This window comes from Nestor notabilis, unplaced genomic scaffold (assembly GCF_000696875.1).
Source record: "Nestor notabilis isolate BGI_N333 unplaced genomic scaffold, ASM69687v1 scaffold10409, whole genome shotgun sequence".
Taxonomy (NCBI): Eukaryota; Metazoa; Chordata; class Aves; order Psittaciformes; family Psittacidae; genus Nestor; species Nestor notabilis.
In genome coordinates, this window is record NW_009944106.1 from 1 (window position 1) to 67871 (window position 67871).

The window sequence follows — 67871 nt, forward strand, 5'->3', positions numbered from 1 at the left end:
CATGGAATCAACGAGGTTGGAAAAGACCTTTAAGTTGATCATCAAGTCCAACCTTCACCGCAGGACTGCCAAGTCCATCACTAAACCATGTCGCTGACGGCCTCATCTACACGGTTTTTGAACATATTTATGGTTTATTTTCAGTCTAGTGCTCTCTTCCTATTTTAAAGTGTAATTATGAGCCTCTGTTGAAAAAAACTAGAAAATACCCTCATGATAATGTGTTTTTTCTTAGGGTATTTTTTTTAACTTTTAAAAGGCTTTTCTCCATTCAAAATCTGAAACAAAATGGTACTAGAGAGCATACAAACTTTTTAAGTCAGCCTGACAGTGTTTATTAATGTATATCTTGTGATCCCATGCAGGTGCTTAGAAAAAGCCTTCAGAGGGGGGTTGTGCTTTCAACAGGGGCCTTTCTGATTTATGAAGCGCACAAGCTGATTTCTGGCTTTGCTGAGGTTCATGCAAGCTTCAAAGGTAATATTTTTAAATTTTAAGTACGTAGGTTATTCTAATGCAAACTTTTGGGGTTTTTTTTAGTGCTGGAATTATATAGGAAGAGGGTGAAATGCTTTTGATTTTCTCCATTAGGACTGCATGCAGTGTATTTCCGTCATAGGATACTTCTGAATTGGTTCAGGGTAGCCTTGTAGCAGTTTAACATGCCATTCTTTCACGTGTCACTGAAAGCAGATCTAGTAGCTAATCCTGTCTAGCATATAACACATGCACAAGGTGTATATACCTGACTGGTAGCCCAAGCTTTAAATAACATTGGGTAAGATGTCACTCAGGACTGCAAACCTTAATTTCTGGAAGTCCTAGTTAGTTCAGATTCTCAATATGAGCACAGTGCAATTCTCATTTAACCTAGTCAAGCCACATTTCAGACAAAATTGAGAAACATCTTATAGTTTTGTTACACTGAAAAAGGGGAAGAAAAGCCTTTCTTTAACTACCACAAAAGAATAGAACAAGTGATAAAATGTCCTTTTCAAGATCTGAATAAAGACAGTCTCACTATTGAAAGAAAAATAACATCTTAAAAGGGAATATTGTTTCAGACTTAGGTGTTTACCACATGGTAAATTAAGAGGGTTTGAGAGTAAGCCTAATTGAATGGGGAATGAGCCTGTTTAATGTGTAGGTCAGAAAGTAGTCACTTTGGCTAACCTGTTTCTTTTTCTTTCTGTGTCTTAAATAGAGGAACGTCTTAGATGTTTATACTTACACAAAAGTTCAGACATTTGACTTTCGAATGGATAAGGAACTGTTTCATTTGCTGTAATAGGTGGAGGTTCAGTGAATAGATTTGAGATAGCTGCTTGGTACACAAATAAGAAAATTTCCCATGAGGAACATAAAGAACGCTACTTAGCTGCCTCTGGTCTTCCTAGTGCTCTTACTTGAATCAGCAACATTGCAAAAAAAATAATCAGTGTTACTGAGCTTTATATGGAAGACAACTAGTAGATATTGTGAAAATAAGAGTGAAAAAAGAAATACCTGAAAAACATTCTTAAAGAAATAGAAGTCTAATAATGTACATAGAACCTTTGGTGGGAAAGGTGTCAGAAGTTTGAGTTCTGAGCATTTAGTCATTAGGTGAGTAGGTGATATTCAGGGAGACTCAGCTAGCAAACATAACAGTTTGCTGAATGTAATACTGAAGGTGTACTATGAAGCTCATTTTGGACACTAAAATCCAAAGTCCATGCAGACTGTTACCTTATCTTATCTTTGAAATTGTTGATGGAAAGCATTTAGGGGTGGCAGAGTTAAAAATTATCCAGAACGCTCTCCTGATCATCAGTGATTTATGTTCTAGGATATGTTTAAGCTGAAGAGAAGGCATTTATGTTTAGTAGCCTCCAGTGTTTGTTTCTTTTTCCTTCTGTAAGTAAAACTGCTGCTGTGAAATATGACTACCATATTCAGTAGATAACTTGATGAAAGAAAGCTTATAAACACATTTTTGGGGCGGGGAAGAGCAGAAAGAGCTTATGTTTTGACGCAGAAGTTTGATCACAGACCCAAGAGTAATGCCAAAGAGATGATAAGCATAGCTGAAAGTTCTGTAACAAATTAGATAAGGCTTTTGACTTCAAAGGTAGTTTTTTCATGTTTTAATGTTGGTGGCAAAAGAGTAAACTCAGTGTTTGATCATCTCCTGTACAGTTAAATACTTCAATAGAATTATCTACCTGCTTCCCTTTTGGGTATTTTTCCTTCTAATTCCATCTCTTCTCATTGTAGAATCTTATATTGTGACGTGTTTGATATTTCCATTTCTGGAATGCTGTTTTATATACTATGTAAAAAAACCCTGTATTATATACTATATGATATTTATTTATATATTACTATCTTCAGGCAGTTGTGGAAATTGTACTCCCCCATCTCTGTTGTTTTGAAGTATTTTCTAGAAGGAGATTTAAAGTATCCTAAGAACAATGGGTATTTGGTTCATAAATTGACACTCTAGAAAGCCGATTCTGATTTTCAGAATTAAATTTTGCTTTTAGTTTGTTGAACACGTAGAGGTTTCAGTAGATGAACTGTATTTTTTTGAGTTGTGTTTGTGAAAATCTTGAGGACTTGGGTCAGAAAACCTTTGAGCGATGTTTCAGTTTGGCTCATTGAGCAAGATAATGGGACCCACTCAAGCTGCAGTCATATGCTAGCAAAACCGTGGAACGATATTGAGAATGAAAAAAACAATCCAAAGTTCTGTTGCTGAAAGCTGTTTTGTAGTTTCACGAGAGAGGCAGGTGTTCACTGCTTCTCTTCCTAGTTGCTCACTGAAAATGTAGTTTATTCAATCCTCTTGTGCATATAAGCTGTTTGGAATGATGGCCTGGAAAGGAACTATGTCCTTTTGTTTGTTCCTTATGTTTTAGCTAGGTTGTCTTGCTCTAAAATGTTTTGTTTATGCTATAATGTCCTAATTACATGTAATTTGTTCTTCTGTTTCCACAATTTTAATTCCTTTTTAAGTGGAAGAAGTTATAGAGCAAGCAGACTACCTGTATGGGAGCGGAGAAACCGAAAAGCTGTACCGGTTGCTGGTTCAGCATAAAAATAGGTACTTGATTGCACTGGGACATTTGACTTCTTTTCTGTGCTCTTCTGTATCAATTTTTTCAGCTTATATTCTCTTTGTGGTATGCTGGAGAACCTTGGTTTCACCCTTATGTAAGTAGGAGAAAAGGACTCTTGATCTTTTCCCTCCTAGTGGAAATATGAGTGAAGAGGGACTGGTAGCTGTAGAAGGTGAGAGTCAACACTCAAGTTTTCAGTCCTGTGTAGGAGGGTTTCTTGCTTGTTTGATTTGTTACTCTAAGAATCCTTTCTAGTGGGGAAAAAAACCTCACAATGTATCTACACATTAGTAAACGATCAAAGTACCTAGAATTCACTACTGAAAATTTTGAGTCACTGTTTCCTTTTTCATTGTTGCCCAGCTGTTCCTTCTGTTTTTATTTGTCTCATGTCAGGATTTGAGTCTTCACAAAAAAAAGCTCCTTCCTCATGTAGTTACATCTTAGCTGCACAAAACATTATTGATAAGTGAACTGGGACAAGCTGCTTAAGGAGAAGGCAGAAAATGCAAAGTCCATTCCTTTGGAGGACACAAGGCATCTCTAGAACATTTCTAGAGGAAATCAACTGTTCAGTTTTCAGTTCTTTCCCACCACCCCTTCTTGCCAAGGGTGCAAGTAGAAAGCCTGCGAAGTTAAATGAAGGTCCTAGCCTCTAAGGGTCACTAAGGCGTAAGCTTGCTGCTAGGTCTATAACAATACTGATTATACTCTGAGGAGTAATGATTCCATTAGCAGTACTTAGCATTTTTGTGACTTGGGTGAAACATGTATCAGCTGCTGTGTTACTGTGTTGTTAAATAGTCCAGGCAGGACTGCTGCACTCTGAGCAGTGACCCAGTCTTACTCCATAGAAGAAAACTGGCTTTTACTGATGCTCTGAGATTAACAATAACTCATGTATGCTTTTCAATATTTTTGGTTTGAGTTTTATCACCAGATAAGAAGCTTTGAAAGTGCAATCAGTGTTTCAAAGCAGTATGTTAAAAAGATAATAAAACTTAAAATCCCTTTTCTTTGACTATAACATACCATACACCATTGTATATAGTTATATAAACATATATAAATGTACAGCTTTATGTGGTAGTGGCATGGTTAATTATGTTTTTTAACTGTTCTAGGAAAAATTTGATTATTTAGGTACAATTATAGAGGAAAAGATTCATAATGTTTTTAACATTCCTAGTAAACATTAATATCAGATCAGTGGGATGCTGGAAAAAACACTGTCTAGCTAAGAACCAGGTAGTCCTTGTTTTCCTTCTGGTGTTTTCAGTGGTACTGTTGGGTTTTTTTTAACTTTGCATCTTTTTTGAGAAAACAAAGCCCTTTCCTACAGAGATGTTCGCTTCACAGACCAGAACGGTAGAATAAAGGTATCATCAGAGAGTCTGTAATGGAGGGCTTCCATTGTTGTTTGTTACCTTGGAGTTGTAGATAGCATATAATGACAGATAATACACTGTGTCTTAATCACCCACTTAAGAGTACATATTGAAAGGCTGGTTTAAGATGTTTGCTTGCTTAGTTTCCATGATTGCTATAATACATTAGTGTTTCTGTTCATAACTAGTGATGATGCAGAGTTGTTATGGCGGCTGGCGCGGGCATCACGAGACCTAGCTCAGCTTAGCAGTACTTCTGCAGAGGAGAAAAAACAACTGGCATATGGAGCCCTTGAGTATGCAAAAAAAGCACTTGAAAAAAATGAATCAAATTCTGCAGCGCACAAGGTAAGCTAAGCAAAATAAGTCAAGTCTTGTTCTTTGATTTCTGCCAGTGGATGCTGGAACAGATGTGCTGTTACAGTAAACTTCAGCATAATATAACTTCTCAGTTGAGAATGAATGAGTGAGACTTCTAATTCTGCCTAACTGTTTTGGAAGATCAGAGTTCAGACTTTTGCAGCTAAATGGCCTCTGTACAGGAAACAGGAACTGGTTAAATATGTGAAATATGTGCAGGACCATGAAAGAGGTGACTGATGAGGTTGATTACAGCTGATGTAATTAGCTCATCCTTCTCTTACATAGCCTCAATAAAGTTGCACATGCCTCACGTTTCACATGCTGTTTCTGAGCACAACAGTAGCTCGACGGAGTTTCACTGGAAATCGCTTGTTGTTGTCTGTGGTGGTGGCAGCTGTTCCATTTTGTTGTCGTTTTTTAATTTACTATTAATAGCTATAGTGCTGTATTAAAGGTTTTATTTTTGTTCTTTGAATTACAGTGGTATGGAATCTGCCTCAGTGATGTTGGAGATTTTGAAGGAATTAAGACTAAAATTGGAAATGCCTTTGTTATCAAAGAGCACTTCCAGGTAACGTAAACAGTGTTCTGCACACAACAGCATTCACGTGTCCAGTATGTAGACTGCATGACAGCTGTGAACTATTTTTTGGCAAAAATTTGGAATTGTACTGTTCAAATCTCCTGGTGACACTTTGGTTTTGTAACAGTCCTGAATGCTCCACCAACCTCCAAGGAGGACAAATTATCTCCTGCAGTATACTAAGCCCATAGAGAAGGGAGTCTTAAAATAGCTGATGTGCTTTTAGCACTTCATAGGACTAGATAAAACGTAACTGTGCTATTGAGAAATGGATGTGTGGCTGTCTTTTTAACTGTGGATTGCATAGCAGTAAAGGACAAGTCCTGGAGAAGATAAATGACTACAGATATCACCAGAAGTAATATCAAAATCTGAACATGCCAAGTTTCATGTGAAGTGAGACTCTTAATGACCTACTACTACTAAACAGAAGTGCTTAGAAATCTGTCAGTGTCTTCAGTTTCTTCGAGATGAGCCCATTTAGTTGCGCACTGAATAAATACCGTATCACATTGAAATTCTACACACTGTTAATCTGGTTTAATTAACAGCCTACTTTTTAAATGTATTTTAATCCAAGTGTGGCAAAACAACTTTTTACATCTTGTGTATTTTTCCCCCTCACTAGAAAGCCATCGAACTGAATCCAAAAGATGCTACAACAATTCATCTTATAGGCATTTGGTAAGGCATATTTTCAAACAACAGTTAGCATGTGGCAAAGCAAAATGACACAATATAAAATGTCTTACATGAATTGCAGAAATGGTTGGAATAATTCAGTGGCTTGTAATTAGTTGATGCACCCATGAAAACCTATTGAATGGGTATAGGACATGATGCCTTGAAAAGGTCTGGCTGTTAATGCATGTGCTGTTGAAAAAGATGAAAAATAATTGCTCATTCCATTTATTTGTTTTCCCGTATGGAACTATTAAAAACACATTTTGCAGATGTAAGTATGTTTCCACAGCAGACATCAGAGACTGTGAGTACTACTCAATGTGTTCAACTCAACACTGAATTTACGTTGAATTTCGGAGCTGGCTGCAGGTTAATAGTCTGTGTATAGTGAAAAGCTAAAAGAAGCAAGATGTGTTCCTAAAAGACTTCTGTTATTTTTTTTTGTCATGCTGTATTTGATACTGTATTTTTAAAGTTATCTTTATGTAAAGGCAGCTTATAAATGTATATACATTAACAAAAATCTCTGAAATTGAATTTACTGCTCAGTGAAATTGTTACCAAGAATTACTGCTACATAGCAGGTGAGGAGACTGGAAATACAACTTTCCGTACAAACCAGGGCATTCTGTGGAAGCTGTGTGGTTGAAAGCCGTACCTTTGTGTGTTAGTGAGAGACTCCAGGCAGCATTTCTGGTTATTTTTGTGAAAGGCACCAAAGCTGCTAAATTATTTTACAGGAAATCTTTACTGTAAGATTGAGAGATTGAAAATAAATAAAGCCAATGTATTTGTACCTTAAAAATACACTAAAACCCAGTATTTTTGAATATCAGAGTGAACTACAGTTTACTACTCCAGTGGTTTTTGTTAGTTTGCAAACATACTTCATTTTTGCAGCATCCACCACTCATTCCCACAAGACTTAACGATTGCAGTAATCCAAATTTCTGAACAGATTAGAAAAGATGATGAGAAATCATTTAAGTGATAACTTTGTCACTAAAATATGCCCGTATTTTGTATACTCATGGAATCCCAGAGCATCTTCATTTGAAACTGGGATTTGGTACCAGCCAGTTCTTGAGTATTTTTTGCCTTCTCTGTGTAATCTATCCTGCATTGAACCTTTTTTATTGGCATTTCTGATAAGGCACATCCGATGGCAGAATTTGAACTCCAAATGTGTATTTATTCCATGCCTTGCCCCCTTCTCCTCCAGACACTTCCATAATTGCATTTATTGATTTTTCACCTCCTCTAGAGCACTCTATTTTACACAGTGAATAATATTTTTATACTCAGTGTGGGAGGGTAATAAAGTGAATAGCATTGTCTAACGTTTACACTTGGAATGTTCTATGTATTTGAAGTACTTCACAAATGTTTAATCCTTTCAGCACCTCTGAGGTAGGCGACTGATTACCTTTGTTATTCAGTAAATAGTACAACAGCATAGAATGGCCCAGCCTAGAACACAGTAGTTTGATTCTTGGATTTATTTTCATTCTTGTAGATCAGAATCTTTCAGGGACATACTGCAGATCTGCTTCATATTAATAATTGAGAAAAACAAGGTAGTGTTGAGGTAAGGCAATGGCATTACTCAGTTGCACCCTCTTTTTGGAAGTTTATTAGAATAGTATCAAATACACGTAAATGGTTGAAATCATTCAAGCTCAAAAGCTGTCTCATGGTTAGTAACTGGCCAGTTTTGTCTAATGTAATAGCAGTTCCCAGTAAAAGACACACCACCACTTCTTCAGCAGAGCTACGCAGCACCTTCAAACATCTTGCTGGTTTGTTGTGCAGTTGTAAGAACTTGCTTAGAGCTTGCATTGTGTCTGGAGTTGCTGCGATTCATGGAAACAACAATTATGACATCCAAGATATGAGAATTTTACTCGAAAATGAGAGAAAAAAATCTGAAGGATATATACAAATGTTTCCTTTTGCTCCAGGTGTTACACCTTTGCTGAAATGCCATGGTACCAAAGAAAAATAGCTGCAACACTATTTGCCTCACCACCAACCTCCACATTTCAAGAGGTACAATAAGAAAATGTTTCACATATTCCCCCTTCAAAGCTGCTGATACACTTTTACTAATTTTCCTGACAAAGCTGACCTCTGCTTATGGAGTAAGCATGGACTTGTGATTTTACAGCTGCAATTAATAAAATGGGAATATTACAGGAGAGTGAGGGATATCTAAAAACATAACAATGTAACAGTCCTATTTGTTTTCTTCTTTTTTTTTTTTTTCCAGCTGTAGCACACACAGAATAGTGGAAATTATTTATGCAGTTTGTGCAGCAGAAAATAACAAGCTATGTGTAACTTATTTTGTATTTACTATTGTGATACATTGCAGGTAACTGTCCCTGCTAGTTCCGGTGCTGATGATTTCTTTGGTGGTTATGCCATGTACTTATTTGTTAGGACTATGAGGATTTTTCTCTTTATATGTAAAAAGCAACAGTTTGCTTTGTTACTTACCACAAACAAATTTCTCATCCCCAGACTACACATGGTGAACTGGTATAGGAAAGTTTGCTGCAGCTGTTAGTCTTTATTTAGATCAACCAATAACTGGCCCACTGTATTTTGCTCTTTTAAGATGGGGAGGCAGGAGTCACTAGAAAGTAATTGTGGAAGGTTCTTACTGTTACACAGAAAGCAATTTAAGCTTGGATTGAAAAAGAAATATAACTTTTTAATGGAATGTCAAGCTTGTAAGTTTTGCTGACAGTCACTCTCAGAAGAATACAAACTATCAGCCAGGATTTCCAATAATGCAGAATCATGCCAGTTCCAGCTTCAAGTTCTGTAGTGCTTAAATTGGCTGAAGCAGCAAAGCTGTAGTTGAGAACTGTTGTTGAGCTGTGCTGGTAAGACTTCTGCAGTTTCACTAAAGTCTGTTTTATAGATACATCCACACTTAAGTTGTCTGCCAGTGTTTTCCCTCTGGCTGGTAACATCAGGAAGAGGTAGGAATGGACTGAGATTTCCGATGTGCTGGATGGGAAACTAATAGAAAAATGAGTGTGGATTTAATAAAGATTTATCCTCGTGTAAGACGGTACTAACTGCTGCTCTGCGGGAATCAGTTCTCCCTGAAGTATTTGTCAACATTTATGACCTGACTCATTCATCTGTTAAATTTATACATGAGAACTGGCCAGGGGAAACTGCAGTTATGTTACGTGGTAGAAATAAAATTCAACATTATTTTGGCAAGTTGAAGACTGGAAAAACACAATCCAATTTGCTAGGTACAAATAGAGGTACTGCATTTAGGGTGGAAGTGATGGGAATAGCTGGACAAGTACTAGTTCTGTTGAGAAAATGTTAAATATGACTGTACATTGAATGAGAACCACCAGTAGTTTACTGAATTAATGAAAGTAAGATCATGGACAGGAAGTTCTTCAGCTATGTTCAGCGTGTGTATAAGGCTTTAGTTTGATACCGTGTTCAATTTGTTCTCCATTTTAAAGATGACACCCTATCTTTTTCAGGCTCTTCGTTACTTCCACATGGCAGAGGAAGGTAATACCTCCAGCTTTTCTGGACAGGATAGTATCTTTAATGAATGACTTGCAATAACCCTCTAGCTTTTGGTATTACCTTAATAGAGTGTGATCTGCTGATAAATATACCAGCCTTTGTGCTAGTCAACACACTAGACTGTCATATTGCAATGTTTCATCAGAGATGCTCAAAAGCGTGTTATGTGCTTACTGTTGTCTCTTGGAGTGTAACATGAAAGATTTTTTCAGAATAAGTATTAAAGTGACATTAGTATCTTCATTAGTAAATAAAGTATTCTTCCCCAAGGCATTCAACTAGAATGCACAGGGAAGAAGCAAGGAAAAAGGGAATTTTATGTCACTTTTTCTGAATTTTCTTAAAGTTCAAAAGTCATCTGCATTCCAAGTAGAACAACAGAGAAAGCACACTTCTTATTACTTCACAAGCTATTTGGATCAGACTAAGTGGCGGTAAAACTGTCCACATGTAAAAGAAAATACAGACCTGGTATTTCTCAAAGAGGGAAGGCATAAGCAAAACTGACTAGCTGAAAGGTAAAGGAAGACAAGGGAAGACTGTGTTCTATGAAAGATTTGTATATAGTTAGTGAAGCGAAAAGAAAAAGTTCATTGTGTATCTATCTTCCCTGCGGTATCAACTGATGCAGCTGTGAACTGGAACAGTGGACTTGATCTCAAAATTTGCCTCCGGAACAACTCTGTATGTTTTGAATCCTGACCTCAGATCCAGCAGCAGAGCAGCTCTGTGCTATAATTATGCACAGAAGTCAAGATAGGTCTTTAATAATGATTGATACTCAAACCATACTTTATAAAAGCAACTTCTTAAACTGCTCCTTAAGAGAAAATTAAATGTGGGTACAGTTTTTTTTAAGCTTTCTGTGCAGCAAAAGCCAAGCTAACACTGGTATGTGTATGGTCTGAAGCTGGGAAATGTGCCCTGATTTCCTGGCCTGTACTTGCTAAGCTGGTTGCATTGCCTGCTGCACATAGCAGCCCAGAAAAGCACAGAATCTGCAAAGCAGAGCTGTTACACATTAAGCTCGTTGCTTTGCTCCTTGTTGAGGAGTCTAGTTTCATTTAGCGTATTAACTAACAAGCTGCTAGTTCACGTAACTAACTTGCGTATATGAGATCAAAACCTCGGAAGTAGTTTTACAGTGGCTTCCTTCAGATCCAAAGCCAAAATACTGTTCATCTTTTCCGAAGATTTTGATAGCATCCTGCTCATTCTCATGTAAAGCTTTTCTCTTGTCTCTATGCAGCTGACCCAAATTTCTACAGCAAAAATCTGCTCTTTTTGGGGAAGACATATCTGAAGTTAAACAATAAAAAGATGGCTCTTCTGTGGCTAAGCAAAGCGAAGGAGTATCCTGCACACACAGAAGAGGACAAACAGGTAGGAAGTGAAGAACTGCAGTAGTAGAGTCATATATTGTAACCAGCACGTGTGGCATCATGGCAGTGGAATGGTTTAATAGGTGGCTCAGAGTAAATTGTAGTTTAGCACCTATAATCCAGGATCATATCTAGACACCAAAAAATTCTAGTCTGTTGGTAACAGCCTCTGACCACAATGGTTGGAAATACTCTGTTTATAATAAAGAACAGTTAGTCTTTCTTCTTCATGATGCTTTTGTTAACATTAACCCATCCTTAACTGTGGTGTTGAAGTTAAGGCAGGCACCTGAGCTAACCTATGTCTAGGTGAGCAGATTCACTTTTCGTATGTCTAGAACTGGAAAGGTATAAATCACTGGTTTTGAAGAGCTAAAAACCACATGAACAGAAGGAAGAAAAAAGCATGGATGCACCAAAAACCTGCTATATCCATAAAACTTAACATTGCAGGCCCAAAGGGAGATATTCATTCTCTCTGAATTGAGACAAATGGAAGTATTTTAACTTTGACAGCAAATCTCCATGCTAGGGGACATGAGGCTCAGTTACCCTTGAACCACTCCCGGTTCAGATGAGTAGACATATGCTTCCTAACTGAATACATACAAAGTGCTTCTAGGAGGGATAAACAGTTAGATAGACTTAATACCACATTCAGTATAAACCACAGCAATTGCCATTATCTTTCATAAACAATCCTGTTACCATCAGGACTAACAAAGACTGATTTACAGTTGATTTTTCTTACAGTTGATTGACTTCTAATTTATTTAAGCATTAAGCTGAAGTGTGAGATGTTTTAACTGTTACAGAAAACATCTAAAATGTGTTGTGACATCTGAATGTCCTGACTCTAAGAAATACTTTGGTAGGATTTTGCACTTCAGAAAAAACATGACTGAGGTTTCCCTGTGTAGATTCTCTAGTAGGGCTCAAAGTATTTCTCCCAAAAGCAAGCTCCTTCAAGTAACATCTTTCAGTAGAAATATGAGTAAAGGTTCCAGTCCTCCACTGCTTTGCAAAATGTATAGGAATTTAATAGCCTAAAGAAGTGATGTCTCAGGAATGTATGAAATGGGTCAATTCTACTGCAGGTTAGTAGTAGCTGCAGGCAGATGTGAAACCAGCTGTCACAAAAGCTTGCCTTTAGAAACCATGCAGGAGTAGTCAGTAAGGATTTTTGTGCAGTAGCCAAGTTGTGAAGCTCCTGTTACCTGCTGCAGCTCTGCTTGGCCCTCACTACAGACATCTGCGTCCTTCTCTCCCAAAAGGGTGCAGAGCTGCTGAACTGAGAGAGGTGGTGCAGAATTCACTGGGAACTAGACTTGGTAGTCCAGAAGGAGGAAACTGGCCTGTGCCAAGAAATTGGAATTTCTGTATCTGCATTTGGCAGACATAAGCATAAGTAGGTTACATCTGAGTATCTGCAGTGTCTGGCTTATGCTGTTTGCACTGCTTCAGGACTAAAGTTTGTTGGGATTTTGTTTTGTTTTTAATATAGATGCACATTTTCCCCAGAATCCCTAGGCAAAGGGAGTCTGAGAAACAGTCTTCTCGCATTTCTTCAGCTGGTGTCTGGTTTTTAAAGTGCCAGGTTGGTTGGTTATGGTAGAGTACAGGACAACTTACTACATAATACTGCTGGACAACAGCCAATCAAGAGCTAATCATCTATACTCAACACAAATACACTTACAACATATAGTAAGTGGACACTGAAGGTACTGGCGTAAGTGGGTTTATATTTCATGTTGAGCATCTTGAGCTACAGAAGAAAAACTGCAGGAATGTTGTGGATTTCCAGGGCTGTGGTGAACCATCTAGGTGCTTGCACAGCAAGTTCTGCCAGAAGTCCATAACTATGTGGCACTGGTTCGTTACAAGTATATTTATTTCTTGCAGGTACAGAAAGAAGCTTTGGAGTTGCTTAATTCTATGTAACAAGAAACACGATGGTGGGAATCCAGTGCCTCAGGTTTGAGCAGCATAGGAAAAACACACCAACTACTACTGTGATTTATTGAAGCTGTTAATAAAAGTATAGCCTAAACCTGCTGTCTTCAGCTTGTTTTGGTTAAACTGTCAACTAGATCTGTTTCATGTGATCCTGTCTTGATTTTCATGGGAGTGAAGGGCATCATAGACACATGAGGTGTATATTGGAGAGGAGGGGCTGGGACAGTAGAAGGGAACTACACTTTGGAGGCACACAGATAATGACTTGTAGAGATGAAGTAAAACTTTCTTCTTGTTCTTGCTGCTTTTTAGCAGGAACTTTCACCACAAAAATAAATGAACCTAATTTAGATATACAGCACAGAAAATACTTACAGATTTTCCAAACAATATATTCTCATTATCCAAGAGAAAAAGAGGACCAAGTAATGATAACATGGCAGGCAATCAAATATACATGGTACTGCCAGTAGAAAGTCTAACAATCTAGAACTGACTATAAATACTTAGTGTTTGCTTTAATAGAAAAGGATACTGCAGTCTGTAGGAGGAAGATGAAGGGCAAGCTCATGCCAGGTCAGCAGTGAAAACGCACCTTTTCTGCTGCAGAAAGCAGCATCTGCACGCAGAAGAATGCTAATCCAGTGACTGAGTTAGTTAAGATTGTTGAGAGAAGAGCAGCTGAGTTGCTTGCAGGAAGAAAGGAGCAAGCAGAACCCATGAACTACACAGTAGCTCCTTCAGGTAGTATTACTGCCCCCATTTCCTCATCTGATCCCCAGCCTTTGCTGCCTTTCCTCTCTGCTGTCTTCCTCCCTACCCCTGAGCACAGCAGAATTAAGGGGAATGCAAACAGGGAAAGTTTCAATGCAGTGTTACTGAAATTCCCAGAAAGTCTAAGTTAACTGTACATAGACACACACATGTATATACGTAGCTGTTGGTTTGGTTTTATTTCCTGCAGAGCCATGCTTTCAGTCAGTGCTTTGAAACCAAGTCATAGATCATACTGCCATGTACAGAGGGCCACTGGGTTTGTTTCTCCTTCCTTCCTTTCTAATCCTTATCCACAGAAAAAACTACTGCAGTTATGAGGCAGCTAAAAAACCAAAACAAGAAAGCAACTACATTCTTGTGATGTGCTGTCTTTTTTATTATTTTGCTCACTTACTCACAGATTCACAAAATTCAGCAGTTGGTAGCGGGTCACCAAGTCAGTCATTAGTGCAAACTCATGAAGTTCAGCTCTCTGACATTCACCCCTCTGACATTCACCCCTCTGAATGATCTTTCAAGGGAAGCCACATGCCCTTCTGTTACTCAACCTTTGACGTTTGGTGGTTGGTTTTTCTTTAAAGCTTCCTCCATTCTAACCAGCATAAGCCATAATTTAAATGGATTTGCACTTCAAATTAATTTTATGCTCTATTTATGAAAATGGTTTCGCAGGAGACATTTGGTGTAATATGAAAAACCCTCAAAGTGGTAGAATTTTTTAAACTCTTCCAGAAAGTTCACGTAAGAGAGCAGTCTATTGGGCCCACTGCACAGCTATGTGCAGGCTAACAGCTCCGCAGTGAGCTGGGTGTATCGAATACAAAGCCTCAAGAGAGTCCAATGTGTAGAAAAATAAAGTTTTAGCAGAATTCAGTTGCTGTATTGGAAAGATACATGAGTTTTTCTGCATGTACACTTTTAACAGTGCAATATGATATGTTACAGAAGTGGTTTTAATCATATTTAAAAAATCATTTTCCTGTGTGTACAAAATTCTTTATAAGTTAAATGTAATGGAATTTACAGTTAATATTTAAAGCATAATACAAATGGTAATTTTAAACATGGTTTTACTTTATAATAAGGAAGCACGGTTTGCTAAAAGTAGCATTTAATATCATTCACATGAATAAGGTGTTAAATTCAGGGGGGTTTTAAACACATATTTGCAGTTCAGCAAATGCCCTCAATGCCAATCAACCTAATTTTAAAATGCCTTTATACTACAGTGCACTTAGGACAAACTTGACCTACACAAAAGAATGACAGGGTTTAGACATACTTAATTCAGGTACATCTGAATTTCTGTAAGAACTTAAAAGGAATAAGAGTATTTAATACTTAAGGATATTTTTATCTGTGCAGAGCTTATGTAACTTTCATTTTATTTGAGTTTACTAGATCCAGTAACTGAAACTGAGGATGAACACAGAAAGCAGCAAAGTTCACATTATCTTTCATATACCCTTATAGCTTAGTGTACATTAATATACTCTGTACAGAGTTGTACAAAGGACATCAGGGATTGAAAAGCAAAACAAAAAAAACAAAGAAACCTGTAAGACACCAGACCAAGGAGAGAATGTGTAATATTTTCTCTTTTATTATTAGTTTTTCGTTGAAGATTACCTAACATCCTTGTGGTAATAACCCAAGGTAATATGTAAACAAATTTCAATGCTGCTCAAATGAATTAAAATACTCTGTTCAGCTCCTACAATAAGTCAGAACAGTGGCACCAATTCCTTTCAACATTAAATCACATTCATCTTATTGTACATGACTTTTGTGCAAGTAGTAAAGGCTTTACTCATGACCTTGGCTACATCAGTAGAGAGGGATATATCAGCTATTTACGTATTTAAAAAAATTAAAGTGACAGAACAACATATTCTGTCGTCTCAAATACCAGCAGCATCTTTCTACATATTTAGGATACATTTGGCCTAAGCCTTTAACACCTTCTAGAACAGCCATGCAATAAAACAAACTTGGAGATGTTTCTTAAGAGAGAACACAGAGCAGTTTAAACATTTTTCTGAATAATAAAGCCAAGATAAAGCAAATCCAGGCCCTTTTAAATGGCTGCAACTTTTCATACACTTAAAGCTCTATAAAACTAGAGCCTATTCGTATATATATTTATACTTCTTATATATATTTTAAATAAGTCTCTTGTCTGCTTTCAAAATTTATGAGGGGTTTTTCTGGTCTTTTGGAAGGGCAATAAATAAAAGTAGAAAAGGCTGAACTGTTTTGCATATCTTTGTGGAAGAACAGAGAACAATTATACTTTTAGAGTTCCAGAAAGATCACTGTACAGAACAAAAAGCTTATATACAATTAAGTGTGCAATTTTAGTTGGCTGGGCCTTTTGTTATGTAAGATCTCCTTTTTGACTAGAAGCCACTTCTACTCTTGACCAAATCCCTCTGTTTCTTCAATGGCAAAAAGCAGCTTCTCTTTTAGTTGTTCATAGCTTTTATATGGTGGCAAATCCAAACGATTGAAACTGAGCAGAAAAAAACAAAATGTTAAGTTTAGCTGAATGCCAGCTAGAACACTACAGAGTTTGACTGCTACAGTAGAAGTTAAAAATGTTCTTATCTAACATTACAAGTGAATACCAATCTGCAATCTCACTGCCTTGTCATTTCTATGAGCAATAAAAACTTTAAGAAGTACTTTAAGAAACAAAAAACTCTTATCACATCAGATAAAACCCAGAGCCTTTGAAGATTAAAGACAGCCCAAGATACAGAGAACTATAATACTCACAAAAGGAAATGTTCACCATTCTAGTGTGATCCATCGCCAAATTCCAGCAAGAGCACGAAAAAGCTGAATTCTTCCTGCACATGTCTAGATACAGGGTGGGGTTTTCTTCCCCCTCTAAACTTTGCCCTAAAAAGCTTCTGCCAAATTCTGTTTCATTCTGTGTGTTCCTCAAAATTATGTTAGATGAAGAGAGATGTTTAACTCACAAACATCACTTGAAAACATAGCACTGATGGAGAAAATGGTGAAAATGGAGGATTCCCTGAAGTAGTTTTTTAAACTACTAGGAACTTAGAGAATTCCTAATTTAAAATATTAATTTTATTAATTAATTAATCACCAATGTGATTGATATTAATAATTCTCTTAATTATCATTAGTGTGATTAATATTATTGTCACAATGTTGCCATAGGAAGGTGTGTCCACTTTGCACACAGTATATAGGGGAAACTGATCTTGGTGCCTGTGCACCAGTTTGGCACAGGAATGACAAGCCAGTAATAGCCTGGAGCCTGGCAGGAAAAACCACCTGCTGCCTTGGCTAAGCATCCCTGTTCTGAACGTCTGCTGCCATTTCTTTCATGCTACTTTTTCTCATGACTATACATTTATCTTTTACAATTTTACTGTATAGTAAGTGTATCTAAGACCTGTATATACCTAATACCAACATGACTTTTGCCAGTTATTTAATATTGTCTAAAATAAAGAATTATGGAAATACCTCTCAGTTCTATGCAAGCAGAATGATACCATACTTTTGATAGATCTGTTACTGACAAACTGTGTACAGTGCAGTAGCAAAATTTAAGAATAGGGCAACTAGAAAAGTTCTCAATATTGGAATGTCAGAGCAATCAAAGAAAATAAGCTGAAGATGGAGAAAGAGAACTGATTCAAACAGCATTCATTTGATTTGGCCAATGCAAGACCAGAGGAGAGAAGCACTAAAGGTACAGTTTGTATGTATCAACTCACCAAGTGTGACTCCTTGGTAACCAGGTTTCCTTACCAACTTTTTCAATGCAGAATTTCTGAGGACCATTACTTCCTAGAAAAGAAGGTTTTCAAAACTGTAATCATAGAATGGTTTGGGTTTGAAAGGACCTTAAGATCATCTCGTTCCAACCCCCCGCCATGGCCAGGGATGCCTCACACATCGTACATTTGTGACATAAGACACAACTCAGACACAGCAAAGAGCTCATTATGCGCTACTCTGTGTTACATGACTATGAACATTCTTCTCACAGAAATGATCTAACTTCTTAGTAATTTATAGAAGTATTCATGGGATTTCCAATATAAAAAGCCCTTCTAAATCCAAGCTGATGTACACGAAGTTCCTGCTATCTGCAAACTTGCAGCATGGTCCATGTGCAAATGGAACAGGTACAGTATAAAAGCTGAGGTCACCTTTGACTTACCCATAAGTTCAGCAAATCCACCCAGTGGCAATCGGCAAGTGCCAGTGACAAACTGCAGAAGTCGCATGCGAACCTCGTTGTCTGTTTCTTTTACAAACTAGGTACAGAAATTCAAATTACTTACTAAAAATCTTTAACCTAGCTGGAGAAAAACAAAAACCCTATGAAATTGTTGAAAAAGTCTAATTCCATTTAAAAAGGTACCACCTTGAGAGCAGTTTACCTTTCTTGCTTTCAGCAAAATTGGGTGGAGGGCGAAGATACTGATTTCAGATTATGCAGTCTACTGCTACAGTGTGAATGCTGGGAACACCAAATAAGAATAATCTTTATCTATTTTGTTCCACACTAATATAATACAAGTCATGCCAATGCTTATATAAAGACTACTGCTATTTTGATTAAACACAGCAATACACTAGCCACAGGCTCTGAGTATTCCAAGACTGAAGTAGTCCCTGCATGTGGCAGTCTCAATGAGAGAAAACACCATCCATAACAGCTGCATGACTGTGTAAAGAAATTCATTGGGAAAGTGAAAAGGAAAGAGAGGGGATATGGAGAACATTTCAGTAAGAGAGGGAACATTGACAGATGCAGAATTTTGACTCAGAAAAAAACATATCCAAGTTACTTGAACTTCTGATTAAGATTCTTTCAACACAATGCTTCTTAAAACCAGATCATATGACCAGATCTTATTTTTATTGTCAGAATAATGTAAGATAGAAAATAACTGATTTGCATCATTTTCTCATAGGAACTTTGTCTAAAATGATGATTTGCATCTCTACAATGATGACTTATGGCAAAGACAGGAAGTGCATAGCTATGATTTCTCTTTAGGGAAGTTCATAGAAACTGGGAGCCTGTATAGAATTTTTGGAGTTGTTTTCCTGAAAAGAATTCTTAGCCAACTTCACTGAATTGTGAGTTATAATCAGTCAGTGCTAGACTGGCACAGTTAATACGATAATAATCATAAATAGTATATGGCATTTCAGATGTACAGGTGAACTACACAGAATGTTTAGAAGCTAGATCACTGCTAAGAATACAAAAAAACTTCCATCCTTGTATAATCAATATGAAGGACAAGATTTAGATAAACTATTCAGGACCCAGCCATCCAAATGTAATGCAGGTATCCATCTGCCGTTTCCAACCCTTAAGATCAACATACCTGCCAGAACCATATGATCTGCTTACTATTCCTTGTATAATGACGATAAACAGTGTTCCTCTGCCAGTCTGCTAAATCAACTTCTTGCATACCACAGAGCATAACCTAGAAAAGAGAATGATTACTTGACAATATACATGTCTACACACATTAGTTAATTTTGTATCCTGTATGAGAGACTAACAAAAATGGAAGTACTTGCTCCCAAAAAAAGGGCTGATAATTTTTAATTTTACTTGACAGATTTTCCTTTATCCTAAGTTTACAGAACTTCCCCAAAACTGTTTATGTATTTAAGTGGTCTGAAAGCCTGCATAACAGAAACTTTTTCTGTCTAATAATTCAATAATAAAAAGTAATACCTTTCCCATTAAAATAATTTTATATTAAAGAGGATATTACCTTTTCCATTAAAACATTGCCTCATATTTCAAGCTGATGATTACATTGCTGCTACTGCTATTAGTAGTATACACTGCAAAGTATAAATCTGCAAAATATTCATTATGAGAAGCAATGAAAGCTGAAAGTGCTAAAGGCAAAGCCTCCTAGAAAACTGAACAACAAATAAGATAGATCAATGTCCTTTCTCAGGAAAAACTTCCATTCAACTTAAGAAGCTTTCAGAACACTGCTCATTCCATAGAGGAAACATTGGCAGGTCTCACGGAAGCCCTACAAAGCCTTTTATCCCTGCTACAAATCACAACCCCATCAGTAAACACAGGTCAGGCTGACTGTTAGTAAACACGGTGCATGCAAGCAATTCCTGTTATCAGCCCTTGAGTTACATATCGAGGATCTGCAAAATACATTTTCAAACCTTGTTGGTTCCTCCCACTTTCTGTCCTTAAGTGTAGTAACTCCAGAACATACCCTAGACTATGTATGTGAAACTAGGTGATCACTGTACACCAGAATCAACTTCTGTGACATCTGTTAGAAGAGAATTCTACCCATCTGCCACAGAAGGAGTAGTCTTCTATGACTAACAGATCCACCTGTGACCTCATAGGCTGATCTTTTGACCTTTTTGAGGGGCACTGGAACAGGTTGCCCAGAGAACTGGTAAATGCTCCATCCCTGGCAGTGTTCAAGGCCAGGTTGGACAGAGCCTTGGGTGTCATGGTCTGGTATGCGGCATCCCTGCCCACAGCAGGGGAGGTTGGAACTTGATGATCTTAAGGTCCTTTCCAACTCAAACCATTCTGTGATTGTGATCTTTCCAGAGAACCTTACAAAACACATTTTAATACTGAGAATGGAACCTAAAATTACCAAATGCTGAACATCACAGAACACCAATTAAATTTTCACCATTATTTACCCATACTGCTCCTATTAAATTCTCCATGTTCCAGAAGCTATCAAATGCAGCATGCCACAGATGAGAGATTCAATCTGACCTATCCACTTGAACATTCCATATGCATTACCTTTGCAATAGTTAAAAATGTTGAACAGAAAAACTCACCTCCAGCTCCTTTTCATCAAAATAGTGTAGCCACTGTAGAGGAACAACTTCATTAAAACCATCAAGAAAAGCTTTGGTTTGTTCTCTTACTCCCCGAGAAAATCGCCACTCGGCCATTAGCCTGGGATGGAAAAGAACAAACAGAAATTAAACACCAATTAGCACTCACCATGAAGAAGCTCAAGCATGTACGATTGCATGTGTGTTCCCATAAGGTAAAGCTTCCTCCAATTCTACTTTCTTACACCGTATGATTCTATAGACTGTAAGGCACCTACCATACTAATAGTATCACAAATCTCCAAACTCAGAAAAGAGTAAAAGTAGCAAGACGTACTTAGATTATCATTCCAATTTAAACAAAAAAAAAACCACAACAAAAAAAACCCAAATAAGTACTATTGAACTTCCACTAACAAAAATTCAGCAGCCTTTTCATGAAAATGATGCTTCTTGGGCATTATGGTTTTGTTATGGCAAAATTTGCTTCAGATTAAGAAGTGCATAAACACAGTGTTTCGATGGTAGAAAAGAAACATTTCCACTGAAATGTTCATGAGCAAAAGGCACGATGTAGGCAGAGAATAGTAAGAAATTTTGTTGCTTATAACACCTGTAACTACGGTTGCCCAATACTTCCAGCAATAAAACTATTTCCAGCTTCAACAAAGAGTAGTCATTTTCCGTTCTGAGCTTCTGATTCATGCTAAAATTTGGAGGAAGAGGTAACATTTTCAAAGTTTCAACTAAAATGGTCAAGTCACTTCTGAATAGAAAAAAACTAAATATACATACTAGAGAAACTGTTTCTCTGAGAGACTAAAGATGTTAATTTAAGAGGAAACTGTGCAGCACTGGACATACACTGTATCACAGAAAAGAATCTGTGTACATCTCCTTTTGAGATCACACTGAACAGATGGATCAGAAATACAGGTTCAGAAAAAGAAAGGCAGTGATAAGATTAGGAGAGAGCAGCCTAACAGAACAAAGAGAAGAGTTTAAGTCACACCACTTTGTACACCATTCTGAATTTCACTTTCCACAGTGACAGCAAAGTCCTGAAAAATTTAGAAATCCTCTGTCAAATACATGTCTTCCCTCCACCCGGATTTGTTACCTGAAGTCACTGAAAATAGCTTTGCTCACTTTCAGTTTCACCTGTTCTCTCACTGTACATGTAATAAAAAGACAGGTCATCCTCTCTTTATACGGTCTCCTTTTTTGAGAGGGAGGGGGGAGGATGACAAACGGGGTAGGGGTAGGATAGGACAGTGGGGGAGAGGGAAGAGGGGAATGGGAGAGATTAAAATGTTCCAATAGATCATGTGCACCAAGATACCATTTCAGTAACAGTTCCAAGAATTACACAGTACTAGGAAAAGAAAAAAAAGAATCATATACTGTGTCAAAATAGACTAGAGCAACAGAAGAAATACGGAATACTTTTTTTTTTTAGCATCTACACCTCCCTACCCAATATATTCTTCTTTGTTTTCCTCAGTTACCAAGATATTTGAACCTCCTGATTTCAGCTCATGTGAGGTTACTTTTCCTAAGAGCTCCATATCCACACAAAAGTACATTTCCAAGTTACACTCTTCAATATTGTTATCCCTGAAAGAGAAAAAAAAAAAAAAAAAAAAAGTCACAATGGATTCTATATAAATAAAAAAATCCATAAAACATCACACACAAAAAATAATCTACAAACCTTATCCAAATTAGGGAGTTGTAAAATTCAGTATCAATAGATTCTAGATCCTTAATAGTAAGTTTTTTGCTCAGCATTCTTTTGTAGAAAGGCAGAGAAAAACCAGTGTCAATAAATTTCCCATGAAACAATGCCTGTTGAACAGAAAAAAGTCTGTTTAGCTTTTACTGAGCTGCTGAATTACTGAAGTGTTTTTGGACTTGAATTCTTTTTTTCCTTTCTCCTTCAAATAATAAGAAGCACCAAGTAGCAGTAGCAGCTTGGTATTTAAAAAGAACAAAACATTGCATTAAAAGGGAAGGAAAAAAGAATGATTAATTAACAACATTTATCCAAGCATACGTTATCATTACAATTTAGAAATTATCTGATTAAAAATAAACTTGTCATACAAAAATGAAGTCTATGAAAAGAGGAAATTACCAAATTTCATCTTTAGTATGTGGATAGGTATATATGCCAAGTGTTTGATCATATTTGATTCTACTTGAGTACTACATACGTCCTACAATATCATCCTTTACACAGTGTTACTGCAGCTTGTGTAAGACTTTAAAAATGCACTCACAGACTGCCTCAGAAAGAGCTTTGGGAATCACATTTTCTTTACAGGTAACAGAACTGAAAAACGAGATTCTACCCTCTACTGCAAAAATAAAACTGAAAAAACCCCAACCAAACAACAACAACAAAAAACCACGTGCTCACACTTGTCTCACCACACATGCACAAAAGGTGGAAGCTAATTTCTAGTACTGAAGCACAGCGCGCACACACACACACAGAGTGAACCTCTATCCTGAATCAGTGTGCCTGAGCAGTAACAGAGCATGGCTGTTGAAAATATGAAATATTTTTATGAATACAAAAATATTTCCTCCTTATTCTTATTAAGTACACTTTCTTCATTCAAATACTTCTTTAAAAAGTCACCCTAAACATAGGCCCTGTATGGTATTCATTGCTTGCCTTCCCTTATAGCTGAAATTTTATCAGCAGAAGAGCCAATGTAATGGCCCATTTCCTCTAGCATGCACTGTCTTCTGCTTTAGGAAAGCTTAAACAAGTTCTCTCAAAGGCATTTATTTGTTTGTTTATTTTTAAACTGGTCTATACTTCTCATGGGACAGCAAGCTAGGCAAAATGGAAAAATTAAATGCCAAGTGCAGCATCCACCCATAGGATTTCCTGCTTTTTGCAAACGTCAGCTCTTAAATCATCTCATTTACTCTCTACATCATCTTACAGCAAAATACAGAAGTTGCCTTAGCCAACCTCATTTAACAGCTTTTTGTTAATGTGCATTTTCACATTTAACCCTGTTTTGGCCAAAACCATATGTGGTTATTTCAGTACTTAAAGCCAAAACAAGTCACAACTATTTCAGAACTCAGAGCAACAGACATGACAACTGTACTTAGAAAGCCTATCTGAACTCCTTAAAATGATTCCCACTTACACTATTACCTGAGCTATTTTAAGCCACTAAAGGGTATCCCAGGAAGTACTGCAGGAAATACCATCCATTATAAACCATCAATATACTCAAACCTTGCAACTGACCACATCAGGCACCATTACCATTTTCCTCTGCCTCACTCTCCTCCCCTTAGAGAATTTAAAATAAAAAAATACTTCAGGAAAGAAACTTTGTCTTTTAATTACATTAAATACTTTAATTAAAGTACAGTAATTAAATTACAGATCTTCTATGATCCCTACTTTTATGAAGTACATTTCCTGAAATTAACATTTCAATTGCAAATTTTATCTTATGTACAAGATAAAAAAAAATCACTGGCTAAAAGAGAGAGAATTTGGCTCTAGCACCTAATTGGCTTTATCATGTCTTTCTGCTAAATGGCATTATAGCTTGCCAAGGGTTCTATAAAAAAAGAAAAAATGTTGGCAGCCTATTGCATGTGTTAACCCAATGAAATAAACTTTCATGACAGCACAGAAATAGAGGAATGTCAGGGAGATTGGCCATAAAATTCTCAAAATCAGAGATGCTCTCATCAAAACTGAACAAATCTGTTTCTTAAGAAGAACCTGTAAGAAGAGCAAAATCAAGAAAACCCCCAAAACTAATTTAAGTCTGAAAGTATTTTCCCCTTTATTTTATACTTTACTGCTATTTATTCCAATTTCATACACAAAACCTGAATAACAGAAAACAACAGTCTCTTCCATCTGAAAATGTACTTTTGTTTACTCTTTTTGTTTTCCCTATTCATCATTTTCAGGGATGTTTGGAGGGCTACCTGTAGACATCATGATGATTATGTGGAAAGATGACTGTATCACTACATGGAAGGAAAGAAATGTGACAGAGCAGGAGTCTACTACAGAAAACACTCAGTGGTACCAGAAGAAGAAATGATACATACAGCATGTCTTGCGAGCTTTTAGTTTAAGAGACACCTGATAGCAGAGAATCAGCTCCCTGCCAGCTTCTGTTCTCCTCAATAATCTGACCTCTGTATCCAAGTACATATGTTTAAATTAAGGCTCAGTGTAAGCCACAAAAAATTTCTAACTCATTTTTTCAAATACAATAAGGTATACCAAGTCTAACCAAGGGGCCTTTTTTGGAAAAGGCTAGTCACATTTTTCAGAGCATCAGAATTCAGACACTCAACCGAAGAGCAGTTTGCATGAAGTACATCCAATTGATAAAAATAAAATATATTGAATGTCATATTAATTTTCATCACTATGCCAGGAAACTTTATTGTGTAAGAGACTTAACTCTCCAGGAATATTTTGGCTCAATAACCTTATGTGCCTTTCATTTCTAATAGATTAATATAGACTTTAATAACTGTAAAAACAAGTATTGTTCAGGAATAAATGTACAGCTACAGCAAATAATAAAACCTTAAAAATCTAACCTACCATGGCAATAAAGCGCCCAATGAAACAGAAATATGAAAGATGGTCTGGATTGATTGTTGATGCTGGATTTATCTGCAGGCAATAGTTGCTCTTGCCAGCATATTCAAATAGGCAGTACATAGGGTTCAGTACTTCATGGGAAAGCAAGAAAAACCATTCTCTAAGGAAAAAAAACATGTATACACATAAAAACCATCAAATACAGATGCTTATCACCATTCCCCTTAGGTAACTAGCAAAATGGTCAAAATATATGCAACCTTAGAAAAATAATATAAACAATGTTGTATTAGAATCACAGAATAATATATGGCATTATATACTACTTAAATATATAAAAAATCATTATTCAAATCAGTAACATTAGAAAGTCATGGTTGTCATAGTTTAGAAATTATTAAGCTTGTCACCTTGAACACACCCACACAGCACAAGTTTTAGCTGTATATTAATAACATTTTTGCCTACAGAGCCCTTGCCTCAACTACACAGTATTTACCCTCCTCAGTCTGCTTTACTGCATACATCTCCAATCTCTATTAAAAAAACCCTACAATTATTCCATGGGCAGTGCTTATTATAAACAACATAAGAAAACAAAACCAAAAAACCCAAACCACAGCACACCTTATTTGCTTTCCCAATATGACAGTGGAACACACACAGAGTTACTGTGGTTTAACAAATTACCATGTATCAGTTAAGCCCCCAGGAAATGACAATATGAAAACATATTTTCGTTGAGGTTTAACTAGGACATGTTATTCACCACTTTCATAGTTTCCAACTCAGCTGACCTGAAACAATAGAATCCGGAATTTCATCATTAGTATAGCTGATTTTTAGAGTATTTGTTGTTTTACAGCATTTACATATAATTGGAGACCTCAGAAGCAGTCATATATACTCAAGGATTTCTTGTATCAGGCCCTTTGGAACTGAAAAACCAGGGTTAGGGAAAAGCCACAAAAGAAGCTGAAAGTCTATTCTGTAGTAACTACAGGGACTGAATTCCATCCTGACTGCCTTTCAGCTATCACATTTAAAAGGCATCCTTTCTATCCCTGTGTTTACCTGAGATCAAGTCATGGATGATGACTGCAACAACACACTTCCTATCCAACAGCCAAATAGAAAGAGTAAACTGAGAAAGGCAGCAAGGATATGAAAAACCTAACAGGGTTCTGTGTGTCTTTTAATAAGCACAAGAATGCTGTACAGCATCCTATGCAGGTTTTATACTGCGACAATGATACTAACCCTGCATAGATACATCAAATTTAATAGGCTTTTATATTAGATCAAAGACAGATAACAAGGGATGAATCAAAGAAATCGGTCATAAACAAGAAGTTTGCAGAAGCAAATTTTTCACATCAACAGCTAGAAGTAGCCATAAGACCTAGTGTCACACTGGTTCTGCTAAACACAAGGTAAAAATCTGGAGGGAACACTGAGTTTAGCCTGCTGAGAGACAGGCGATAAAACCAGGTGCAGCAGCTTTCTATATTTGAATTAATACAGCATTACATTAACAAGTCAGCACATGAACATTTACTCAGTGTCACTTAAGAACTCTCAGTTCAGGTTACAGTGAGATGCTTCCTGGTTCTCAGTTTCACATACAAAATCTTGGGCAAGACTTATTCCTAAAACTATTATGAAATTATACTACCTGCATATTTGTTATTTACTTATTCTGCTACTTTCTGTGACTAACACTTTTTAGTTATATTATTCTAACATAATTTCTTTGGAATACTTTGTTTCTCTGGAACAGACAACTTGAACTCTCCTGGTTCCCATTCTATGCCTAGGGCCATCCTGACAGGCACACCAAGCAAACAAAACCCATGCAAAACAAAAATTGGATTCCTCCCTGCTGTCACCCCCCACAAGCCTATCAGGTACTGTAATTCAGAAGTATAACCACCCCAAAATGCAAAGAAACTCAACCTTCAGAGGCAAGCTTTGTTACTTGCAAATACTACACATTTTGCTGAACTTCATTTAGTAAGCTACACAAAACCAGAAGAGAACTGAAAACCTTTACATTAAAATAAAACAAACAAACAAACAAAAAAAAAAACCCACAACCAAACAAAACTCAACCAAACAAAAAATTTTATCACCTGTGACTACTTCTAATTCCCTGGATCTGCAGTAGTACTGAAATTTTCATCCTAATAGTAACATTTCAGTCAAGTAACTGGCAGTAGTAGTCAGTGGTTGTCTTCTGTACGGTCAACAGATGAAACACACTTCAGCTATCACTCTCCTCTTACCAGATTTTCCCTCCGAGTTCCACTTCAGATTCTAGAAAAACTTGTAGTCTAGCTCCTGCACAGCCTGCATAGTCTGTTCATCTGCTGTTACTTCATGGCTGCACTACTCTCCTCTTGTTCATGTCCTTTATGCTCTTATCAACCCCAAGCTGGTGCTGGCTCTTTTTTTCTGAATAAGCAAAAAGTTGTTTATTTTTCCACAGTACCCACTTCCAGGAAAGTGGAACTTTCTGATATAACTCAGTCTACAGCATTAACTAGCATAAAACCCTCCAATTTATACATCAATCTTCGTTGAAGAACTAAACAACTGAGACCAGTTTTACTAATGTCATGTTATAACCCATAACAACAGACGGTGCTGCCAGCTCCACCTCCTTAACACCTTAAGAGAAGCTAAAAAAGGTAACCAGAGTCAGACTGCAAAAGCAAGCAGTTTCTTTGCCAACAGAATTACGTTAGAAATCAAGGTTAGAGTGCTATTAAAAAAAAAAAAAATAAATTTTCTTTTACCTTGCCAAGCCACCATAATCCAATCCTTCTTCTCCTCTGAATATAACATACAATCTTCTCCTCAAATCATAGGGTTTTAATGCCATAATCTATAAAAAGAAACCCAAATTGTAATAAGTTATAAATTATGCATTAACAATACAATTGCTCCTTCTTATTTAGATTTTCTTTAATTGATACAGAAATGCAATATATGTCAAATGTTTACAGAGATTTGACAAGCAATTAGATCATCACATGGAACATGCAATTAATGAACAGATATACCAACTTGGACTTAAAATCCTTGAGCAGCAGTCTTCCAGCAAATGGGAGAGCATATCTGGAAAGTATCACTATATGACTGCCCTGTTCTTATACCTCTTCCTAAGGCAATTCGGGGAATCTGGCAATATCAAACATATCTGATATATTACAGATTTTGGTTTTAGGCAAGTAATTTAAAGAAGTAATTTAATAATATAATTTTTACTTCTAGAGAATCCCTCCCAAGAGGTTTTCATGTCGTGACAGCAGCAAGAATTCTCCTTGTTACAGAGAAAGAAGGAAGGAACATACATTGGCTACAGACTGTAAAAGCTCAAGAACCATAAGCTTCAATTACAGATTTAACCTCTGAAGGACAAAGCAGGACACCATTTTTAATTGGACAAAACAGAATTTTGTAATGTATAAGAATTGGAAAAGCAAATCTGATGTGGTTAAGTTAATAGGGTATGCAATGTGGTTAAGCCATGGAACTCTTTACCACAGGATGCTGCAGATGAAAAAAGTTCACAAAAGGAGCACAGACAAGCCCAAAGTAGTCCCTTGAGGATTATTAAAATACCCAGAAACCACATCAAGCTGAAGAAGCATTTAAAATGTAAACAGTTGGGAGCTGAAAGATCATTTGGTAGAAGTGTTATATACAATACTTCTGTTCCCAGTCTTCCATAAGAACCCCACTTTGGCTAATACCAGAGGAAGATCTACTGTGCCTGAAGGACCATTAGTCTGAACTGGCTATGGCCATCTTTGTTCTTATGCTTTGTCTTGATAAATAAACATACTGATCTTTGCAGGCTTACTTGCTGGAAGGAATCCTCAAACAAAGTCTGTCTGGATACATTGATTTTCACATGACTTGGCAGCGCATTGGACTGCAATCATAAGGTGATAATGTTAAAAGGCAGCACACAAATATGAATTCAAATAGTTTCAAAAAGTAAAGAATTACTTAATCAGTACCTGACACAAGTAACGGAAATGAGCAAGTTTCCACCTAAAGCTACGCTCATAAGCAATCTGTGGCCCTTTATTTCTGAAATGAAATATATTTGAGATACATTAACCACAGACATCAAGCAGTATTTTCAATGCTAAACAGCAGCATGTAGATTACAAAAATACACAAAAACTGTTACAGTAAGATATGATCAGAAACAAAATGCAGTCCATGGTTTGGCCAACCAGTCTTTCTTTCTGCCACCCTCCTAGTCAGTTTACCAAATTAGAGAGAAAGGTAGAGATCTAGAGGATTTCAAACCCCTGCCTGTTTTGTAAAAATTACAAGCCAGCTAAAGGAGAGATATTTAATTTATTGTCCTCACTGAAAGACTTAAATTAGGCTTCCTAAATTCAGCTGCTTGTGGAAGTATGAACGAATTTCTAATACAACACTCCATAGACTCTCTGAATGAAAGGTCATCAACATGTCATCAGAAGTAAACCCTACCCTACATAAAAGACATTAAGATGGCCACAGTAGGTTGGGTCAATTCTTCTGACTATGCTATTTTTAAGAACATTTGCATGTAAAGTTTTTTTTAAAGTATTTAGACCTACTCTGTTTAGACATGAATGTTGCTAGAGGGTGCACAACTATGACCAATCCTCATTACAATCATTTGCTGTTTCTTTAAAAAATTAACTTAGTTGCATTAGCTCAATATTCAAGTTTACCTCACTTCCCGTCTGATTTACAGAACACTGACAATCTTAGTATTTGAAAAGTGTATAAAAATTAGTGAGCCTTAGAAAAGAACAGCAAAGTGCATCATAGATAAACTGACAACTAAAGTTTAAAAACAGATTAAATTTACAGGACAACAATTTGTTCATAATTTAGTGCTCAATCCCAGCTAAAAGTATAGATTGTTTTCTAGTAAGAGAAGATTTCATTATTAAACTACAGTAAATTAAAACATTAAAAAAATATATTTAAATTCTCACTTACACAGAAGATTTCCCAGTACGAGGATCATTGAAGGTGGTCGTTCTTGTATTATGGTCAACAAAGTATCTGACACCTTCTCTTGTATATCTGATTTCCCAGCCCTCTGGAAGAGGGTCCTCATTTTGTAAACTGCAGAAGAAATTACAGACAGTACTTTTTCCCCCATATCATGACATATGAGAATTAAGCAAGACCTCTTTATCTTCAGAGTCAACATACACACCTACCCTTGAGTTCGAGGGTCTTCCCATTGTGTTGTCTTTGTGTTATGATTTACAAAATACACCCTATCATTTGAATCCACTCTCCTTTCTAGGGAAAAAAAAGAAAAAAAAACCCAACGCTATATACCAACTGCATTACAAATTTCTGTAACTGACACTTCCTGAAATTAGCAGCTAATTAACTTACCCCAACCTGGTGGTAAAGGCCCAAGTGGGTCATTTTCTGCTGACAACATCGAAGCCTATTTAAAAACAAGAGGACATTCAGTTAGGCCAAGTATTATTCGTATTTTTTTCCTTAATGTGTTTTAAAATTACCACTAGTTCTGAAGACTATTCATACTGAAAAACATCATGCCATTTTTAGTCTGGTTTTGTGAAGAAGCACAGATTATATGATAATAAGATATGATTTGCACATTTGTCTCCACTGTTTCCAAGCCAATGTACCCTATATTTCACTTCCTACAGCAAACTTGAGAGTCAGTGGTCTTAAAAGATGTAGAGTTCACAGAAATTTTGCAGAAGCATGTATAAGCAGATAAACACAATGTTCTTGCTGAAGAACATGCTTTATCATAATAAACATTTCCAAGCACAGTGATTACTGCCAACACAGGGTTTTTTGCTTCCTCAATACACGATGTCTTCCCTGGACTTGGTCATTTTTAGCAACTGCAGCTGCAATCATCGAAATAACACGGATGGTTAAAATTATACCAACAGACAATAAGGGTAAAAGGAAAAAAAATTAATTACAAAACCCAGATGAAATTATTATGTAAAAAACCATGCTAAGCTTGTAATATACTGTAACCTTGCAGAAGTCCCCAAGCAGCTCCAAAGAATAAAAATGGGAAAAATAAAAACTAAAAGGCAGAAATCCCCCAGACTGCAGGATCCATGCTCTGATTTATAATTAAAAGCATCCACCCCCTAAAATTTTTTGGACACTAAAATTCCCTTCTTTTGCTGCTGTTGTTGTGCAGAATGGAATTTTCATATATGGGAACCAAACTGTATTTTCGAAAGAGTATCTTAAAGATCACCTTGCTACTAATACTGCTTTATACAGCATTTGCAATCCAAAAAAAACCAAATCAACTTAAGAGTTCACAACAGCAACTTCGGGGGGGACACAAAAAAAAAAAAAAAAAAAACAAACCCTACAGTATTTTTCATCTAAAACAGAAACAGAGTAAGGATCAGAAGAAAATGCAATATTTACACTCAAAATCAAGCTGCCTCTTTGTTCCAGCCACCAGCTAATAGATGTGAACAGAGAATTACCATTATCTCAGCAGCAAATGCAGTAAAAGCCTTTTGTGCTTTTGGGAACTATTCAGCCAAAAATGACCCTGTAAACCAAAGATTTCTCTGTGGTGAGTATAAAAAGAAAAGCACATAAAAGAAAACGCTGTCTGCCAAAGAACTGAATAGCGGCACAATTCAGAGATTTCTAATCTTCTTAATGGGTCCGAGGATTTGTGTGTATTACTGGCTAATGTATATTTAACAGAACATTCCATAACACGAGGCAGTGCCATGGAATGAACCACATTCTATACCAAAAGACTCCTTTTGGTATAGAATTTGGTATAGAAGACATTAAGCCAGGTAAACATAAAATTAACTAAATTAGCTATATTCTATCCATTTTTCTCCCTTCCCGTAATCTAGTTTTGACCATTCAAGGTAACTGAAACATTCTCTTACTCATGAAAAGTATTAATATGTTTTTTTTCCAAACAATAAATTACTATTTCATTTATAAACTGCTATATAGGCAGAGTCCTGATATGTCATCAAAGGAAGAAAAGCTAATTCTAGTTTAACCTTAACAATTCTAGAAGAAAAGTATACAGCAGCATTAAAGTACAAAAAAAAAAAAAAAAAAAAAAAAAACAAAAAAAAACCCCCATCATTTCTTCAATATAATTTCTATTTTTTACCAACAACAATATGTTAGTTCTAGGTATGCAACTGACACACTACTTAGAATTCTAAAGCGATGCAAACAGTGCAGTCATCTTTTCTCTTCCTTAAAGTATATTCTGCCTCACAAACAAATCTTAATTCAATGATTCTAAAGTCTGAGGGGGCATCTCAAGAAATGAGTCAAAGAAACATAGTTTAATTAAAAAAAAAAAAAAAATATATATTGTTCGCTGAGAGAACAAATCTAGCTCAGAAGGAAAAAGAAGTCTTTGGATCAGGAAAAGTGAGAGTTTTCTTAGATGTTTAAGCAACTGATCCAAGTATTACACAAGTACAAAATGTTCCTTAGTGGGAGTTCTTGCCTTGTTATGTTTCAGCTGTGATTCTTGGATTTGCAGTAAAAGTTACCAATACCTGAGGCGCAAAAAAGATGGAGACAGGCTCCTCTCTGCGGCACCCAGTGTCAGGACCTGAGGTAATGGGCACACGCTGAAACACAGAAGGTTCCCTCTGAACATCAGGAAGCACTTTTTCACTGTGAGTGAGGGTGAGCGTGCACTGGCATGGGTTGCCCAGGGAGACTGTGGAGTCTCCATCCTTGGAGATATTCAAAAGTTGTTTGGACACTACGCAACTGGCTGTAGGTGACCTTGCTTGAGCAGGGGAGTTGGGACCAGATGACTTCCAGAGGTCCTTTCCAATCTCAACCATTCTATCTTTCTCTAATCGCATGAGATAAATTGACTTTGATGAACAGCTCCAGGAGTTAAGATTACTGGTGATGCGTGTTTCTCCTCATGCTAGTGATGAGATTTAGTGTCTAAATAGATGAGAGGCTGAGAACCGTTAAATGTAAGAATACTGCAGCATCATTTACTTCAGAGAAGTACCTGAATAAAGTAATTTCTACATTTTATGTGAAAAATTCATGTGAGAAATTTTACCGAATAGAGGTATCGTTGGTTAAATTGTTGCATAGCTCCCTGCAGTTGATTCCGTTGAGACTGCCATTGCTCAAAGTTTCTGACTGATTCCATTGTTGGTCGCTGCCACGTTGTTGTTCTGGTGTTATGGTCCACATAGTAAACTCTCCCACGATCATCGACTCTTCTTTCCCAGCTTTCAAGAAACACAAATGTTAACAGCTAATTCCATAACTGATTTTCTCTTCATACTGAACTCCTAGACATTACTTGAATGAAGTACTGGAGTCACACACATGAATTTAATTTCTGAAGTCCCCAACTTTATTGGTAGGGCAACAACCGCATTGACCAATTCAAGCAATAGCATGCTCAGCTCTTTGTCACATCATTTTTAATGTTGTAAATTTCTATGACCAGAAGCAATGTTGGCAGGTTTCACAGAAAACACTTTGCAAGAAATCTGAGGTTTGAAATCAGTGCATTGGTGCCACCTAACTAAAGGTAGTCAAATGTGCTTAAGTTTTGAAGGAAGAACAAAATAATTTAGAAGCTGTATTTGACCAAATGATCAGAACAAACGACATACATAGTACCAACATTCCTGTAATAATAGCTGCAATTAATATAATTCTAAATTAACTGAAAGCTAGAATTTCTTAATACAGTTTTAATGAGCTGCTTATAAAAGCTGGTGTTTTTCCTATACCAAACAAACAAAAAGATAGTCCCTTCATCATATTTAAATTAAATAAGTCTACGTTACCCAGGAGGTAAGGGCTGTGGTCTTTCCCATGTTGTAGTTCGTGTATTGTGATCAACATAATAGGTTCTACCATGAGGATCCTTTCTTTGCTCCCACCTTCAAGACAAAAAGATTTTCATGTAAGTCAAGGTGAAAATTATTTCCCACTAACCCAAAAAGGAACTTTGGAACTAAATGAAAGTATTATGATCCAAAACTCATTCTAAAACACCAGAGAAAACTCAGACAAGAAGACATTATCAGTTACTTCCTATTGAACTGGTATCACCATAAAGTGACTTGGTACATAAAATAAGCATACATCAATATTCACAAGCATTTTCAAATTGTATTTAAGGGATTCAAAAACAAAGGCAATTAATTATCTTCTCAAGGCTTGGATACTAAGAAAAGCTCATTGAAAAAGCACCTAGAAATGCATTCTTTGCATCTCGAACTCCATGCTTCTCAAAGAAAGAGGGTATTTACATTTTGAAGCACTGTGCCTATACCCAACAAAAACAAGACCTTTCACAGTGAACGTGAAAAGTGTACTAACATACGGTTTTCCTATGTCTCTATTTCCTGTCCTGGTAAATTCTCTGTCTGATATCCCTGGGTATTATTTCTTCAGGTTTAGTTGCAAAGCAAACTTATACTGAAGATGGAGAGAGAGACAAACATAATAAAACAACTGAAGTTCCATGTTGCTGAGAACTATCATAATGCAACAGAAGTATTTATAAATGGGAGAGGAAACCAGGATAAATGTTAGATGAAAAGCTGATGCCCTTGCTTGCATTAGATACATGTTTTTCTTATATACCTAAAAAGGTAGGCAGAATACCTTGCCTGCCAATCATAGGATTTGACATGCATTTTCTCACCATTACAGGGTATCCTATAAAAATCCTACTAAATGTTTTCTACAGTTCAAGAGGCTAAATGCTAGGATTACAAGAAGATAAGAGAGAAGCAGCAGTATGTTACAGACTTATTAGGGCTAAACATAATAGACTGAACAAGATGGGATGAAGGGGCAGGAAGTACACACACAAAAAACAACCCAGAGTAACCTGATCAAGGCGGAATGACAAAGCAATGCATGTGGCCATAGTGAGCACTGTGTGGGGCACTCATGAACCTGTCTTCAGTGGGAAACCATGTAATTAATTAAAAAAGACTGTGTGGACGACCACAGGAATTCCCACCTATAAATAGTCGCCACTGTCAAAGTATCTGAAAATTATAAACTTTGTAACTCTTCCCCAACAGTATCTATACAATATTTCTATCTTTTTAGGTGCTTGTTTTCATGTTTATCCAACTGCAGAAACTCAAGTGAAGTGTCACTAATAACTTACTGAACCTCCTTCAGAGGGAGCAGGTACAAGACAGGCTCTGAAAGATTAGCTACAATGACACAAGCAAGAATATTCTTAACCCAAGAAACAATTTATGTGTTCAGAAACTTCTATAATAGTTAATATCTAGAATATTTCAGAAATGTCAGTATTTCCATTAGTTACTGAAGACATCTTTTCACCCAAACATGAAAGCATCTATTAAAAATTTTATATTTGTGCAAGTACTACATTTTCATCTAATGTCTAAGCACATCTTTATTTTCCAATTAAAGTTTAGGACCACAGTAGTAGTTTCTAACAGTCTAGCAGAATTAAAAGTTTCTTGCTATTCTGAGCACACACATACACTTCAAATTTGTAATTTTACCTATATTATTATTGATCTCATTACACTCTACAAGTATTTCTAGACTATAAATTTCACTTCTCTGTATTTTTTTCCCTACTACATTCTCACTGTTTAAGAACCAAAGGAGTAACAAATTATGACCCAAGTAAATTTGACTGCATGGAATTAAGAGTCCTCATGTTCGTAATGCTGAAGAATTTGTCTATTTGGACCACAATACCATCTCAGCAAATTTGTTATCAGTCATTACTGGGACAAGAGATACTAGTCAGTTACAGCAGCAGTACAAACCCCATTTTAGATCAAATAACCCCATCTCAGCAAACAGATCTGCATTTGGCAATCCCATTACAGAATCAAATTTCTGTTTCTTCATATGCACATTCAGACAAAACACAATTATAGCATTAAATTCAAGCCCACATACCCTGGTGGCAAAGGTTCTGTACTGGCATTACCAGGCTGCTGTCTTACAGGTTCTGCAGATGCACCTGAGGTGGAGGACGATTCCCTTGGTTTTGCTGCATCTGCTGCTACACTGTTTCTAGAATTAGTTTGAGCACAGTCTGTTACAGCTGCAGGTTCTAGTCCAGCAGACGCAACCGGTGATGCAGATGCCTGGCTTTCAGAACAGCTCGCTGCTTCTGTTGTTGACTGAGGTTCTGCTGTAGTGTTAGTGCAATCTGAAGACGTGGGAGCTTCAACTGAATCTACTGGAGCCTCAGAGACAGAAGAAGTACCAGCTTCTGGTGCAGAGGAGGATGACTCACCATTAACTGAGAAATGGGAAATCAGAACATTTGTGTATCATAATCTGCTGAGATTTATTTTTCAAACAACTGACTTTCGTCGTAAATGGCACTGAAGGAATAAATTTAAGTCACACCTATATGCCATAACCAGTATTTTTGTCGAAGATGACAAAAAGTCACAATGCACCTCAGTTAAAGCTGTAATTAAAACTCACAGTCTGCCAGCCACACTCTATAGACTTTGCTGCTAAGGTAATTCCTTAGTTTGTGCATATCCTGGTCAACATTACATCTTACTCTTTAGATTAGCGAAAGGTATCCATCTGCTTAGGACCAGAAAACAGTACTGCTTTGCTCTGAAACTTTGAAATTATACCAACTTCAAAAAAGAATCTCAACCAGTATGACATGAAAGAAAAATTGTGAAGAGATAAAAAATGCTATGAAACTTGGAAAACTAAGGGGCAGTTCTTATTTTTTTTTTTTTTTATTATTATTTATTTTCCTTTTTCAGAGTTGAGGTACAGAATCCTACAGTTCAGCAAAACACACCTGTGTGTGACTTGGGAAAAAAAATCCCTCTCCAAAAGTGGGATTAAAATGTAAAAACCAGTATTTGGCTAATGCAACTTACGCAGTTCAATGACTGAAAAAAATAATTTCAGAATCACAAAGTAAATGAATTTCTGTCTTTTAAAGAACAATACAAATGTCACCCAACTCAAGCAAGCATAATCTCATAAAAGGTTTAAAGCAGGCATGGATTTAGTAGGAAAAAGGGGCTAAGTAGGCTTTAATACTTCCAAGCCCATTTGGCCAACCATACATCAATACCAATCATCTGCAGAGCTTAACAGAACACTATCTCAGCACAAGATCTTGTCTTAGACAAGTGAAATCAGGTACAGCAGTCACTAGGACCCCATTAAAAGTTAAGGCCCTATTAACTAAAAGCAGCACAAGATCACTCACAGTTTTCATTTTCTGCATGACTAATCAACACCAGGCAGTGACAATTCTATTTCAACTCATCACTTTGTACCTGTTACAGAGCTGGAACTATTTTTCTACAAGACTAAATGTAGTATGCAACACCAACTTCAAGTAATCTTCTGACAGTGTACTATTTGCTTACAATTGTAAGGACAGAGGCCAATACAATTGCTCTGTACTCACAATCTTATTGATACAGATTTGCAAAATTTAACCCTAGACTAGTGCCTACAAAATGCTGTTCCAGCATTTTAAAGAGTTCATTTGTAAGAGTCTTATAAAGTAAATAAATGGCTACCTTCTACTTATTACTTGCAATATGTATATAATGTCAGCAATTTCTTGCTTTCCCAAATACTCAGAAAAGCAGATCAAAGAATTACGCAGATCAAAGAATTACAAGCAATGTACTTAAATCAGGGAGTCAATTTCTTTAAGCAATTATTACTGGGCTGTAAGTATTTTCTTGATATGCAGAATAAGCATGATCATACAGTCAGCAGCAGACTTGTAAGATCTGTAAATGCTTTGCTTTTTCAACACAACTATTCCAGAGTAACACATCACTACTTCCAGCTCACACAGAACAGATTAACTACATTAAGGCATATCGAGACTTTGCATTATTTCAATCAAATGTAAAGCATAACATTAAAAAAAGCAGCTCATAACTACAGACAATCTGATCGCATTTCTTCAAACTGTTTAAACTAGCAGCAATTCTACTTAAGTAGGAAAAAAGCCAACTGAAATTTTAGCTTTCATTAAAAAAATACAGTTCATACACATGAAAGTGTTAATGGGATTACGTAACAAAGTAGTAAAGTAACTGACAAATCATCAGCTCTTTAGTAAGCTGATCTCCAAAACAGATCTATAAAACGTTACATCAGCTGATTACCTCACAAATGAGATCTAAAACAGCAAATCTGACCACATCACATGAAAATGCAATCCTGCTAAGCCCAGCAGCGTGAGGGATTGGGGGAAGCCTGTCATTAACAAATGCTGGAGACCTGTTTAATGCCTTGCCTTAAAAAAAGTCCCCACCAACTGGTACAGTAGTTGAAGACTGTTCTATCAGTGCCTCAGTGCAAGCTCAGTGATGATTTCATCAATATTACTATTTGAACAAATCAATTATTTTTGCAGTTACCCTATCCTAATACAGATTCCAAATGGATCTCTCTGCTACTGAAGAAAAAGGGAGCAATGCCTAAATAATATATACGCCCTCTGACCTTCAACTGAAAAGAGAGGGAAATCGAATTAAACCTCTCTAAGTAGAGAAAAGCTTCAGATAGGACCTAATTTAATTATTAGCTTTTAAAGTTCATAATTGTTTCTGCTACCTTTCCACCATACCCACATTTCCCACTCTATTACAGAAAGTTTGACAGTCTCTGTTCTGCTGCTTATTAATAACTTGCCTGTTTCTATTAAAGGTTCTTTTTCCTCTACTATCACTATAATCTCTCTCAAAATTGCTGAGGAAAGGCAGAAAGTGCTCAGAAAGCACATTCATTATTACAAATTTTGCCAGAGGAACAAAAATTAAAAAAATACTTCCTTGTCACTTGTTTTGCTGTACTGAATGTTACTTGTAGTTACAATGAAAGTTTTCGTGTTTAAAAGGAAAATAAAATTTACTATTTGCCAATACCTGTTTTGAAACAGCACAACTTTTGAAAAAATAGAAGGCAGAGTCTATAACACGTCAGCTGAGAGAACAGTAGGTCCCCCACAGCACTAAAATCAGATTTATCTAGTGGCAAAAGAAACTAGTTACTCAAATCAATTGTGAGAAATCCAGTCTTTCCTCCAGACAATCAGTAATAAGCTTGAGTCATATGGGACAGAGAAATGGAAATTTTGGATGCTCTACATCTTTCTTCATCAGAGAACTGAACTGATCGGAAAGTACGAAACATTTAAGAATGGTTCTACTCCAGAAAAATTCACAGAAGTGCACACATAGGATTATAAATTCAAGCCCAGAAACATTCTTTCAGTATTTTTGAAATCTAACAAAAAAAAGTATAGAAAATGTGAGTCAACTTCAAATACATTTCAACCAGATAAAAAAAGCTTTATGCAACATTTTCTCATAATTCTCCCATTCTTACCAGTGCTGTTGACAGGCTGAGCTGCAAGTGGTTTTGGTACTGGTGTATTTTTGGGCCTAGCTGCAGCATGAGTAGGAGATGGTGTGCTGTCTCCATTAACAGCTTCTACACAGAACGTATTCTGTTCTATAGAATCGGAAGGTACTTGATTGTCTACCCCATTAGAACTGTCACAGGCAGATCTTGGTAAAAATAAGAGATCATTTTAGGTTACTAGAAACAACATGTTAATCAGTTACACAACTAAACCAAATCATACACTAAACCACACTAAAGTAAAAAATAAAGAAATGGAAATAAATTCACAACAGTTTATAACAATGTTTACTGCCCTAGGTAACAGTCAGGTGCAACACCAAAACAATTGAGGAACAAAAGGCAAATTTTAGTTTTGAGGATTTCAGATAATTAAAACAAGAAAGATTTTCCTTTTCCACTTAAACTTTTACTTGTAATTACATACTAGAATTGAGTTGGGCAGACTGATGCACCTGCCACATCTTCCAAAACTGCCTTAGGGACTTCCCAAAGTGCAGCTATGAGCAGGAAAACTTTTTTTTTCATTAAAAGCAAGTGGAACAATCGGGGTTTTTTGTCGTATCTCCAAATATTATTCTAGTGATAACATAAGAAAGTAACAAAATTTCCCCTCAGTAAACGGAAAGTAAGATGAGCTTCCCTATACACAGGCAGGATGGGACATTGTGCAAACAGATACACACAGACAGCTCCGTGTTTATAAGGCCTCATGGAATTAAATATAGCATCAGGGCTTGTGAATAGGAAGTCTCTTGTTCAATTACACTGTTTTTACTTAAAATCTATCACAAAATGCCTAATGCCACCCACCAGAGACACGTATTGTGAAAATTACATTCAATGCCAACTCCCCATCTCCTAAAAATTAAAGAGAAGTTAAACAGATGACAAAAAAAAAATCTGAAAATTGACAGAAGTCCCACTTTGCAGAGTAAGAAAGGAAGAAGCAGCATTTCCATGCTACCAAACCAGTTACCCAGCTTCAAACAAGTACTATAGAAAATTAAAGTAGTATTATTTCTTTCAGCTCCAGACTACAAAGCCGATTTGCTTCCTACAGACATGCAGAGAAGCTATCTTAAAACTTTTGTCTCTTAATTTGAAAACTTCAAATCAAAACTGCTGGATTAGCAGTAAACTGTTCTATGGAAAACTACTGTAATCAAAATATCAAGATTAAGAGCAGGAACTCAGTAAAAGCCACACCTCCAGCAACAATAGCTGAATGAAAACAAATGATTGTTACTACTATTTCAAATTGGTATGCTTAACAGTACCAAACTTTCTAACGAAAACTAAGGAGAAGCAACTTTTTATTTTATCCTCACTCCCTCATATTGGGCACCCATTGGGGAACAAACTTCCACATATTCAAAAAAAGAATCAAATTGAGTGTTCAAGGACAAACTTGTCCCTGTCATTCAAATGCATAGCAACTGTATGTATCTTCACTGTCATGTATGCCAAGAACTGAAGTGGAAAGGGGTTCACTGCAAAGTAACTGAGCAGGCCAGTAACATTAAGTTGATCTGAATGTTGACCTATTTATTTGACGCACTAGTAGTGAGGGAGCAAACAATTTACTCCTACTTCTGTCCAGGCAGTCCTGGAGCTGTAATAAGGATAGAGAAGCCAAGAATTAAGCTCTAAATTGACCCCAAAGTCTATTTCTTGCCACTTCAGGTTGAAGCAGGCAAACCCTTCGCTTCAGTGTTCTGAATACTGCTCCCTAAACTCAATACAAGTCTCTTAAATTCCTAATCATAACTTTAAAAAGGAACTGGGTGAGGGGGGAGTAATTTAGGAGGTTTTATTTCTTCCTTCCGTTCAGTTGGTATGTTGCAACAAGGTAGTACACATGAATAGAAATGGTTCTCACACAACAACAAAAAATGGAATAAGTACACAAAACCACACTAAACCACTGCTCCCCTAATCACCGCCACAGCATTTAGCAGACTTCCAATCAGCTGAATTATGTTCACAGGGCTGCACATGCAAGAGGTAATGATAAAGTAGTGGCAAGCAAACTCTAGCAGCAGACGAAGAAGAGTTGTAAATTTAACTCTCCTCAAGCTATATTATGTATTTATCAAAAAAGTATGTTTCTAAAACGTGTTAACATTATTTATGTCTTGACAGTTAAAGTCTATTGCCTTTAAAAAAAACCCAAACAAAAACCCCCACAAAAAACAAAACACAAGCAACCCAAACATTTCAACTGATACATTTGCTAATGTACTTCATATAGTGTAAAACACACACAAAAAAAAAATTCCAACCTGGATGTACTTCTTGCTGAAGCATCTCTGCTTTCATGTACAGCCTCGCCATTTTGCTGAACTTCTACTGAACAGTAAGAAACAAATTCAACAGAAATATTCTATTATGTCTGTTTGAAATCTTAATCAAAATATTACCATCTGATTTAATTATTTTAACTTACTTGTTGCTGATGAACTGAGATTTGTAAGAGATTCTTGTTCAACAACCAAACCATCTAGCACAACTGTCAGTTCACCTGTTTGCACCATGCCACTCTTGTTTTCCAAAGAGAGTTTCAACTGTTCTTTCACCTTCTCCACTAAAAATATAGTTAGGATGGACAGGGGGAGAGAAGGAAAGAAGGGGTAAAGAAAAGATTAAATTCTAAACAACATTAAAAGAGACTTTCAACACAAAAACATGACATGCATTTAGCTGTACACAACTAAACATAAGGAATATTCAGATGATTCAAATCAACAAAAATCACTAAGAAGCTGTATAAATTTACATTTGCTGTGGGTAAAGGTACAGTCAATCATAAAAATAAATTGGCCATTTACATAGTATATTCTATAGGTATTCTGTAAGATCCACATGGCTGCATTACTTTGTTGTTAATAATTTCCCAGGTTTGCTGTTTCCACTAAGCCCCTTTGAAATTATGCACACTAACATAACATAACACAGTTTAAAGTCAATCAACTTCTGAACTTCCAAATATTACAAGTCACAGGGAACCTCATTCTACAACCAGGGCTTATGTTCATTTCTCGTATCACCTTCCAAAATGAATTCCAAGAGACCACTTGAAAAGAATATCCCTTTAAGGAAGAAGTAAATGCAAAGACTGCAGAGTCCTTCCTCATTTTTTAGAATTATTTTTGGTAAATCGTCACTAGCATTTTCATAGATCCCAACTCCAAGGATTAAACCTTAACAGAGAGGATACTTGAAGTAACCAAAATTTAAATTAGAAACTATTTTCACCAAAAGAAACTTTGAGATGATTGAGACGTACAAAAAATGTGTGCATGGTGCAGTTAAAGAATTCTATATGACTGATAAGCAATGCAGGCATTTGTTAAGAGACATACACAATCCAGAAGTAAAACATACTGTGGATGCTGTGTAATTCTCTCTAAATCAATCATTACTTGTACAGCATTTAAAACTACATGTCAAATCCAGACACAGTCAGCTATAAATTCACAATAATCAGGTTAAAATGGTTAAGGCCTTTTAGTATTTGTGTTTCAGATTAAAAGATTCATTTTTCAAGCTACACCACCGTATTACCCTCCATATGATAGCATTCCAAGCTAAAGCCTACCATACACTTTATGCATTAAACTAGCATTTCCTTATATTTTTTTCATTCTTTACATATATCCTAAATGAACAATACACATGAAAACAGGGAAGGCTACCATAATCTATTGCTAGATACCCCCAAGCTGTTACTTTAAAGAGAAGGTTTGAAAATGTAGTTGGGCAGCAGGGTAGTTACTAGCAGACACCCACTGCCATATTACATTGGATTTCAAAGTATTACAAATCAGTGGAGCAAGCACAAAGGAAGACATTTTTCTGACTAACTATGGAATCTTGGGCAGAATCTTTACAATACGCTTGAAGAAACCTCACTTGCTTTTGGATTCTGTTTCAATTTTCTGTAAGCATCAGAAAAATGAAGCTTTTTTCCAGCTTTCCCTCCCCCTCACCTCCCTAAACAGAGCTCTCTGGTATGCATATCTAAAATGTGAGACTGGTTTAGCTGGAATTCTACTGCCACTCTGGAGTGGAATTTAAAGTGTGGATTCACCATCTTCTTGTACTAATGAAAAAAAAAAATTCAATGCAAATTAGATAAAGAAGACCTGGTTTTAATCATATTAAAAACAATTAAAATTAGAAGTTACATAGAATACAACAATCTTTAATGTACCAAAAGGAAGTTCTTGCTTCTTTCATTAATCAGTGGTTCCTACTGCTCTCTGAGCAGCTAAGTTATAAGGGAAAAATATTCAGCCTATTAGTGATTTCAGAGAAGGAAAACATGAAAAATTCTACAGATGGCTTTTCCGAAAGCTTAGACTTTTCTTTTACCAAGTCTAAAACAGATCTTCTAGCAAATTAGTTATTAGTTTGCCACAAAACACTGTATTTCATCACTTCCATTTTTACTTAATGGAATGTAGTAACTCATACTCTAATGTTTGTTTCAAAATTAGTATATCCCATCGTTACTTTTAAACTGCTCTCCACAGCACAGGTATCTCTAAAAGAGACAAGACATCAACTGAAAGCCAGTTGTAATTACATGTGTAGTTAGTAGTCTGGTTGCCATTTTGATATATAGATTAGTAATAACAACTCTACTCAAAATATCCTTCATGGTAACTTACATTTTCTATTGTGTATTTCCAAAGCTTGTCTCAAGTCTACAGTGGCTCTTCCTAATAAAGCATCTGCTTTTAAAGTGTGATGGCTCCACACTCTAAATTCCAGCGTAGTCTGTGGAGTCACATTCCTGCATATAAAATACATTTTTTTAAAAAAATATATACAGGTTTTAAAGTATTTGTTCTTGTTATTAGGAGTATTCGACCTTAATTCACTTGCTTATATTTATTGTAGTTCTTGATACTAATTAACTGGAACAAAGTTTTGTACTGCAAGGGGAAACTTTTAACTAAGAACTGCAAACGCTACGATATTTACATTTAAGATCAAACTTAAACTGCATTACTATAACATAAAGAATTTGAGGAGTATCAAAATAACCTACACTAAAGCTCAAGTCTCAGTTATACAAAACACATCTTACTCTATTTACAAAAGACGTATTTTCCTTAATTCTCACTATTCCAGAATTCTAACTAAAAACTCACATTATTAAATGTGGAGAAAAAAAGATGGCAAATATATTTGTCTGTCACTAGAAAAATACTAAATATTTTTTTTAAAAAAGGAAAAAGCAAACAATCAGCTTCTTGCAAGCAGGAAGAACCCACTTAATAGGTGTCAGCTTGCCATGAAAGTGTTGGTAAAACATTATTTGTGAATCCACACATATATATAAAACCATAATGCATACACGCAGAAATCGGAGGGGAAAAATCAAATGATGAAGCTAAAGCAAAAATTGGAAGGAAGCAGAAGCATAATGGACTCAATTATAGTAATATTATGATAACTTCTGGCAGCGATCTCTCCCCTGCTCAAGAAGGAAAACTGGAAGCTATGCTAGATCCAAGTGAATAAGTTTTGTAGTACAGGGTCTAGTACTGCAAGAGTGCTCCTGACTTTGAAAAATGGAGTGGAACAGCTGCACTGCAAAAAGTCAAAGGCTGCATATCCATCACTACTGGATACAGAAGTTAGATTGACATTGATGAAAATAATACGGAAAAAATCCCCCACCCTTTCAACAAGGCTAGCTTTATAGTCACTTGAACATGCTGGACAATGTGAATCACTTTAGCTAAAACCCATGAGCAAACATATTTTTGCATTTTGAATAAGATGCCTTCTAATGGCAGTCTTACTAAATTACTAACTTGACAAAGAAAAGAAAATTAAAAAACCCATACACATGGAGAACATATTTCTGGTATATATAATAGTAAGATCCTAACACTGATGATGGAATGAGTCTGTTTGGCTGTACTGCATATGCCAAATTACCTCATTTTATCAGCTCACCAAATTCTCCCAAATCAAACCTGCCTCAATAGAAACTCTGGATTCTGCAAATATACTGACAGCTCTGTACTTGTGCTAGTAATAACTCCTGGAAATCATTGTCAGGTCCAAGACTACACTATTCTCTTGCAATACTGCAAAGGGTTAATAAGCTCTACTAAACCTAAAAAAATGAGAAATATGACACAAGAATACCCTAACTGCTTCAGCCCAGGTCTGCAGTTAGTAAGTGCTCCCAAGCAAACCGTTCCCAAACCTAGGTATGTTTTACCACTCCCAACTCTCCAGCACTGTTAAGTTAAAGGAACCTGGCATAGTTCCTACTGCTAACAAAGCTGAATTTTGCACAGACAGGTCCAATGCTGTAAAACGTACTGGTCCGTGTACAATGCCACTTGACAGTAGCTATGCTGCTTCCAGACCCAAATCTGAAGCAGTACAATCTTGCTGGTATAATAATGCATTCTTGCCAATTGTACAGTGCAAGATTACCAGTTCTTCAGAGAATGATATTCAGGTATATCAACACCTGTAGCATAGCTAAACAAAATTAAGCCACAAGAAGATTAAAAAAGTCAAATATTGGGATAAGTTGCAAGGTCACTAGGCAGTAAACTATTTCTGTGTGTCTCCCCCTTCATTAGGAAATTTAAAGGACAAACTGACCTTCCTCTTAACTACTACTTATCCAGCCGAGATTTTTTTGTTTTCCATTTAAAGTTGAGAATGCCATTGTTACAATTAGTATCATCACCTAGAAATGAATCTTAAACTTGAATGGTCCACAGCAACTGTATGCAAGGAACGCTGTACAAAAAATATTCTCAAAACACTAAAAACTGAGAAAAAAAATCATTTGAGATAAATATCATCTTACATCTGCATTTAGTCATCAACAGCCAGAAAAAAAAAAACCTATGTAGGCAGCTAAGCTTAGTAAATATTTTCCTGCAATGCCTGCCTAATAAACAGTATTAAACAAGCAAAAAATTCTACTTACACTGTCAGCTGCTCATCCCATTTTGGATTTGAAGAACTACTTGATTTTGCTGTTTTCTTAATTTCTCCATCTGCACTTAATTCCGTGTAGAAAGTTGTTCCAAACCAATTCTTCCGCCGTTTCAGTTTGGCACTAGAAACTAATAAAATACATTGCTTTATCTGTAACAGCATATTGTTACTGAAAAACAGAACATGCACTGCCTACACGATGAATGAAACACAGCACAGAAATGTTATTCCTCACCTTTTCTACTTCTACTGAACATAAAGAGATCAATGCTAAAACGTTAGCTTTTATTTCCAAAAAGCTACTTTGCCAGATAGTTGAAACAAAGTCTGACATACTCTCTTCACCACATACTGGCAGGATGCATTGGAGAGACAGCACAACTATTTTAGGGATAAACACTGAAAATCACATGGGTTCTTTTGTTTATTTTCTCATTGTTCTTCTTACTTCACTCAAAAATACCAAAATAAGATACATCTGAAAGATTATCAGCCTTTTTCTTTTTCTTTTTTTTTTTGTTATTATATGTACTTATCAAAGCATATGCAGTTCAGGCCTATTCCAATATGTCCCTGTACAGCAAAGCCTGACAGAGCTTTATTTCCTTGCCTATATTACCTGCGTGGTAAATTTGTGGTTTAACACATCACTTTGTTAAAAGTAAGAAATCAGTTCTCAAAAATGAGAAATTGGCAAATACTAGCAAAAGTCTTCAAAAAGAACGATCAGATGAGATACCTTGCCAAGTTTATTTGAAAAATACTGATGGCAAAACTTGTTGGCAACATGCTGTAACTGTCCAAACTTGAACAAGTCACCACTTCATATTGCACCCATTTCCTTGTCTACAAAATGAGTATGTGCTACTTGCTGCCTTTACAAAAGTACTTTTTAAGTATAATTCTTGAAATACAAGTCTAGATTCTTCAGCAGCCTAAACTAGTCTGAGCATAAAGGAGCATAGGTCACCAATACTAGAGTTCCACACTCTGCTGTCTCTCACTTCTTTGTACTGCCACTGGCATCCTCTGATCTTGTAATAAAGTCTGATTAAAGAACTAAACCTTCAGAAAAATAATCCTAAAAATTGTAGAGATTTCTTCCCACTTCAATCCTTGAACTAGATCTCCTGAAGTCAAAAGAAGCTCCAGTGCCAGAAAGATACACTACTTACTTAAGAAGCAGTACAGTACAGGATATCAAAATGATGACTTCTGCCTGCATACACAGACCTGAAGTTACAGGTCATTTGTGTAACTCAGTTTGCTACAGTTATATATATTTGATCTACAGGTGGCTCCACCTATGCTATTAGTTATTGCCAATTTTGGTGATTGATCATGTTATCAAGTTATGTGATCCTTACACAAGGTTAATCAGTTTTAAGGTTCCTCTCATCAAATTCAATAAGATAACCATTCTGGGGACCCTCCAACCATGTATTTTTTCCTCAGATAACCTGACCATCTTTGGACCATGCAGCATGATATATGTTGAGATGCACCTTTTTTTAAGACATGATGTATTAATCATGTTTTTTCCAATTTTTGTTCAAGACAGCTTTAACTATATTCTCAGTCATGCATTCATTCTTACTTCAGGGTTCCCAGATTTCTCAGGATTCCTGAAAAGTTCAAGTTACTCATCAGTGGTAAATTGATACTTTCATACAGACATACATGCAAGTACTTCTATGCATATGTATATTTATGCACAATATCTAACTACTTGCTGATAACATTTTAACTGCATAATTAGCTATCAAACTTACTTACTTAGATGCATTTTACTTATCTTTGGACTACAAAAAGTCTTTGTTGCGCCCTGCCAGCCCACAGAAAGAGCAGCTAAGACTGACACTGATGGTCACATCTCAAACCAGTCCCTATCCATAAGTAGCAAAATGCAGAACCTACTAGGCCTGTTCAATGTCTATTGAAAAAAGTGTCCCCAGCACAATCACAAGTTTCCAGAATTGCTTGTAGCCCACTGCGGCTTTCTTCCAGCAGATTCTGGGATGGCTGAATTCTGCCTCAAACTATGACAGCCAGCACAGTAAAAGGAAAAAAACAGTCACAAGATGCAACATAGTCAATTCCAATTGGGTGGAAGGAAAAACATTTTCACAGTTATGTGGTTTATCACCAGAACAAGCTGCCCAGGAAAGCTGGTAATCTACAGCCTTTGAGGCACTTAAAATTCAATTGGACAATACCCTGAGCAATCTGATCCAACTTCAAAGGTCATCCTGCCTTCAGCAGAAGAGTGGACTAGGAAATCCCCAAAGGTCCCTTCCAACCTAAATCATTCCATGTATCTGTGTAATTCAGCCTGCTAACCTAAGGATAATACAGCATACCTATATTATCCTCAACAGTTGTTTACTTGATATGTAATCAAAGACCTTAATCTTTTGAAAAGCTAGCAGATTTTGTGATCTCCTCCAGTTCTTCTACAGTTTCATTATAACATTGCACCCATTTTCAGCTTGGGGTTCACATTGTAGTGAATCTTTTTGTAATGAATCGTCTATCTTTTTTGTAGAATTTCAATTATATGTGTTCCCTTTATAGAATTTGTGCCACTAATTATTTGTTCCCAAGCAAAATTCCTTACATTTGCCTCTACTGCTGTATGGAATCTCTTTTTTTTCCTAATAATTTGAAGAGATCAATAAAGCCAGTCATCCAACTCACTGTCCCATCTCTACTTAGCTTCAATTCATCTACATATAGTTATATGTTTAACTGTAACATTCAAATTATTAAGATATTAACTATACTAATCCATTTTTACACTAATTTCAAAGATTCCTTTTTTAGAATACATATGCTTTCCTGTAAAAATCACCATGGTACAAATCACTACTTGCCTGTTACTTGCATCTGTAATCTTCCATTATGATTGTTACTTGTATCAGATCTTGGTGAGGATGTGGCCATGTCAGAAGTTTAGGCTTTAGCCTAAAAAAAAAATAAATAAAAAAATAAAAAAGAAGCACACAAGTAGCTTATTAAAAAGCACTAAAGCACTTATGTCTGCATGTTGGTTACAATTGTTAAATAAAACGCTCAACTAATCACCGAGTTCCCAAATGTTATTTAGGTATGGCAGAATGCATTATTTCATAACACCAGTTCAAAAAAACAATTACTTGGGAAATTTTTTCCCATGCTACCTTTGAAGATGCCAAGACACTTCAGTAATGCATAAATTTACATAGTTTAGAACAACTATGAAAGGCAAGAAAAAAAAAATTCAGCTGCGATGTATCAACATTCCTATCTCCAGAAGGTATGCTTATGGTCTGATTTCAGAAGAGCTAAGCACCAACAAGTTCAAATGAGCAAAACATCTGAAAGGTGTACATGCTTGAAAATCAAGCTGTCCTCAAAATGATACACTCAAGCAATAATGCAAGTGATTCAGACAACAAACATTTGAATTCTATCCTTAGATTTGCAATCAGCTTTCTATACCAGTGCTGTCCACCCACAAATCACCTCCCTCATCTATTGAGACCGTAAGCACTTTACAAGGACCACCCCATCTTCTCATTCAGCAACTAAAATAGTATGGTCTGATCTTAGTTAGGGCACCCCAGCACCTAAGTACATGCAGACAGCATCACTCCATACTCCTGAATCACTAAGCCTGAAACAAAGCTGGAAGTCACATATCCTCTGTTTCTACCAAGCAACTATTTTTCACAGGCAAAGATTATGTACATTTAAGATACGTTTTCCATGATATGGATGAACGTCCACGTATTTATTTTCTGGTACCAATAATAATATGGGAGCAGTTATCACGAAACCTTTTTCATTGTGCACCTCTATCAGTGAAAAGTTTTTGAACACACACCCCTAAAATGTGTATATTTATTTATAAATTATGTATATTTATTTATAAGTCATGTACAGGTACTACTGTACTAATGCATTCTATATATTATAAAACAAAAATAGACGACAAAAAGATTTAAATAAACAGTATTTTTAAGTAATATTCATTCCTAATGATACAGAAAACTTTTTTGCTCTCATAAAAATACTTTTTTTGTGATAGCCATGTGATTGAATATGCTTTATCATGTTTTAAAACGCTGACTTAACACTTTGTACCACAGTGATCTGAATGTCTAGTTCTAAATTCAGTTTATTTCAATACTTGGGTTTAATGCCATCATAGCCGAAAAAGACAATTTACAAAGACACATACATCCAAATCAAACTGCATCAATCATGATGCTCATTTTTCATTCCCATCCACTAACAGTACAAAGGTTTTTCTTGAAATTTGGCCAGTAAATCTCCATCTTCCCTGTTGTCACTCGGTTGGTTGTTAATGCAAACTAATGGAAGGTGTTGCATTTTTATAGTCTTATCAAATGGGTATAAACAGCCCTGAAATTCTTCATTTGGAAGACTTTTATACAGGTGAGGAAATTCTGTTTCCAAGTTTAAGTGTACAGATAGGAGTTTTTATAGATGACACACATCTTTTCTGCCAACAAAACCACACAATGATCAAACCGTTTCCAAACATTCATTTTCAAAATGCTCTCTCCATAGCAAGAGTTTCTTGGAAAAAGCAGTCAGCATTTTGCTTGCTCAAACATCACCTTTACCTTGAAGGAACATGTTCAGTGTCTTTATTTTTTCTTTAATACCTGTTAGTCAGCATAGTGCTGACAGCCATTCGTCATCGCAGAGCAGGTCAGCAAATTCAGAACACTTGTCTTTTTGTGAAAGAAAAATGTGTAATTAATCTTTAAGTTTTACAATTCATCTAAGCACTTTGCCATGGTAACCAGCAAACCTCTGCATAGTACAAAAGATATTCCTGGTCACTCCTCACATCATTAGAAGTTATTGTAAAGATTCTACTATTTAAAGGTCTTGCCTTCATACAATTAACCACAGTGATAACATCCTGCAGCACCCTTCATGCACTTCTGGCTCCAATTTCCTTGTTGCTCGCCTATGCATGATGCAGTGAATGAACTTCATGCACAGTAGTCTCCTTGCAACCTTACCCCAGAATCCTTTTTGCTTTAAGAGCAAAAGGAGCCACTCCATCAGTGATTACATTTGCAGCTTTCCCATTTTTACAAAATGCTGTTAAAGAAGTCATTTACTGTTAAGAATGTTTACTTCGTTACATCTTTCTTCAGTGACTTAGTTCTCTGTGTATTTCATTATGGACACAGAATCTACCAACTACCATAAGCTGAGACACATCAAAATTGTATAGCACGTCTCCCACACTGTGCAATTTTTACTAATATTTGCTTCTTCAAATCTTTGGCAGTGTTTTTCAGTCATCTTCCAACAGTATCTGCTGACAAAGGAATGCATTTTAGTTTCTCATCATATTGTTTTCCATGTATTATTTCAGACTTTTTACTGCAGCAGGAAGATCAAGTGTTTCCCCAACCACACGTGGCTTCTAAATCTTTTGCTACTGAGAAACCTCAAAAGAGGCTTTTAAAGATCTATTATTACGTTTAGTGAAATCGTATGAAGTACTGGCCTCACTATCCCATAACCTTAAACATTGCTGAAAAAAATTGTAGAGGTTTGTCCTCATATTCTGGATGCTTAGTTCTTAAATGCCCTGCTAATTGAAATGGCTTCATACCATCATTAGCTGATATTTCAAGGTACAATATTCTCTTAGGGTGAGGTTTATCAATAATGACAGTGGATGTACACCCACATTTCAAATAGCCTTCTTAATAAATCCAAATTTTTTTGGCCAACATCTTCGTCAGATCTAATTGCCATTGTTTTTAGCTCATAATGCAACTGACCCGGATCTCATACTAGGAGTGGGAGAAGCATCAGCTCTGCAATATTCATATTGTCCACTTGTGCTCACATTATTAGTATTAACTTCAATCCATGCTCTCTTTGCAGAATTTTTTTTAAGCCCACTTGCACATTTTGTGAGTTAGCTTAGTTGAAACTAGATAATATAGTCCATAAATCCACATAACTGGGCACATGTAAACTGCATACACTGCAATATACTGGAAGTGAACAAACAAGGGAAGGTGCTACTGTACCCCTTCCATGCTGTGCCTCAGGACACATGTGTCACCTACGTGACACAGGACCATATGATATACAGACCAAGTGAGGGCACCAGTGTCAATACATATATTACAAAAAAATCCACTTTGGATACCACTGATATGGAAGACGTCAAAGGACCAACACATGTAATCAGTTCTGCGACAAGTAAACTCAAAATTCTTCAAAAGTAACCAAGATCTGCAATCTAGTTCTAATCATACATTTAAAACCAAGTTTAGGCATAGTTTAGTAACTGACAAATTATTTTTACTGATTTTTTTCCTCCTATTGTTCAACCTGCATAGATCCATAGCTTTGGTTGAGTTTTATTTGGTTGGTTGGTTGGCTGGGTTTTATGGGGTTTTTTAAGTCTACTCGTAGCATGCACAAAGCAAAATAAATACAGCAATAAAGAAATAAACTGTGTCAAAGTCCTCAAGTAGACAGTTCATGGCCTAATCTCCTGAGACTTCAGGTTTAAGGTGCCGATTTATCTGCAAGGCACACCACCTGCCCTAACCTGAGTTTCTGGCTCTGCTTGCTACTGAGTTGCTAACTGCATTTGGCAAACACATGTTTGCCAATCTGCTCGTAACAGGGAAGTGAGAATTCACTACACACAGCTTGGTATCTTTCCCCTTGAAGGAAAAAAACGACCATGATGCCTAGGAGAAATTATTACAATGCCAAGGAGATCCCAAGAGAGGATGAGGATGAAACAAAGTTAGGGTCAGGGTTGGCTGTTTCTACAATAACTACATGAACGTATCCTACTTCAACAGTGCCCCAATGTTCTGGTTTTGCCCCTGCAAAATGAACATCCTTCCATAATACAAGTCTGTCTTATACTCTTACCAATATGGTACATGTAGGTACGTTTACATAGCAATGATCACAGTTCCAAAGTTTTAGTGTTGTAAACAAAATACTGCATTAACATGTATGTCAAATGTTACTTAAGGAAAAAAAAAAAAAAAAAAAAAAAAAAACCAAAACCAAACAAAATAAATGGAAGTACAAAAAAAGCATTTAAAGTTTTTTTTAAATAAACACAGCTTTTTATCAACAATGCATGAAGAAAACATTACATCGTATTTTATATTCAAAAGGACTTTACTGGACAAAGTAAACTTGTTGAACTGACCAATTCTGGTCTCATCATGTTCCAAAGATTCCAAACCTAAAGCCCCCCCCCCCCCCCCTTTTTGAACTGATTAGGAATTAAGGGGGAAGGAAACAACACATTTTCTTCAAATCAAAAGAAGAAAACTAACCAATTGAGATTTCTAGTAACTTCTTTTTCAGGAATACATAAAAAACATTACTTAAGGCTTCAGTCATCAGTTACTTTCATCACTAACTATCCAAACTCAGCTGCTGACATTTTTAAATGAAGTTAACAGGTTATTGTCTGATCAGCTCTGATGCAGGTTGGTTCTCCTGGGAGAAGAGAGAGCCTGCTCTGTGATGTTTGAAATTTTTATTCAAGATCCAAGTGCCACCCTTATCACACTATTGAAAAAAAACAAACTGCCTGGCACATACTAGGTTATATTCACTCCCAAAGTTGTCTATCTTTCAGGTAAACAAAGCCCTCAGGAAGAAAAGCTGGCCAAGTTACGTTGTACAAGATGAAGGATCTTATCTAAAGGTTTAGGACACCTATTAGTCCCTGAAGGCTGGTCTGGACATATGACAAATGGTGCTGCACAATCAAAGAAGAGAAGTATAACCGAGTATTCAGCTCCTCAGCCTTCAATAGAAGTTTCACCATGATGCAGCCATGGAAGGGAAGAGAGGGGCGGGACATGGAACAATAACTCTATTTATCACATGAACTGTTTGCAGTAGCGGTAAAAACACTATTAATGACATTGTATAAGGTACTAGTACCGATTGCCACATTCAAGAAAAGGCCATGAAGAGCACTACTGGGAGAATAAAGACAATGAAAGCACAGTCTAAAAATAAAAAATCTGGAATTAAAACTGCTCACTGTCTATAAATATACCAGGAAATCCCAGGTTTCTGGGGGGCAAGGCTGCAGGAGAGAGAGAGCAAGCAAGTGTATACCGTATGAAACTAAGCAGAGACAGTAAAGAAGTCACACAGCAGAAGGACTGAGAGACTTGTGCTAGGATGGGATTACACCATCACTCTCTTGCCTCTATAGAGGCAAAAATTTTCATAAGTTGAGAAAGATTTAAAAGAAGTTTTATAACTTGAAATTCTCAAATTCAGATACAGAAAACCTGGAAGTTTCAAGGACTACCAGCCTCCCATTTTTATGAGCCAAAAGCAGCTATATCTCCATGGCCGAAACTAACAAAAGTTTCAAATAGTAAGTTGTCTGATTTTGGTGAAGGAAGGGATAGTATATGACTATATATATATATATATATATATATACACACACTACACGAGGTATATGACTGTGTACAAAATGGACTATTAAGAAGTTTTCACAAAATAACAGCAAAAGCAAAATTCCGGTACTTTCTCAATTTAACTTGCAAGAAAGCCTGTATGAGAAAGAAAAACAGGTGGTAAAGAACTGAAAGATGAGTCTTTTTAAAAATAAAAAATTTTCAAAAGTTTTATTTCAAATAATGCAACCCCCTTACAGCTTCCTGAAATCTCTTGTCATTTGTCCGATACCTTTAGCAGTTTTGCAACAATTGGCCTTCTCACGTTAATGGAAATCCAGTACATAAAAGCACAAGATAAAACCAAACAGAGGTGTTACAATGTGGTGGTAAAACTGATCATTTAAAATAATATTGTTAAAAGCATGGATTTTACTTCTTGTCACATAATGGAAACACATGATGGCAGTACTCTTAGGACAGGATTGTAGGAAGTCCATCATTTGCCAAGCAACAGATTATTTTCTGTAGCACCTACTCCTGGTTTTAAACTTTGGTCAAACACATACTGAAATGCAGGTCTCCAGCTTAAGAAGAAAGAAAAACAAAAATCCCATTTATTAAGATGAAAAACTAGCAACTTTAAACTATTTAACAGAATACTTAGCTACTTACCAAGACGATATGGTTCCTGAAGTTCCCTTTATCATTACCTCTTACTTACTAATGGTTTCTCTAATTCCTTAGATACTAGTGAGTTTAAATATACATATATATATGTATATATGTTTAAAAAAAAAAAAATCCAACTGTATTCCATCAGACTTGCAAGTACTACCTACACAAACAGATCTGGGAAACTTAAAAGGACAGTAATACATGCAGTTCAAAACACTTGTACCTGTATGACATAATCTATGTAAATAATGAACACTGGAAAGGTTCTTTAAGTCAAGGGTCCAGTGAAAGTGCTCTTAGCACCAAGGGCTTATCCCATAAATGAGACATTCACTATATATAGTCCCAAATCACAAAATCACAGAATGGTTGAGGTTGGAAGGGACCTGGTCCAACCCCACTATCAAGCAAGGCCACGTAGAGGCAGTTACTCAGGACAATGTCCAGACAGCTTTCCAGTATGTCCTAGGACAGAGACTCCACAACCTGCCTAAATACCCTTTGTGTATTTATATACACTGATCAGACCCCCAAGTCTTCTGCAGGCTGAAGCATCCCAAATCTCAGCCCTTCCTCAGAGAGGGTACTCCAGGGCTTTAATCATCTTCAGCATTCTTTGCTGAACTTTCTCCAGTATGTCCATATCTCTCTCATACTGAGGAGCCCAGTACTGGGCACATGATTTCAGATGTGGCCTCACCAGCACCGAATAAAGGGTCAGGATCACCTCCCTCAAACTGCTGGCAATTCTTTGTCTAATACAGTCCAGGATACCATTTGCCACCTTTGCTCTGGGCACACTGCTACCTCATGTTCAACCTGGTGTCTACCAGGACCCTCAGGTCCTTTTCCAACAACAGAATGTCTTGCATCTTCCTGTCAAAACTGAAAAGTACTAACAAAACCATCTTCAACTGACAACACCACTCAGTCCTTTACCTAGGAGTAGCTTTCAAGTATTCCCAAAACAACAACAAAAAAAAAAATTAATTACTTGCAGCTGAGAGGACTGAAAAAGGACCCAAAAATGTGAATTAGTAAATCCAACTTCAATAAAACAAAGGAGAATAAAGCTATGAGAAAGTCCTCATACTTTCTGTTATAATCCACACACTTTCTGAAGTGAATCTTCAGACCAGACAAAACAGTAAGGGACACAGTAGTATTTCATTTCTCCAAGCCCATTGCACATACTGACAGGTATAAACAAACCAGTGATTTCCTTAGGTTATGCTTTGACATTAATAGAATTTCAGCTTCAGCAGTATCCTCCTCAGGGTCTAGGAGGCCTTGTTAGCAACGAAAGGCATTACTTCTTCCTACAAATTAACAGCTTCCCCAGAGATACTTCAACATCTATTTTGCTACAGAATTCCAAGTTGCCAACCCTACAGCAAGCCTACATAGAACTGAACTGGAAAGCAAACTGCCATTCTTCTTAAACCACAGAACATCCTGAGATGGAAGAGACCCACAAGGATCACCGAGTTGAATTCCTGACTGCACACAGAACAACCTAAAAGTTTAACAACGTATAACAAGAGCACTGTCAACACTTCTGAAGTGGAAGTGTTCAGTCAGTTCCCAGAGCTATGATATCATTGGTATTACTGAGACATGGTGAAATGAGTCCCATGACCGAAGTGCTGGGATGGAGCTACAGGCTGTTCAGGATGGATAGACAGGGCAGGTGTAATGGAGGTATTACACTATGCATAAGGGAGAGGCTTGACTACAGCCTTTACAATTAATGATGATGTGGTTGAGAGCCTCTGGGTGAGGATTAGAGGGATGGAAAACAAGGGAGACTGCATAGTGTCTACCACCGATACCCCACCCAGCAAATAAGCACTAAGGAGTTATTCTATAAGCAATTAGGAGAAATCCATGAATGAGCAGCCCTTCTACTTATGAGAGGTTTCAACATCCCAAATATCAATATACCATACTGCTGTGATGAGCAAGTCTGGGAAATGTTTGAAGTTTGTGAAAGATAGTTTCTTGTCACAAGTAGCCAGCTAGGAAAGATGTTGCTAGGCTTGTTATTTACAAATGTAGGACTCACGGGAGATGTGACTGTAGGCAGTTGTCTTAGCCACAGTGATCAAAAAACGTTTAAAGTTTTCAGTGTAATGAGAAAAAAGGACAGCAGAGTTGCTAGCCTGGACTTCAGGAGAGCAAACTTTATACTATTCAGGGAACTATTTAGCAGGGTGCCCTGGGAATCTGCTTTAGAGGGCTTAAAAGTCCACAAGTGCTGGTCAGTCTTTAAGAATCACCTTTTAGAAGCACAGGAGCAGGCAATTCCAGTGTCCCTTATATTGAGCAAGCAGGGCAGAAGAGCAGGCTAGTTGAACAGGGAACTCCTCATGAAGCTCAAGAAGGTAAAAAAAAAATCTCTAGGAGCAAAGTTAGGCTTTGAAGGAAGAATACAAAGCCATGGATTGTTTGTAAGTTGACACAAAAAGCCCAAGTTCAATTAGAGTTGAAACTGGCCAGTGTTGTGTCAGATAACAAGGGCTTTCTCCAAGTATGTTAATAGCAAGAGGAGGTCTAAAAACCAAACACAAAAAAACCCAAACCAAACAACACTGGACGTACTTGTGGAGACAGTCACCTGACCAACAGGGATGAAGAAAAAGCAGACACATTCAGTGCTGTTTAGGTTTTTTTTAATAGTCTTTAGTAATACTGGTAGACCTTGGGCTGCCTGGTCCCCCAGGTCAGAGGACTAAGTGTAGGAACAGTGACTTTCCATTTGTGGATACTTAAATTGTAAGAGACCAGCTGAAGCAGCTGAATGTTCACAAGTCCATGGAACCCGATGGGTTTCATCCCCAAGCTAGTAGATGTTATGGTAAGACCTTTCTTAATCAGCTACCAAAGGTCTTGGGAGTTCGGGGAGGTCCCTGCTGACTGGAAGCTAGCCAATGTTATTCCAATCTACAAAAAGGGCATGAGGAAATACTGAAGAAACTACAGGCCTCTTAGTTCCTAGAAAAATTATGGAGAAGATCATACTGGGTACTACTGAAAGGCATTTAAAGAGTAATGCCAGATCACAAAACAAAAGTCCTGTTTAAATACTTTGACAACCTTCTTTGATAAGGTCATCCACATAGTGGATGCAGGGAAAGTGGTGAATGTAGTTCTTCTGGATTTCACTAAGGCTTTTATTACTGTCCTTCACAGCACTCTTCTGGACAAGTTGTCCAACTGTGGGATAAGCAGGTTCACAATGCACTGGGTGAAAAACTGGCTGAAGGGTGGGCAAAAAGGTTTGTAGTGAATAAGCCTACATCTGATTGACAACCAGCCACCAGCAGTGTTCCTCAGGGCTCAATTCTAGGGCCAGTTCTGTTTAATATATTTATCAATGATCTGGATGCCAGAGTTAAATGCACCATTAACAACTTTGCTGACTGGGAAGTGGAGAGGGAAGTGCTGATCTCTTCTCCCTGGTATCCAGTCATAGCACATGCAGGAATCATAGAATGGTTAGGGTTGGAAAGGACCTTAAGATCATCAGGGAAGAGAATTTTCACCTTCATTTTAATATTCAGCTGAACATTCATATCCACCAGAATAAAGTAAGATGCTAGCTACTCAGCCTCTCTTGAGTTGCCTTGGATAATCCTAACGACTGGTATAAATTATTGTTATCAGACTGGAATCAAGAGCAATATAAAGTAATATACCTAGATACATCTTTAAAATATGAGCAGATTTTAGTATAATTACACTGCAAACAGAAAATCTTATCATAGTTACATGTAGGCACTTCTATTTTAATTTTAACTCTATAGGTAACAACAATATGGGAAAGTATGGGCTTCAGAACAGGCATGCAGCCTGAGCACATACCAAGAGTGCCCAGATAGCTTATAAAAATCCACTCACAAGAATTCATGCCTATCACCACCACCTTACTGGTCATCACAGCCATGACTAGCATGAGCACATCCCTACTGCAGTCATAGCAAAATTAACAAACCATCAGATTCTGAAGGAATCAATATTGAAGATGTTAATAAAGAGTGCTGCTGTTTCTATTAGGCCCTACCCCTTGTTTCTGTGGGGATATGAAGAGACCATGACTAATGGAAAATAAATTAATACTGCCCCACAAAATAGTCTCCCAAGTGTTCTGGGAAGTCAGCAAAAGAGGAGGAGAAACCTACTCAGCATTACAGGCTAACATGGCAGAAAGGGTCATTGCACATTTTTCAGCAGTAAGGAATTTGATGTGGTCTACCTCTCCTCAGTAACTATCTCAAAAAATAGCTCAAAGAGGTATAAGTAGAATTCACTGCATGTTCTCACTCTCTTTTCTCTGAATATTTGCTTTTTTTAAATGTGCTATACAAGCCTCTTTCCAGCTGTCAATCTCAGCAGTGTTAAAACACTAAAACATGTCTGTCCTAATTCCAATCACAGACTGCACTAATCTTACCTATTTCTACCTGACAGCACTCACCCAGTCATTGTCACTTATTTTCCAAATAGCCTTTCAGTCTCTACAGTGCTAGAGAATTCAACCTGATCCCTAGTAAGGCTCCCAAGTGATAAATAATTCTCACTTCTCAAGAGTTGTCTGCTTCTGCTAAATGTTTTCCAATATAATATGATTCCAAAATTTAACTACACAAAAACGACAAGTTGAGAACATGAAAATGAACAACAGGCAAGTCCTACCAGAGCCCAAAGCCTGACTTTTCAAGGGTCAATACTGGATGACATCAATACATTGCATATTAAGTTTAACTCAATGCTACAAAGAAATCAGCAAGCTACAAGAAAAATACTTAAATATTGTAGTAAAAGAGCGTTTGAAATATTAGTTATTTTTGTTGTAGACTGAGTTCATGAGAAATGCGGAAACTCTGATTAGGGTCAGTGCCCTTTCTGGTGAAACGCTAAAGACTAAACTATGTAACTTAAAATCATTAATAGCTAATTCTTGAGAACAATCAAGTGACTACAAAAACTGCGCAGAAGTCATCCAACTCCTCACTGAAAAGTCAATTTTCAAAATTATTCCCTTCTTCATGTTGATTTTTGAGGGACTTTTGAAGGTAGGTATTAGACACAGAAGACAGACAAACAAGGGAAAAGCATCTCCAGCATCCTTTTGCATGACATGGTCAATGCACAGGCCTTCCTGCCTGAAGAGTATTAAGAATCCTTAGTCATTCTTTAAGTCTTCCATATAAATCAGTCACCCTTGCTGTCCTTCTTTGTAACTTCTCTAGTTATACTGTACACCTTTTAAGACAGGGTAAAGTGGAAAAGATGAAAAATGCAGAAAGCATTCCCTCAAGAAAGGAATGCACCATGAATATAAACAGTAGCATGATGAGGTGGTCTGTTTTATTCTTTATTCTATTCCTACGTCTTCTACAGCAACCTTTGAAACCACCAGCTTTTAAGACGGAGGGTGTCAATAAACATCTGAAAAATGTTACTTCCCCTCCTTTAACAGGAAGGGATTGAAACAGGAAAATAAGCCTGAAGTATATGTCTCAACTAATACAGATTTATATAGTTTTAGTTTCTTATGGCCTTTCAAGATTTGAAACTGAAGCAACCAGCATAGTAGGTTTACTCAAAACAGACAAGAACACCAACCAACTCTGAAAGCAAGCAGTCCCTGGGAAGGGGGAGGGGGAAAAAAAAGAGGAAAATTCCAAGAGAGGCTGTAATAGCAGTCTAACTTGCTCATAGGAAGTATTTAAAGATGCATTAGTTTATTCACTGAAGTGCTATCTGTATAATCTTTTTTATTAAAATGCCTATTACTTAGCAATGGATTTTCTCCTTGTCTCTATAACAATCTATTCCTTATTTTGAATCATATATTAGCCTATCCCAACTGAATCTTGCAAGAACTAGTTCTTAACAGACTAGCCTACTCAACTTCTCAAAGTGTGCTCTCACATCTCCTTGCTTCGTGGTATGACAGAGGGTTAAAAGTACAGGCTGAAATTTATTCATATTCTATTCAAGGTTCTGTTGGCCTCTGCTGGAAGCCTCTCTTCCTTCACTTCTTTTTATGCTAAAAATAAACAGTATTTTTCATTTGACTTGCACAAGAGCAATACTATTCCAATAGCTTTCCCCTCAGTTTATTGGAATTTTTTTTCCTGATCAAAAGTGGAATACAAAGAAACACAGCAATCTGTTTGTAAAAGAGATAAAGCTAGGAGGTCTCCACATAGTACCAGAACTACTTACCATAAAATAGTAAAATTTAGCAGTTTTCTAATATGCTTATGTAATTAATATAAAAATAGTATGCAAGCTAGTATATGTTATATTCTTAACACATTCCAACATTTACTTACTATTCCATTCCTAATGGGACATTTTCATAAAGCAATTCATAATTATATCAGGTTCTTATTAACAAACACTTAATTTACATCCCAGCTTAACAAATAGTTCTAGCTACTCCTTCCAATACACATTAGGTCTCCTATACTAACACAAAAATGTACCTATCACCAAATATTAAAATAGCCCCTGTTGTCTGAAGTTTCCACTTCCATTACTCAAATATTTCACCACTTACAGATTTTGCCAGTTCATTAGCAGCAGTCTTTTTGTTATCTTACAAACTAAGACTCCAACTAGTTTTCTTCCTCATAGCTATTCCCTTAACAATGCAGCTTTACTCACCATCCCGTGACAACATCGCTTTGTCAGCAACCTCTCACAAGACATTCAGCCAAGGATTTATTTTAAAATAACACACAAATATCACTCTTCTACCAGATTTTCAATACTAATTGAGCTTTTTCCTGTCCAGAAGCCAAATACACTTTTTTCATTTAAACCCCAAACCTTTCCAGCTACCTCAGTGAGACAGTGGTAATTTTTTACAAAGATAACACTACAAGAAGGTAGCTGGAAGTGGAAAATAAAGTGTGGCAAGAAAGAAGGAATAAAAGGAATTGAAATTTAAGGAAGAGCAGCTTCCACACTTCTAGCCTGAGGGAGAGAGAAAAGGGAAGCTGGGCTATCCTCTTGCTCTTCATCTTCTATTTAGCTTTTCTTTTCTATTGCTTTTTGACTCTTATGTTTACACACAGCTACTTGTAATGTCACTATGTATAGTAGAAAATGCAAGAGAGCTAATTCTAACATACCAGTTAGTAAAAACAAGGTCAGTTTTTAAGATGAATGTACAGCAGTCTTAGCTTATGCTTACAAACAACAAAAAATTTCTGAAGAACTAGCAGAGCACTATGTTTCAAAACTGGACATATGGGGTTTTTTACATTTCTGATGACCAAATAGATTGTGCAGTTTTACAGATTATGAACTTTATCTTTCCTGTTTGCATTTCCATATTCCAAAACTTCAACTCCTTGGATTTGATTTATACTGAGAAATCACTTGTTACCTTGAAATGTCACACAATCCAAAGTTCTCTCCTATTTTTCACCCACCTATGTGAGGAACAGATAAAAAGGTTTCATTTCTTTATTTTTCAGGACTCTCATTAATCTCCTGCTCCACTTAAATACTTGTAGCTAAAAATCTTGGTTTGAAACCCCTGAAAGTAGAAATATATGCAGAGTATCTCTGAGTATTTTTGTCTGTACTCGCAGCACAGACAAGAGCTCTCTTCTGCCCACTTCAGGCTGCAAGGTGAAGACACTTGAAAGTGTGAAACAATTAATTTGCTGTTTATTTTTAAAATGTGACATCCTCTTCTAGTCTTTTTTTTAAATTGTTTTCTTCCACCTCCACATGATTTTCAGCAAGATAACTCTAAAATCCTAGTGTTAAAAAGCAGATGGGAGTAATTCTGTGCCATTAGAACTACTTGAGAAGGTCAGTTACTAATACTATGTATTTGTATTCTCAGTGCCATTTACACAACAGACAAATCAAGAGAATGTCTCACTGTGTTTCCAGTAACAGATATTTATGTTTGAAAGAATTACTCTAAAGTGATCTGTGACACTGAAATATTCCTTGCATTAGACATCCGAGGCTGAATTTCACTACAAGAGTGTGTGCCTTACTAGTTACATCCCTCCAAGTTAATGTCAGTAACAGTGAGGATGTTAAGAAGCCTTCAACTTTTAAACTGGTTACATTTAAGTATGCTCAGACCCTAGAGTCACTTATATCAGAACATAAGCATCTCTAACATGCTGAAGCAATAAGAAAAATGGTGATTTATTAAAGAAATTTCAAAAGCCCAAGAATGTAATCTGCTTTGTTAAACATATGCTTCCTCCAATTTTTATTAAACACTTTATTTCAGTTGGAAGCCATTATAAAGTAGCACAACCAGCTAAGTAAATTTCAGTTTACTCTTCGAAGTCAGTAGAAATTATAAATTAAATCCAAATCTATATTCTCTTTAAATAGGATTTTGAAAGTGCTTTCTTGACAATACTGAATTATCAAACCATACATTAGATCACAAATGTATGCAATCTCAACCTGAGGGGAGAGGGAATTAAAAAAAAAAAAAAAAAAAAATCGTTTGCCATCTGCTGTTACAGAACCACAGCAGTATACACTCATGCAAACCTTCAACAACTAATTGCTTCATACTACATACCACATGTAGTAGTTACTAAAACCTACACATAACACAAGCAAAAACATTCCCCTGACATACTTTCCCTGAAACGCTAAGGAATTAAAATAAATAAATAAATAACTCCAAAACACAGAGCTCTACCAGGTAAACAGTTCTGACCTACTATAACCACTCTGACTGCTGATGGCTGCCCTGGAATATCTAATGTTCCTCTGTAAAGAAACACTACCAACACTACATTTGCAAAAGTGAGCTAACATTAAGTATGCTTCTGGTTAAACTATTAGGTCCTCAAACACAGCAAAAACACATGCCAAGAAGTACTAATTAGAACTTTTCACTTAAAGAAAGCAATTAAAAACAAAAATTCCCTTTTTAAAGGTACTGTAGAAATTTTTAGGAAAACCCATGCCACGTCACTGTTCTACAAGCCTTTAGAATGCCTCTTCTGGACACTCCAACTCCTGCTGACGAGGAAGAAGAGATTTTTCTCTATGGCCACATTGTTTTCCTTCAAAATCTCTGATACTTCCAATGGTTCTTACCTATGACTATTTTATGTCACCATAAGAGGACTTCAGCAGACCATGATAAATCTGAGCTAACAGCTACAGAGAAAGTGCCCTATTGATGCAATGAAAACAAACTCTAAATAAGGACCTGAATGTAACCAACTCCTATTGTCTACACTTATACACAGACCAAAGCAATACAGAATCATAGAACAGTTTGAATATCCCTGTACATTGCTTAACTCAGAATTCAAAGGAAGAGCTCCGCAGTTCTGATTTACAATTTTCCTAAAGTCAGCATGAATGACAGGATTTTGGTTAATCTGACACCACCACAGAAACTGGGGAACCCTTCCCCAATTTACACACTTTCATACAGGAAGGCACACTGGAGCAGCTCTTCTGCTGACCGAGTCGCATGCAACTGATGCAGACCTAGAAAGCCTTTTTTGTTTTGTTTTGTTTTAATTAAGATGAATGTTACACTGTGCAGAAGCAGGTAAGAGCAATACTAACCTAGCTTACAAGACATGGTATTTTTATTAGGAACTTCACTCCTTCTCTTCAGCCTGCATGAAAAAAGTCTTCTTAGAAAAGTTAAAAGTAACTTTTTGAAGCAAGCACTTTTGTTTTGTCTATCACTCCATCCATACCCTCTCCAAGCCTTCTCATTTCATTATCTGCCTTTCACCCAACTAAATTCTACAATCAACCTGGGTTTTTGGGTGCATGGTTTTTTTAAGCTAACAATGAGTGTTTGAGTGCATGAATAGTAGCCATTTCCCATAAAAGTGGCTTAGCTCATGGTTTTTTTTTTTTATTATAGTATCTAAGTTTTCAAATCTAGTGTTTTAATGGCATAGGAATACTGAAGCATGAAGAAACTGCATGCAATACCAACTTTCTGTTATAGATCTTTACCCCAGACTCTGCTTTGCATCCAAAAAATCAGGAGAAATCTCTTTCTTCACACACATTCTTTTTTTTTTTTTTTTTTTTTTGGGGGGGGGGGGGGAATGGCAACCAAAACACACCGGAAAGTGGGTAGAAATTCCAACTTATCAAAATTTCCAAATTCATATGGAAAGATAAGAAGGAAAAGGAAAAGCAATAGAACTCAGGAAAAAGGGTTGGCTCTGAGCTCTGTCAGTATTCCTATGATTTAAGAAGCATTTGTAGACAGGTGATTATTTAAACTTTATTGCCAACCCTTTAACAAAACACCCAGGCTCAGTTACAATGCTTTGTTAACAGATGTTTAGCAACAAATGTAAATTACTTTTCCAACAAAAATTATCCATATCCTTTTGTTAACAAGGTGTCCCACACTAAGAGATTAAAAGTATGTAAAAGTATGTAAAAGTGCCTTCACGTTTTCCAGAATAATTATGTCTTTAAGGGAATTATTCTACAATACAATTGGGGAAAGACAACTGATAGTAGTAAGTTAGTCAAGCTAGAAGCATTTATAGGATCAGACCTTTAAAATATAGCTCAAAAATACCCACAAAAAAGATGACAAAAGGATTCTAATCCCACACTTTCAGAAGCAACATTAGCTGAAAGTATTTCTAGTTGCCCCATTTGAAAGCATCTGTCAAAAGTCCAGATAAATTGTGCTTTTACAATGGTAATTTTTTTCTCAAATGGATGAAAAATCCTTCAATTTTTTCTATGTAAAGTTTCTTTTACCTTTATGAGTATTAAAATCAATAAGAATAACTTAGTTTATACCTTGACCAACACAGACTCAGATAAAACAGCATACAAAATTAAAAAAAAAGTCACTCAAGTTAGTGAAGCATTATCACATCCCACCAATAATCCATGTATTTCTGTATCACAAAGATGAAACACTTATTACTATTAAAGCCATATTGTTTTTCATGTGTATGACCATATAAATAACCCAGCCATCAGCATTCAGTGACAGTATCACCTAGTAAGCCAGTGCTATTAAACTTGCATAACCTGGATTTTTTTAAATGCAAAATATTCCAGTGACTTTCTATATAACACGGGTGCCATATGAAAACAGGACTGAATGATGAAAACCTCTTTTTACAGTTTCACCCAAACATCGAAGAGCTCCCATTAAAAGATTAAACAGCGTTAAGTCCTTTTCTCTCTTTGATGTACAGTTTAAACATTTGCAGGTCTGAAAGCAGAGCTAGATCACCCTAGTTAAAATAGGATGAGAACTGGTATTGTTACAAAAACAAGACAGCTACAAATAAAACCAAGTAAATAAACACTTACACAGAGTTGTAACATTTTGCCACAACATAAACAAAGATAAGTGACATAAACAGGTCTTCTGAGGTTTTGAATTCACACAGTCTGCTCAGCAAAGCATACATTAAGAGGACCCAGAGAGACCAGCAGACATATATAACTTGAGCAGTAGCCATAACAACTTTCCAACCCTGCTATCCACTCTCCTCTTGAGGGGAGGCACACTGCACATACTGTGAGGGGTGACAGCAGCTCATTGTGAAGGGGAAACAGCTCTTCACCTCCTCCCTCCCTCCCTCCCTAGCTTCACCAAAGGAAGATGAATTAAACCGTAACAAGATCCTTCTCCTCTGCTTTCACCCCGGAGATAAACAAGAGCCGGCCGTGGAACTGCCCGACTCCCACCCCTAATGCCTCTCGCAATCCACTCCGCGTTGACACGGGTCAGGACTCAGCCCTCAGCCACCCTCACTGGGAAGGACCCAGACAGGAATAAACAAGGTTATTCGCCGACACTGGACACCAGCCACACTCCCCTCTGCTTCCCCCCCAACCCATACCTCCACACGCTCCCCACAGCCAGGTGTGGGCCAGGCCCTCCGCCCCGTCCAGACAGGAGCAAGGGCGGTATACGGCAGGGAAGCGCAGCAATCCCCCAGCTGCCAAACGGGGGCATCGAAAGGGGAGAAGCAACAGC

General features: G+C 36.7%; 2 protein-coding genes across 2 annotated transcripts; one reads left to right on the top strand and one right to left on the bottom strand.

The window, feature by feature from the left end:
* Window positions 1–365: 365 nt before the first annotated feature.
* Window positions 366–13171, top strand: RMDN1 (regulator of microtubule dynamics 1; the record flags this gene model as incomplete). The annotated part of the gene is made up of 9 exons (XM_010022270.1): window positions 366–477; window positions 2998–3085; window positions 4678–4837; window positions 5334–5423; window positions 6064–6119; window positions 8081–8168; window positions 9641–9671; window positions 10939–11072; window positions 12977–13171. Coding segments are annotated over 9 exons (798 nt in total), but the record flags the coding sequence as incomplete, so codon positions are not given.
* Window positions 13172–15396: 2225 nt separating this feature from the next.
* WWP1 (WW domain containing E3 ubiquitin protein ligase 1) lies at window positions 15397–49705 on the bottom strand. The gene is made up of 23 exons (XM_010022269.1): window positions 49613–49705; window positions 46729–46867; window positions 44429–44553; window positions 42202–42339; window positions 42038–42104; window positions 39717–39898; window positions 36273–36621; window positions 34151–34246; window positions 33406–33580; window positions 30711–30765; window positions 30527–30611; window positions 30300–30428; window positions 29312–29384; window positions 29152–29223; window positions 28082–28170; window positions 25284–25443; window positions 22386–22519; window positions 22148–22288; window positions 20672–20792; window positions 19198–19302; window positions 18015–18111; window positions 17566–17638; window positions 15397–16319 (listed from the first exon to the last, which is right to left on the bottom strand). Exons 1-23 carry the CDS (start codon window positions 49680–49682, stop codon window positions 16220–16222), a joined length of 2775 nt encoding a protein of 924 aa, XP_010020571.1. The 5' UTR covers window positions 49683–49705; the 3' UTR covers window positions 15397–16219.
* Between the last annotated feature and the right edge of the window lie 18166 nt (window positions 49706–67871).

What these genes read in the sequence shown, in the direction of transcription:
- WWP1 (XM_010022269.1), bottom strand. Translation starts at nt 49,682, where the DNA reads ATGGCCACATCCTCACCAAGATCTGATACAAGTAACAATCATAATGGA. An exon ending in TGGGATGAGCAGCTGACAGT is followed by an intron (nt 44,554 to 46,728) that starts GTAAGTAGAATT and finishes TTTTATATGCAG; the next exon opens with GAATGTGACTCCACAGACTA. An exon ending in TTGATGAAAAGGAGCTGGAG is followed by an intron (nt 19,303 to 20,671) that starts GTGAGTTTTTCT and finishes TCTCTTTTCTAG; the next exon opens with GTTATGCTCTGTGGTATGCA.